The sequence below is a fragment of the Liolophura sinensis genome, chromosome 12, assembly GCF_032854445.1.
Source record: "Liolophura sinensis isolate JHLJ2023 chromosome 12, CUHK_Ljap_v2, whole genome shotgun sequence".
In the NCBI taxonomy this organism is placed as follows: domain Eukaryota; kingdom Metazoa; phylum Mollusca; class Polyplacophora; order Chitonida; family Chitonidae; genus Liolophura; species Liolophura sinensis.
This window is the reverse complement of record NC_088306.1, coordinates 17,533,898-17,591,977: the sequence shown is the minus strand read 5'-3', so window position 1 is coordinate 17,591,977 and position 58,080 is coordinate 17,533,898. Positions and strand designations below refer to the sequence as shown.

The following is a 58,080-nucleotide window of genomic DNA, read 5'->3' as shown; positions in this document are numbered from 1 at the left end:
CAACATGCCATGTATGCTGACATAGCAACATGCCCATGTATGCTGACATAGCAACATGCTTAAGTATGCTGACATAGCGACATGCGCCATGTATGCTGACATAGCAACATGCTTAAGTATGCTGACATTGCAACATGCCCATGTATGCTGACATGGCAACATGCTCATGTATGCTTACATGGCAACATGCTCAAGTATGCTGACATGGGCAACATGCTCATATATGCTGACATATGCAACATGCTCAAGTATGCTGACATAGCATGGCAACATGCTCAAGCATGCTGACATAGCAGCATGTCCATGTATGCTGACATAGCAACATGCTTAAGTATGCTGACATAGCAACATGCCCATGCATAAGTATGCTGACATAGCAACATGCCCATGTATGCTGACATAGCAACATGCTCATATATGCTGACATAGCAACATGCTCAAGTATGCTGACCAAGCAACATGCTCAAGAATTGCTGACATAGCAACATGCCTCATCTATGCTGACATGGCAACATGCTCAAGTATGCTGACATTGCAACATGCTCAAGAATGCTGACATAGCAACATGCCCATGTATGCTGACATAGCAACATGCTCAAGTATGCTGACATAGCAGCATTCTGCTCAATTAAATTAAACACATTTTTTTTGTTTTCAGGAAAATATTCCATGTATCAAAATAATTTTGCAAATGTTTACTCAATATTTTTGTAAAATATTTGTATTGTATATTTTAAATACATATTTTACAGCAATTCCATTTTGTAAATTTACTACATGTGCATTTTTGATGCATGTTAAGATTTTCATCTCAGAAGCAATGTTTAGTGGTTATGACACATATACATGTTTTATTTAATAAAGATATATTTTATAATAAACAGTGGCTATTTTACCATTAGTATAGGGCCTACATGTTTTTTCCATCCTTGGGCCCACATATTTACATAATTCTACCATGGAAGGGCAAATCATCTACAATGTAATTGACAAAAAAGTGGACTCATTTTTCTCCAAATACAATCTTATTTTTTCTAATTTAGTGACTGTGTTAAAATGCGATGAGGTTGAAGTTCTATTCAGCCCAAAAAGCAGAATAATTTGTACAATATATGTACTCATCGGTGTTTAGTTATTTATTTCATTATCGTTTATCATTTCGCTTTGGACGGATTGCAGCATGCATCAGCGAAGGAAAGATACGTAACTGTTGTAACTGTTGTAAGACTTTGGCTTGTTTCTGACAATTCCCCTAAATCAGACGCACGCCTTTTTTCTGAGCCAAAGGCCTGATCAAAAAGTGTATGTATACATGTGAATGACATTGATTTCAATCGAAAACAAGCCAGCACGAATAGGCCGGCAAGTTTACCACCAATGTCGAGCTAAGCGTCTATTTCAATTTTTTTCAGGCAGGCTTAAATAGTCAACAACACCTGAATTGGCATATCTAAGATACGGCAAATCGTCTCCAGCTCCTTCAGAGCTTCTGGGGCCTTGGTGGCCCCTGGACCCTCGCCTTTTTTGCTGGGACACTTGACCACCCCCCCCCCCCCCCCACTTTGAAATTGCTTCCTACGCCCCCTGATAAATTCAAGCAATAATTACTCAAGACTTTAGTTATTCCATAGGTGTTCCCATGTACAAGAATATTTCAGTTTATCTTTATTTATTTATTTGATTGGGCATTTATGCTGTACTCAAGAATATTTCACTTATATGACGGCGCCCAGCATTGTGGTGGGAGGAAACCGAGCAGAGCCCAGGGAAAACCTACGACCATCTGCAGTTTGCTTGCAGACCTTCCACCGTATGGCCGGGAGGAAGCCAGCATGAGCTGGACTTGAACTCATAGCAACCACATCGGTAAGAGGTTCCTGGTCATTGCGCCACGTTGGCCTGCTTACCACCTCGTCTATTTTAGTTATAATCCTGGTTTATGGGAGGAGGAAATTCAACAGTATCCAGAGAAGCCAGACCATTTCCACACAGCAGAAATGGCTAAATACCTGACAAACCTCCTGACTTTAAGTGGCCACAACCTTCTTTGTCTAAGGTGGATTGGCTAAGTACCAGACAAATCTCCTGACTTGCAATGGCCACAACATTCTTTGTTTAAGGTGAAATGGCTAAGTACCAGATAACCCTCCTGACTTGCAATGGCCACAACCTTACTTGTCTAAGGTGGATTGGCTAAGAAGCAGACAAACCTCCTGATTTGCAATGGCCACAACCTTCTTTGTCTAAGGTGGATTGGCCAAGTACCAGACAAACCTCCTGACTTGCAATGGCCACAACCTTCTTTGTTTAAGGTGGATTGGCCAAGTACCAGACAAATCTCCTGACTTGTAATGGCCACAACCTTCTTTGTCTAGAGCTGATTGGCCGAGTACGAGACAAACCTTCTGACTTGAAGTGGCCACAACCTTATTTATCTAAGGTGGATTGGCTAAGAACCAGACAAACCTCCTGACTTGCAGTGGCCACAACCTTCTTTGTCTAAGGTGAAATGGCTAAGTACGAGACAAACCTCCTGATTTGCAGTGGCCACAACCTTCTTTGTCTAAGGTGGATTGGCTACTGTAAATGCCAGACAACATTTCTGACCAAGTGGCCACAACCTTATTTGTCTAAGGTGGATTGGCTAAGTACCAGACAAACCTCCTGACTTCAAGTGGCCATGACATTATTTGTCTACGATGGATTTGCTACTGTAAATACCAGACAATATTTCTGACCAAGTGGCCACAACCTTATTGTCTTAGATGGATTGGCTAAGTACCACACAATCCTTCTGACTTGAAGTGGCCACAACCTTATTGTCTTGGACGGATAAGCTAAGTACCAGACAATCCTTCTGACTTGAAGTGGCCACAACCTTATTGTCTTGGACAAATTGGCTAAGTACCAGACAAAACTTCTGACTTGAAGTGGCCATAACCTTATATGTGTAGGGCCAATTGGCTACAGTAAATACCAGGCAAAACTTCTGACTTGATTGCCTGTGACTGGACTTGAGCCTGACTGGACTTGGGTCTGACAACATTTTGGTCTGCCTAGACTTGAGCATTTGTTTGGATGGGCAAAAGCAGAATACATTAGTTATCAGTACAAAATTGCAATGGAGATTTAAAGATAACATTGGTCCTGGAACCGCTAAAAATGTTTATTACATTTTTCTTGAGGCAGCATGACAAGGGGTTTTATAAAATAATTCTCTTAACAATCAACATTAAAATGATCAAAGCATTATACAAGCCATTACAGAAAGATCAACTGGAAGTATTACAAGAATTTACACCTACTAGTTACTGTACTCAAATTCTTCAACTTTTTCGCATATGAAAGAGTTCCTTTCAGTGCAATTCATACAAACTTAGAATTTGATTATGAAGTAAAAACTACACTGGTTAGACTGACCAATATCAGGGCTTCACAAAAAGTATAATTTTATCAGAATGTGCTTGAGTAAGCATCTTGCAAACATGCGAAAAGGTTGAAGAATTACAGTATGTACATAATCACACTTGAAACCTTTCTACCTAGTCAATGACCACCACAAAAAAATCCGACTCACCAACAATATACCCAAAATACTGTACGCCAACTTGACAAGGTGATAATTTCTTAATGTTCTCCAGATTTAAGAAATCATGATATGCTAATTCACAAAGAAAGTGGAAAAATGTTTCTATAATGACCCTCAAGTCGTTAAAAATGAACACATTCTTTTTATGTCTAAATGTAGCCCAAAGATAATCTCTTGTAACTTGCAAAGAACAACAAATAATTGTAGGTTTGATTATATTACCTTAATTAAACTACTTTCTCTATTGTACCTTTAAATGAAAACACTACTTTTGCATGTAAATGGTAAATTTATTTGCATACATTTGAGGATATGACACTATTAATTCAATTACACAGGAGCAATGTAACCTATGGTGAAATGTTAGCTCAAAAACAAGCCTATAATAGAATATGTAGTTTCTTGGTGAGGGCAGGAATTACTTCCACTGTATGTAGAGAGCTTTACTCAAGAATATTTCACTTATATGACCGTTGTCAGCACTGTGGTGGGAGAAAACCGAGCAGAGCGCGGGGGAAATGGCCTGAGTCAGGGAGACAGAATAAGCTGGATGAACTCACAGCGACTGCATTGGTTAGAGGCTCCTGGGGTGTGCTAACCCCTTCGGCCGTTTAGGCTTCAAGAGCTTTTGGAGTAATCAATGGGAACATAATCACTCATCCACAAACTTATCTCAGGACTTTTACCTAGTACCCTACCTTTTAATCAACACATAACAATCAGATAAAGACAGGAACATACATGAACATTTTTTTATGGAGTGTGATTAGTTAGTTGCTGGAGTTTTATTCTTTTTCTTTTTTTTTTCTCCTAGGTGTCAATTTATGATGTTTTTGCCTTTACATATCGCTATACATAAAAACCTTAGTTTAATTATACTATTCAAATGGAAGTAGAGGATATTCCATACTGTGCTGATATTTCTGGAAAATATGATCATGTGTCCAGATAATAGGAGAGTTTCGAGTTCAAACTCTTTTTTAGCTAAAGGTAAAAAGAGTCATACTGTATTATGTGACCTGCAAGGCATCTCATACAGGATCACATATATTATAATATGGACATCTGAAAAAAGTTTCACAGATAGTTATTCAGAGTAGACAAACAAAGAAGAAAACTTAGCAGCTGAACGTTTGTGAAATTGAAAAGTTTCTACAAGAAAGAAGTGTCGTTTGTGCTTCTGGGCTACTGTGAGACAAGTGATTGGTAAATTGATATCACCAAAGTCCTAATATTTTTCACCAGTCACATGATACAGGAGGACTGTTTTTACCTTCAGTGACAAAAGAATCCCTAAATTGCTATTCAGTCATTTTGATGAGGGGCATTTGCAGATTTCCATTTCAGCTTCCATACATTTACCTTTGCACAAATTTCAATGATTAAATCACGATTAAAAGTAGTCCTTCACAAGATGTCTCGGTGTTACTGATAACACTTATCGAATTAAAGGTATTGAACGTTAACAGCTCTGACATATTTTCTAACAGAGTATCCAATACATATTTTTAAATAGCCTATACTTCAAGTCACTGTACATGTTATATAATCATATATTTGCAATTTACATGACACAATGTACATTATCCTTAACCCCTCACCCTAAGGTTAGACAAACAACAGGTAGGTCACATGGTAAAATGCCGCGTGTAATCATACTCTATTGTTGGAATGACGGCTTGCACAAACTTGAGGAATATCATCAGGTACCTGAAGAAATGGCGTCAAGGAAAGTTCACTGCAATAATGCTGGTCATTATAACATAATATTTCCAGGTAAACCAGTACTTTTTATATTAAATACTTATTTCTTTGACCCCCTGATTAGCCATGTGCTCAGGATTTTATTACTTATATGACAGAGGTCAGATTAATGGGGGAAGCTAGAGTATGGTAACCTATCACCCTTTACCTGATACCTGATAAACCTCGGGACTTTGAGACGCAGCCATAACGGAAGCATCTGGATTAATAAACATGACCTCAATGAGTCTAAAGCTTGGCAGTTGTAGGACGCCAGCATTTTAATTGTATGAGCCAGCTGGTTGCTGTCAAATAAGTGAAATATTCTTGAACATGGAGTTAAACACCAATAAAATAAATAAATAAAAATATTGTTGAAATGCAACTGATCTCCAATAAGCTTCATGCAAGACCTCAAATGACAGCACCTTCAAGAATTCAATGCAACCCAAGACCCGAAAACAACAAAAAACAGAGAAATTTGAAAATTCTCTGCCCAAGAACAGGATTGAACCCACATCCTGTGTGACTTAAAGTAAAAGAGTATTGAAAGGCAAAAGGAAAGGGCTTTATGAGTCATACTGCCTGTATCTAGGAACTCTGACATCACCTCACCATGTTTCCAGATGTTCACCAGAAGGAAGGAATTTTGGGGAAATCTTTACAGTAACCTTTTACTCATGGGTAAAAAGAGTTATGCCAACATTGAGTTTTGTGATTAGAATTGAAAAAAGTTATTGTGACGTCTGAGTAAACTCTGATAGTATGGTTTATAAAGCCTACCTTAGAATTCAACTGTTTGAACGCCTTTAACTCTCTTCACAAAAATATAAGAAAATACATTAAAGCATATTTATGCATAGCTTTAAGTGGTCTATTCAGTGATGCCTACTTCGATTTTTAGAGGTCTTTTCCCTTAAGGGTGAAAACCAGGAACCAGTTTTAAGACTATTAATGTATGAAGTTACATTATTTCAGCAGAGGCAAAGGATACATGTGAACACCCAGCTCTCCTCCTCCCTCTGCTACAGTCTCTATGATCTTCTTCATGACATCAGCATGTCTGCAACAAACATCAAACAAACAAGACACTCTTTGCAAACCACATCAGCATGTCTGTAACAGACATCAGACAAACAAGACACTCTTTGCAAACCACATAAGCATGTCTGCAACAAACATCAGACAAACAACACACTGTGCAAACCATACGAGCATGTCTGTAACAAACATCAGACAAACAAGACACTCTTTGCAAACCACATCAGCATGTCTGCAACAAACACCACACAAACAAGACACTCTTTGCAAACTACATCAGCATGTCTGAAACAAACATCAGACAAACAAGACACTCTTTGCAAACCACACCAACATGTCTGCAACAAACACCACACAAACAAGACATTCTTTGCAAACCACATCAGCATGTCCGCAACAAACACTCTTTGCAAACCACACCAGCATATCTGCAACCAACACCAGACAAACAAGACACTCTTTGCAAACCACATCAGCATGTCCACAACAAACATCAGACAAACAAGACCCTCTTTGCCAACCACATCAGCATGTCTGTAACAAACATCAAACAAACAAGACACTCTTTGCAAACCACATCAGCATGTCTGTAACAAACACCAGACAAACAAGACACTCTTTGGAGAGTACTATAAGAATCATCTTATCATCTCATATATAGTACTATAAGAATCACCTTTGCCTTCTTTCATTCAAACCTTTAACACTTGCTGTGAGTTCTAGTTTTGCTCATGCTGGCTTCCTCTCCGGCCTTAAGTTGGAAGGTCTGCCAGCAACCTGCGGATGGTTGAGGGTTCCTCCTGAGCTCTTCCCGCTTTCCTCCCACCATAATGCTGGCCCCCATCATGTAAGTGAAATATTCTTGAGTACGGCGTAAAAAACATCAATCAAATAAACCCTTCAGAGCTATATTGTGAAGTCCTTACTTGCAGGGATGAACTGATGCTATGGGTGGCCCCGGTAAGTGGGGATGTGCCTCCATTGTTACAGTCTTCTTGGCATGGTCCTGACTAAAATCTTCAAACATCTGTACAACTGTCAAAGGCTTTCGGTTCTGCCGGATTACAAAAAGTGTCACAGATAAAAATGTACAACAACTTCATTCTAATACTGCAAATGACCTAAAATTTGTTCATGACTACATCGCTTTTCCCTGATTTTTAGAATTCTATTGATCTTAGACGTTTTGAATGAATGAATGATTATGGCTTAATGCCACATCGGCAATATTTCAGCCATATTGTGGCGATAGACGTTTTGAAGTTTGTTTGGAAAGTAGAATTACATCCCACTGAAAAAAAATTACATTTTGGTATCAATGGAATATTTCATAACATTTTAGGACAAAATTTTAATTCATTTACAGTATTTACATTCTGCATGTGAAATCAAATGGCATATTCATATGTAATTTTATCAACATAGCCAATAAAACATGTTTCTTAACATACAGTCTAAACATATGATTAATGTGTTTATTTTACTCTTGTTTAACACCAAACCCAAGAAATTTTCGCTTATAATATGGGGGTCAGATTTAGCAGCTGGATTCACCCAACAACATGGTGTATCCTGGCAAATGAAGAAAGACAAGCATCTGGACTGACCAACTCCATATAACCTAAATGATCTAAAATTTCGCCCACAAAAGTGCATTTTTAGAAGTAAATATACGAGGGATATAGGAGGACAAACTAAGGTCCATATGACAGCAGAACGCATCGTTGCCTTCTGTGACGTTGCAGTGCATGTGGTGTACTTGATATATGTTTCATGAGTACACATACATCGATAATTGTGATGTAATAAAAGAACGCATGAGTTCACAGCTTTGAATTCGTCCTGACACAGGTGGGAAGAAGTCTTCCGAGTTCCCCACTGTCAAAAAATGTTATTTTTGGTACTGATACTTACAATTTTCCAGCAGAATACCATTCCACGTTCGAAGCAAACTCAAAACACCTTTCTAAAATTGGTAGAACTCTCAGAATCAGAAAAAAATGGACAAAATATATGGTCATTTAGCGTATACACACTGTACAAGTTCTAGATACATACAGCAAACCATTTTTTAACATACATGTATTTTACAGACTGCATACTTACTAGTTCTTCAGTGATCTTACCTCATCATAGCCATACAGCCAGAGTCGTGGGGTCTGGTAATATTTATCGTAAGTAATATTCAGATCATATGTCCGTGTTTGGATAATCCCACTATCTGACGCTGACGCACAAGCTCCTTCTGAATCTGCACCCCCAGTCTTCTTGATATCTACTGTTGCCTGCAATAGTCAATTTCCTGATTTGTCATGTATGAAAAATAGTTGCGAGGAAAACAAAGAATTGTTTTACAAAATTTTATTAAAGTAAACTAAATGTTTATTCATTTTAATTGAGTTTAAAGGTGTTATCAAGAATATTTAATTTACAGATTTATGGGTGGTGGAAACCACATCACCTTGCCAGGTATACAAACCTTGTGACTTGAAATAACAACAATGGGGCAGGGCTAAAACCTATGACCTCAAAGGTCAAGGGGTCAACCTGCTCTAGCAAAAACAACGCTTAAGCCACATAAACCAGAAAAAGCCATGGTTCCTAACAGCACGGAGATATAAATCAGTGATTGCACATCCAAGATCGATCCACAGGCAGAGCCATTTCACATAATAAAAAAAAACAGGTTTGCATATTCTCACGAGACAACTGATGTGAGGCTGTGATAATGGTTATCTATTATAAACATTGATAAATGTGTGTCTGACATCATTTGTTCAGAGGCGTTTCCACAACAACTTACATTGTCCTCTTCCTCTAACATGCCACTCTCCTCAAACGCCTCCATGTCCTCAGCTTCCTCATCATCATCTTCATCATCCTCCTGCGCTCCTGCAGGACCGGCAGCTGGAGCAGGCTCCTACAGAGTACAACACACCACACATGTTAACATAGACACGGGGCTCCTGTAAGGACCGTAGCTGGAGCAGGCTCATACAGACTATAACACAGTGCACATATTAACACAGACACTGGGCTCCTGCACAAACCGCATATGGAGCAGGCCCCTGCAGAGTATAACACACTGCACGTATAACACACTACACATATGAACACAGTCACTGGGTTCCTGCACGAATGGCAGATGAAGTAGGCCCCTACACAGTATAACATACTGCACATATTAACACAGAAACTGGGCTCCTGCACGAATGGCAGATGAAGTAGGCCCCTACAGAGTATAACATACTGCACATATTAACACAGAAACTGGGCTCCTGCACGAACTGCAGATGGAGCAGACTCCTATAGAGTATAACAGACTATACATATTAACACAGCCACTGGGCTCCTGTAAGAACCACAGCTGGAGCAGTCTCCTACAGAGTATAACACACTACACACATTAACACAGCCACTGGGCTCCTGTACGAACCACAGCTGGAGCAGGCCCTTACAGAGTATAACACACTACACATATTAACACAGCCACTGGTCTCCTGTATGAACTGCAGATGGAGGAGGCTCCAACAGAGTATAACACACTGCAGGTATAACACACTACACATATTAACAGACACGTGAGTTTTCAGAGAGGACAGCATACTATATGTATTATCATAGCCACTGAACTCTTACAGTCAATGAGTTACCAAAGACAACAAGAAAGCCATGTACATATGAAACACAGAGCTTCTACACAACATTACTCATTAAGCTTCTCCAAAATTTTGGGGTTGAATGTGCAACCATCTCTAATGTTAACATTAAAACAAAGTTATGTGTACATGTTACAATGTATGAACTCAATCTGACAAGTCTGACCATACTTGTTAAATATTTCATCGCATTTAACCAATAATGTAGTCAACAGCACCATGATATTGTAAAACAAATGGCCAAATGCCAATAAAACATAACTTCACAATCACTCACTTACTTTTGAATCTAGTGTCATCTCTGCTATGGATTCTTGTACTGATGTTGTCGTGGAATCTGCAAGAATATCACAATTACTAGAACATGTATGCAAATTCGCTGAAATTTGATCAGTAATCTCTTCTGATAAACCCATTATATATGTATATGTGTGTACACCTATCATTACATTACCTGTATAATGATGTGTGTCCATCTATCATTACATTACCTGCATAATGACGTGTGTTCACCTATCATTACATTACCTGCATAACGATGTGTGTCCATCTCTCATTACATCACCTGTATACGGATGTGTGTCCACCTATCATAACATCACCTGCATAACGATGTGTGTCCACCTATTGTTACACTACCCGTGTAATGATGTGTGTCCACCTATTGTTACACTACCTGTGTAATGATGTTTGTCCACCTATCATTACATTACCTGTGTAATGATGTGTGTCCATCTATCATTACATTACCTGTGTAATGATGTGTGTCCATCTATCATTACATTACCTGTGTAATGATGTATGTTCACCTATCATTACATTGCCTGTATAATGATGTGTGTCCACCTATCATTACATTACCTGTATAATGATGTGTGTCCACCTATCATTACATTACCTGCATGATGATGTGTGTCCACCTCTCATTACATTACCTGTATAATGATGTTTGTTCACCTATCATTACATTACCTGTATAATGATGTGTGTCCACCTATCATTACATCACCTGCATAACGATGTGTGTTCACCTATCATTACATCACTTGCATAACGATGTGTGTCCACCTATCATTACATCACTTGCATAGTGATGTGCATTCACCTATCATTACATTACCTGAATAATGTGTATTGTCCACCTATTGTTACACTACTTGTGTAACGATGTGTGTCCACCTATCGTTACACTACCTGTGTAATGATGTGTGTCCATCTATCACTGCATTACCTGTATAATGATGTTTGTCCACCTATCATTACATTACCTGTGTAATGATGTTTGTCCACCTATCATTACATTACCTGTGTAATGATGTGTGTCCATCTATCATTACATTACCTGTGTAATGATGTGTGTCCATCTATCATTACATTACCTGTGTAATGATGTATGTTCACCTATCATTACATTACCTGTATAATGATATGTGTCCACCTATCATTACATTACCTGCATAATGATGTGTGTCCATCTCTCATTACATTACCTGCATAACAATGTGCATTCACCTATCATTACATCACTTGCATAGTGATGTGTATTCACCTATCATTACATTACCTGAATAATGTGTATTGTCCACCTATTGTTACACTACCTGTGTAATGATGTGTGTCCACCTATCGTTACACTACCTGTGTAATGATGTGTGTCCATCTATCACTGCATTACCTGTATAATGATGTTTGTCCACCTATCATTACATTACCTGTGTAATGATGTGTGTCCATCTATCATTACATTACCTGTGTAATGATGTGTGTCCATCTATCATTACATTACCTGTGTAATGATGTATGTTCACCTATCATTACATTGCCTGTATAATGATGTGTGTCCACCTATCATTACATTACCTGTATAATGATATGTGTCCACCTATCATTACATTACCTGCATAATGATGTGTGTCCATCTCTCATTACATTACCTGCATAACAATGTGCGTCCACCTATCATTACATCACCTGTATAATGATGTGTGTTCACCTATCATTACATTACCTGTATAATGATGTGTGTCCACCTATCATTACATCACCTGCATAACGACGTGTGTCCACCTATCATTACATCACTTGCATAACGATGTGCATTCACCTATCATTACATTACCTGCATAATGTGTATTGTCCACCTATCATTGCATTACCTGTATAATGATGTGTGTTCACCTATCATTACTTAACCTGTGTAATGATGTATATTGTCCACCTATCATTACATTACTCACATAATGATGTGTGACCACCTATCATTACATTACTCACATAATGATGTGTGTCCATTTATCATTACATTACCTGCATAATGATGTGTCCACCTATCATCACATTACCTGCTTAATGATGTGTGACACTCATACACTGTAGTTACATTACCTGCATAATGGTGTGTGTCCACCCATCCTCCATCCCCATCCTCCTCCTCTATTACTTTCTCTTGGTCTTCCTGATGGTTATCCATTTGCTTGACCCGTTTGTAACATGGCACTACATTGTACACGTGCAAAAATTGAAATAAAAATAAAGATTAAATTTAAATATTTAACTCTGGATCTATCTTTTATTTATTTATTTAATCGATTGGTGTTATATGCCGTACTCAAGAATATTTCACTTATAAGACGGCAACCAGCATTACGGTGGGAGGAAACCCGGCAGAGACCAGGGAATAAATCAGGACCTTCCCACGTAAGGCCGGAGAGGAAGCCAGCATGAGATGGACTTCAACTCACAGCGACCGCATTGGTGAGAGGCTTCTGGGTCATTGTGCTGCACCCGGATATATCTCACACTCAGTATGTCTCCTTAGGATAGTTAGACAGAAGCCAACACAAATATTTCGGAGCATTGGATCCTATAATGTCTTTAATCTTTCCCCCTTGAGTGGGACATGAATTCACAGGAAGACAAGGATTGTTACATAATACAATATACAATATTGGAACAAGGAAACTAAATGTTGCATTGGAGGAAGTATTAAATTACAGCACTTAATGTAATGTCTGCTAACTGTAAATTACTCCTGAAACACACCAAAATTTGGCAGTCCACTTCATTAAACATGCTAAACACAAACATGCTGCAATATAGACACTATCTTATATAACAGGTTTTCTTCCCTTTCCTTTTTTTTGTTGAAAAATTATGTCCTGGAAAGGTAAACATTAAACTTAAAACATGTTAACATTCATACCCTAAATGACAATAAATTTCATCCATGATTAACTTGCCCACATTTCCTGATTCTGAGAGTTCTATTGATTTTAGAAAGGTGTTGTCAGGTTTGCTTGGAACATGGGATAATATTCTACTGAAAGTTTCAGCACTACAAAATAATATTTGTAACATTTACTGGCCTCTAAAAATGCACTACTGTGGGTGAAATTTTAGCTCATTTAGGGTATTTCATTTTAAATCATGACTAGTTACAGTTAACATGATAGGTGAGAAGATCTTATAGCCATAAATACAGAAGACAGAAGTACCTGTTGCATGTAAGAAGATAAAATAACGCCTGTGACTGATCCAGTGGTAATATCTCTTTGATTTAATGTCACTTATGTACAAAGATCAACGTTGTTGTTAAAACCCCCCAAAGAGATGATTCCCCACCATTTGACCTTTTCAAGTTCACTTTGAGTGACATCAAATCACAAACTATTACGAATAATAATTGTCAGTTGGGTCATGAATAATGTAATATACAAATACATCATCATAAACACAAATATATAGGTTATATGAAGCCTATACAACTACATACCATTTCTAGTGATGAGGAATTGTTTATCTTTAGGGAGGTAAGGTTTTGTCTTGGTTTCATCGCCTGCAGCCCACTGCCAGGTGGGACAGTGGTGGACAAGGTGATCACCAGCTGCCACAAACTGAAACACAATTAAACAGCAAATGAATCCATGGCTCTGCAAATAAGGCTATTTGTGATCAGATGGTCCTATCTGTGGCTCCTATGATGTATATATGTGCTGCATGGTCTCAATTTGTCTTTTCTCAAACATCATGAAAAAATTGGTAGGAAAGATTAAATCCTTAAATTGATTGCCTTTTTAAAAATGCTTCTTTCCTATTTTAGGAAATTGTATTTAACTGAATGGAACCTACTTTTTTCAAATGCCTTTCAATTAACACAAAATGTGGAATTGAAGTCCTCTACACAAAATTCTGGATATAACTCTTGTTTTCCTTAAATTTTGTCCATGTCTAATTTGCCCATTTTTCCTGATTCTGACAGTTCCACTGATTTTAGAAAGGTGTTTTCAGGTTTGCTTGGAACACTGAATGGTATTCTATTGGAAAATTGTAATTTTTCAGCACCAAAAATAATATTTTCTGACATTCATTTGCCTCAAAAATGCCTTTTTCTGGGAGAAATTTTAGGTCTACATTTTTCATTGGTCCGTATGGCAACCACTATATTTAACATACCTCTTCAGGGGTAATCACACCTGTTTCCTTGAACTTTGATTCCTGTGGATCAAGCACAGATGACACTTGTATGAAATTCACACTAACACATCTATGTAATGTATTCAGACACATCTCGAGTTAATAGTACAGACATCAGCCTGAGTCAATATAAACATCCTTAGACTTTAAGTTCGTCATACTGTTCATTGTAAATATTTGTGAAAAATGCCAAACTGAAGAATTTTACAACCTCATTTTTTCAGGAGGCTAAAGTGTCAAGGGTAAACCACCAACCCTTTGGCAAGTTACTGACAAACCTTCCCACATGTACATGCATGTGATTTAAAAATCACAAACTGCCAAATGCCATACTCAAAAATTTTTCACCAATACGATAATCAGTTTATAGGTGGAGGAGGTTAAAGTGTCAAGGGTAAACCAGAAACCCTTTGGCAAGTTACTGACAAACCTTCCCACATGTATGTGATTAACAAATCACAAAATGACAAAAGCCAAACTGAAGAATTTTTCACTAATATGATGTTCAGTTTATGGGCAGAGGAGACCAAAATACCAAACATAAACTACCAACCCTTTGACAAGTTACTCACAAACCACATACATATATGTGATTTATAAATCACAAAATGACAAAGCCAAACTGAAGAATTTTTCACTAATATGATGTTCAGTTTATGGGCAGAGAAGACCAAAGTGCCAAGCGTAAACCACCAACCCTTTGGCAAGTTACTGACAAACCTTCCCACATGTATGTCGATTTATAAATCACAAAATGACAAATCCAAACTGAAGAATTTTTCACTAATTCGATGATCAGTTTATGGGCAGAGGAGACAAAAATACCAAACATAAACTACCAATCCTTTGACAAGTTACTGACAAACCACATGTATGTGATTTATAAATCACAAAATGACAAATCCAAACTGAAGAATTTTTCACTAATACGATGTTCAGTTTATGGGCAGAGGAGACCAAAGTGCCAAGCGTAAACCACCAACCCTTTGGCAAGTTACTGACAAACCTTCCCACATGTATGTGATTTACAAATCAGAAAATGACAAAAGCCAAACTGAAGAATTTTTCACTAATATGATGATCAGTTTATGGGCAGAGGAGACCAAAATACCAAACATAAACTACCAACCCTTTGACAAGTTACTCACAAACCACATGTATGTGATTTATAAATCACAAAATGACAAAGCCAAACTGAAGAATTTTTCACTAATATAATGATCAGTTTATGGGCAGAGGAGACCAAAATACCAAACATAAACTACCAATCCTTTGACAAGTTACTGACAAACCACATGTATGTGATTTATAAATCACAAAATGACAAAGCCAAACTGAAGAATTTTTCACTAATATGATGATCAGTTTATGGGCAGAGGAGACAAAAATACCAAACATAAACTACCAACCCTTTGACAAGTTACTGACAAACCACATGTATGTGATTTATAAATCACAAAATGACAAAGCCAAACTGAAGAATTTTTCACTAATATGATGATCAGTTTATGGGCAGAGGAGACAAAAGTGCCAAGCCTAAACCACCAACCCTTCGGCAAATTACTGACAAACCTTCCCACATGTATGTCATTTACAAATCACAAAATGACAAATGCCAAACTGAAGAATTTTTCACTAATGCGATGATCAGTTTATGGGCAGAGGAGACAAAAATACCAAACATAAACTACCAACCCTTTGACAAGTTACTGACAAACCACATGTATGTGATTTATAAATCACAAAATGACAAATCCAAACTGAAGAATTTTTCACTAATACGATGTTCAGTTTATGGGCAGAGGAGACCAAAGTGCCAAGCGTAAACCACCAACCCTTCGGCAAATTACTGACAAACCTTCCCACATGTATGTGATTTACAAATCACAAAATGACAAATGCCAAACTGAAGAATTTTTCACTAATGCGATGATCAGTTTATGGGCAGAGGAGACCAAAATACCAAACATAAACTACCAACCCTTTGACAAGTTATTGACAAACCACATGTACATGATTTATAAATCACAAAATGACAAAGCCAAACTGAAGAATTTTTCACTAATAGGATGATCAGTTACTGACAAACCTTCCCACATGTGATGTACAGATATGTACACCATAATGGTTGAAGACAAGTTGGCTTGAACAAACATTAGACAGGATAACCGTTCACACAAGCTTCTTATAGTCATCAAGGCCTTGCGGACCATAAGAGATGGAATCTACTAATACCCAGCCCAATGTTTGAACCATCGCCATGTGTGTCCTAATGACTGAAGGGCAATAATGGTGTTGTTCATTCATAGGCCTATAATTTCCTTGTAGATGTATAAAATGTAATTATCCAGTCTACAGTGCTACACAGGCTAAATTTTCTGAAAGGTGCTCCAATACTGGATAATCTTCATTAATACATCTAACTATAAAATGTGTTAGGTTCAGTTACTGTGAGCATCACAGGTCAACAACTGGGTGGCAGGCTAGTGGCGTGCTGCTGGAATTTTCCTCAATGGTTTTATTTATTTATTTGATTGGTGTACCCAAGAATATTTCACTTATCAGATCGGTACGGCCCTTTAATGCTAAGGGAAGATGATATGTTGCATGAACTGTCTTGAAGTATTGTACATGGAGGAATAAAAACTGGAACAATGTGATACTGTCTGAAAATCACATCGCTGTCAATTAAAAGTTACTTTTAAAAATGTTTCTGAAATGTGCAATTTAAGTCATTTTTGAATATCGCAAAAAGAAAATTTCTTAATTTGCTATATCTTTTAAGCTTGTGATACACTGCATAAACCTACTGTTCACAGGCCTACGCAAAGGGGATATCATTATTTTTTTATATTTCATACCCTACTGCTTACCCATCTCATTCACATTAATTACACCCCTAATCTGACTGAATATGGGTTGATGGAAGCCCAACACCACTGAACACACTGATCTGGCTTGCACCTTTACTAGGTCACAAAACTAAAAATCTGCTGAGTCTGTTATATTTCCTTCTTCCTTGATTATGTTTTTTCAAGACAAACATAAATATGTCACAACATGGTGTCTTACACAAACCCACAGACACATCCCATCCCGTCCCTCTCCGGTTTCCTTGCTTTGTCTAAATGCCTACAATTTTCAGCAGTTGACCTGTGGCTGGTCACCGGTTTCCCTCAAGCTCTGCCTGGTTTTCTCTCACCATAATGCTGGCCACCATTGTATAAGTGAAATATATTGGAGTATGCCATAAAACACCAATCAAATAAATAAATGAAATAAATTTTGGATGCTTTAGTTAGTCAATGAGCCCCTTTTCAGATGTTCATTCTCAAAAGCTGCTACTTCAATGAATTGATGTCACTCTACAATATGAAAACAACTGCTAGTTGAAAATTCCCCAGTTTTGTACAAATCTACTTTTTAGCTCTAACCAACTGTTCCTGCAGTGTGGTATCGTGACAACTAACGGTCATTTGATACTGACTCATCAGACGATAGCCGGACAGGCGATAATCTTCTTTCTACCGTCAGTAGGCCTTCCGGACCACACGGGCTGAGTGAGGCTCAGACACTGACAGATAACCAAGAGACAGCCAGGTACCAGCTGTGCTTCCTATTTAGGCATGTATTGCCAGTTAAGGGGTCAGTAAACCGTAACGCCTATGTCAATAAATACGGGTCACCGTATCCGCCCACCTGTCAAATTGCACGGGATCACAAGGGAAAATCTGAAATTTAACCACCGAATCCTGCACCACAGAATTACCTTTAAAACTGGGGTCCAGTACTCTGCCACACCTCGCGCTGTCCCCTTAACGGCGTTTATGACATCCTGCATTTTTTCTGTTGTAGCACCTCCCAAAACAACCTGAAATGTCAGAGATATCAAAACCGAAATTCGTCAGCCGCTGCAACAACAAATTCTTCTGCTACTTTACCACTAAGGCTTTTCTTCCTTCTTTTACGAAAGAGCTCCGGGCTTGTCGTTCAGGTATCAGTTAGCTCCCCTTATCTTCAAGGTTTTCAAACCTCGTGCAAAAATGGTGACGTCTAACATACCCGCAACAAAATTACAATAACTATTAGATTCGTGTTGAAACGTTGTAAATTATTTTCTATGATATATGATATACACCTAGTAAACAAACCAAATGAACGATTGAGATGTCTCGTGAAGTCTGGATGTTTGTTCTAGAACTACATCTGTACATTCATATCATTTTCAGTCCTCAGCTCATTGATGCATGAAAATATGTACTCTTGGGTTTTAACGTCGTATGTAACAATTTTCCAGTCATATGACGACTTAGAGACATCAAGTGTGTGTTCATATATTGTGTGTTCTTGTGGCAGGGCCACATATATGCTATGTATATGCTCAGTGCCCAACATATGGGAAAAGGGTACATTCTACATATATATACATTTGGTACCGGGTAGGTGCATAGTACACATATACATGTAAAAGGTCTAAGCCTAATTGGTGTTCGGAGAAAGCTTGAAATGTCATGGCTGTTACAGTTTGAATTTCAACATCTAAATGAGATCACCAAATTAATAGAAGGTGGTTTAACAGGAGATTTGATAACAAACTTTATGCCGCAGATTTCTGTAGGGCCTACCAGCAGATACTACAAATCCCAGGCATAAATATACGTGACAGAGATTTCTGAGCGCGGGCAAATCCTATTAGGCCCTACGACCATCTACAGGTTGCTGCAGACCTTCCCAGAAATGACTGGAGGAGATTATAAATAAAAGTGCCAAAGGATTCTGACTACAAGTGACACAGGCGCTCTGTGTACGTACCACAAGGTTCTGTCTACATGTACCACAAGGTAATGACTACAAGTGCCATGTAGGGTTCTGACTACAGGTGCCATAGGGTCCTGACTACAAGTGGGATGGGTTTCTGACTATAGGTGCCAAAAGGTTTTAACTATGTTTATTTATTTATTTATTTATTTGTTTGATTGATGTTTTACACCATACACAACAATATTTCACTTATATGACAGCGGACAGCGTTATGGTGGGAGGAAACCAGGCAGAGCCTGGGGCAAACCGCTGGAGAGGAAGCCAGCATGATCTGGACTTGAACTCACAGCGACTGCACTGGTGAGAGGCTCCTGGGTCATTGCGCCTCGCTGACGTGCTGACGCCCTTGACCACGGAGGCTCCGTTTTGACTTTGTGTACCATGGGGTTCAGACTATATGTCCACGTGCCACAGGCCTGTTCTGTCTACAATTAAGTGCCAAAGCGGTATTGACTAGGCATGCCATAGGATTCTGACTACAAGTCTGGTTGTTGGGGGGGCAGGGGGCGGGGGCCAAAAGTCCCACATTGGGCATGTGACCAGAGACTGGTGAAATACATGTACAAATTTTATCTGCATAAAGTTAACAAAATGCACCCAAATTCGTTTTCACAAGCTTTTATTTCTATTTCATTTTAATAATATCCTTATTCTTGCTGAAATCACCATGGAAAAAATACAGCAACATTCTTTTCAGAATTTGTATGCTCTTGATATCAGTTAACAGGTTATACATGTAGACTAAAGGTGAACGGCAATGCTTCTAATTTTCACAAAACTGCACCCATGCAGGCCTCTCCCATTATTGTGTAGCATTATGGAAGTTTTCATCGTGAAAAAAATTCATTAAGTGTGTGTAATACATGTATAAATTAAATATTTTCAATTATCCAATGAAATGTTGTTCGGAAAATGTTCATTGCTTACCTGTCTTTGTTTCTAGAACATTGTGATGTCATTGGTTGTGCCCGTCAGTCATGTTTACAGAAATCTAACAGTTTTTATGTCGTAGAGTCAGATGAATAAATGGGCCGATTTAATGTCAAAACGTTCAGATATCCAAAGGGAACAATGCCATTGCACTGTGAGGAAGTTAAACTGTGTTGATTTGTGCAATTCATTTCTGGCCACTGCAGAAAGCTGCAAATTTCATACTCATATAAAGTAACACAAAATGTATATTTATGTATATATATTTATTTTAACTTTCAGTTTCAAATCAAAATCCTTAACTTTTAACCAGTGATGTAGATATATCAATGACAGGCAGACCGGATTCAGCACACTGCTTGTCTAACTGTCCTTGATTACTACTTAAAAAAAAAAAAATGGATACATACATTTGTTCCTCAAACTTCTCGACTGTAAGGACTTCAAATGCAATCTCTGCACATTATTTCTGTTATTTCTCACCCGTTTCGCATGATTACACCATGTTTATTCAAGCAATTTCTGAGGGCATTATTCTGTGTAGACCGATAAAAATTATACTTTTTGTGAAGCCCTGATACTGGTCAATTGAACTAAAATATAGTTTTGTCTTCAAAATCAAACTGAAACAAGAAAACATGCATAAATTGCACTGAAACATGGTCTTTCATATGCAAAAAGGTTGAGGTATTAGGGTACTTGGAATCTTAAGATATGCATCTAGAGGTTTGTTAAAGAGCTCCTCAATATGAATATTAATATCAAGTACGTTAACATAATTAACCAGGTAATGCCCTCAAACTACTTACATTGAACATGCACACCACAGTATAATGACCATATTATAAAAGCTTATCTAATACATCTTAGCTTCAGCAATGTGTGTACCACAAAAATGGAGTTAACAGGCCACCTGGAGCTAACAGATGACAGAAGATATATCTGTTTGTACACCTTTATCTGCTCTAAACAGCAATCATCTTGGATACACCCATTTATATCAGTATTTTGTGAACCGTGATAGGATATCTCAAGAAATGTTACTTCCTTCTGTAATGGGAGAATTTCCAGTTCAAACTCTTTTACTGCTAAAGGTAAAAAAGTCCTATTGTATCATATGGCCTATCAAAAATGTTAGGCAACAATTTTTATTAGCATTTACTATAACACAAGAATCTGAAAAAAAGTTCCACAAAACGTAATTTAAAGCAGACAAATGCTGGGGGAAAAATTGAGGAGCTGAAAGTTCCTAAAAGAAAGAGGTGTCATTTGTGCCTCTGGAACACAGTGAAAATCTGAATATGCTAAACAGAACTTCCGAATTTGCCTGTACCTGATTACATCTGTACAAATTGCCACATCAAAATGAATTGGTACATGTATTAATCAGGTGAAGTTGCCTCAAGTAAATTTCAAGGTACATGTAATAATATTATAAAATAATAATAATTCTTTATTTCAGAATTAATGGAGAAAAAGAGATACTAGTTTAAAGATGTATAAGATATCTGACATGTATAAATGCAGAGTTAGGTATTACTCATGCCGATTAAGCCCATTCCGCCAGTTAGCTAGGAGACCTCGCAAGAAGAATAAGTCAGATGTCAAAAGTACATAGAACATGTACAAATGTACAACTGAGTAAAGTAAACTACCACTAACCAGTGGGAATGATAACTGTTGTAGAAAATGTCAAACTACTTTCAAAACTATTTCACACAGCAGTAACCTTCCTGACTATTAAAAAGACAATGTGGCAGTTGAGAAAAACACATACTGACATACAATGTATACTGTAATTCTTCAACCTTTTCATATGTTTGTCAGGTGTTTATTCAAGAAAACTTTAAAGGCATTATTCTGTGTTGACTTATAAAACTTTATTTTTTGTGAAGCCCTGAAACTGACCAATCCAACCAACGTAGTTTTGTCTCCTAAATCAAATTAAAGGTGTGCATGAATTGCACTGAAAGTTACTCTTTCATATTTGAAAAGGTTGAGAAATTAGGGCAGGTAGATACTGTCTGATTTAATATTGTACATGTATACTTAAATACTAGTATATGATTTCACATATCTAAGTATTTTATCTTTAAATTGCTCTACCCATATTAATCCACTTATAATTATGAATGAATGAATGATTTTTTTTTTTTTTTTTTTGATTGGTGTTTTACGCCGTACTCAAGAATATTTCACTTATACGACGGCGGCCAGCATTATGGTGGGTGGAAACCGGGCAAAGCCCGGGGGAAACCCACGACCATCCGTAGGTTGCTGGCAGACCTTCCCACGTACGGCCGGAGATGCTGGTCTTGAACTCACAGCGACCGCATTGGAATGAATGAATGATCAATGGCTTAATTAACACTTTATTTTCTCTTTGAAAAATCTTTCTTTCATTCACCAGATTTTTGTTTCACTTGATTCTATAAATCACACACTAACATATATAAAAAAAACAAAACAATACATTTCTCAGTCAACACCATCTTCCTCAGCAATGGCTTCTTGGGAGGAAAAGTTGATGTCTTTTTCAATCAAGTACTGAATCCAATTCAAGATTTTGCCTTTGTCATTTGCAAAACCTGCCTCTAGTTTTTTGAAGTCTTCCACATCCCTGTAAGATTGAACATAAGATTTCAGGACAGGCAGGTCATGTCCTAACAGAATTGGACAACAGAGAATATCCTGGCTGCTAAAACCTTGAGAACGAAGGTAATATACAGATTTCCTGATGGAGTATTTGCCCTTCAGGAGGGTTGTTCTCAGCAAGAGTCTGTGTGGTTCTAACTGCGAGAGATCCGTCTGCAGCAACTCCGCCAGGGTCACCAATTCGCTTTTCTTGGATTGTCGTTTCGACACCTGTCGCCCGTTGATAATGTTGACAATTTGTACGACGGACGGTTGTACGAAACCTAACTCCTTCAGTTTGTCCAGGCTCTGCAGAATAGACTTACTGCCACGTATCAGAATGTGAGCATGACATAGAATATCGTCTTTCTTCAGTCCATTCTCTAGCAGCAATTCTATCAGGGATTTCATACGATGTAAACTGTACCTTCTGAACACAGGGCTGTGCTTAATGTCCTCGGCTGATGTGCCCAACAAGTCTGCAAATACTTCGAATCTGTCTGAGAACTCGCCAAGCGCCTGTTTTTCCATTCTGGCCGTCTGAAGCCACTTATTGAACATTTTATCGGTCATATTCATCACCTGTAGCGTAAGTGTCGGGAGAACGTTCGCAGACATTGCTGCCTTGACACGAATCTTCATACAGCCAAGACTTTTGTTCAACACCATGATATTCTGTTTAATGTCCTCGATAGAGAATCCTAGGTTAAACAGGTAATCGACCTTGGTGTTGAAATAAGGCATATCACGGACGTGTCGCAGGTACACAAACTTTTTCCTTGCCCTGTACCATTCCATCTCATTATACTGAAGCTTGTCTGCCATTGACGCGGCCAATGTGTCCTTCCCAGCTGTCGCTGCCTGCAGCGTGGACGCTCTCTCAAGCAGTACTGCCTTGGACCGGATATGTCCCAGCTTCAGCGTCATCACATTGATCTGGCGTATCCCACAGCGCCTCAGTCTCTCCACGCGACGCAGGATCTCGCGCTCTGTCAGTAGCAGGATTTCTGGACTCTCCTGTATCTGGTCTTTGGTACAGCCTACACTCTCCAGGGTTTCTAGTTTGCTCTGCAGCTCATGACGATCCTCAACTTTGACAGGCATCTCAAACATCACCTTTAAACATAGTGAACTGCCACTTAGAACCAGATAATCTCTTTATTTACAAAGCTTTTAGAACTGAATGAGTGATATCAGAGTTTTGATTTTGTATTAAAAATAAAGTAAACCTTAGTAGCAGGATGGGCCTCCATGGCCAAGGCCATTAAGCCACATTACATATACAAGAGACAAAACTTTGATTTATTCGACACTCTCTTTGAAACAGGTTTACAAACCTCTTGTTTAGAGATCAGGTGACCAGGCCCACTGCCAGTGACAGACTTCTTCAGTGCTAGGTTGGGATACAGATCACTCAGTTGTCTCCCACGGTTAGATGATATATGTCTCCAGATGGAAGTTCTGGTTGCCCTGGCAACCTGGGTGCCAAAAGTATAGGACACGGAGATAACTGTTGTCAGCATCTTGGAGCTGCGTGTAAAACAATCATCCAATTAGCTGAGGGTATCGGGCTGAAAAAAAAAAAAGAAAAATAAAATCCACATGAATTTCCAATGGCGTTCAGTTTTATTTTAAATGTACAAAATATACTTCGTCTGTCATTTTCTTAATGGTAATGTATTTTCTGGTCATAACAGACAAATGATCCATTTCAAGTAAAAGTTATGAAACTGACAAATAGACATCATGATTTTTTTTTTTTTTTAAAACAATGTTTTTGAGCGCATCTTTTATTTATTTGATGCAATGTTGCTTACAGGCATTCTCAAGCATTTTTCACAGATACAATGGCAGCCAGTTTTAAACCATAGTCACAAGTGAGTAACCTGCCACCTGTACTTGGCAGGTTATGAATTAGCTTTCTTTCATGTGGTGGGGTTTCCGTGGCCGAAGGGGTTAGCGCACCAGCGCAGCACAATGACCCAAGAGCCTCTCACTAATACAGACCTTGTGTGATAAGTCCAGTGCATGTTGACTTCCTCCCCTGCCGTACGTGGGAAGGTCCGTCAGCAACCTGCAGATGGTTGTAGATTTCTCCCGGGCTCTGCCCGGTTTCCTCCCACCATTATGCTTGCCATCGTCGTATAAGTGAAATATTCTTGCGTGCAGCGTAAAACACCAATCCAATAAATAAACAAATAAAATCTTTCATGTCACATATTTCACTATTAACATTCTCTACGTAGAACCAGGTTGCAGTGATACACTGGTAGATACTGTTTGAACCGTTTACCACTTCTGTTCTAAACTTAGTGTTTAACACTGCAAATGCTAGTTTCAATTTTCTGACTAAAGACAATGACTTATTTATTTGATTGGTGTTTTATGCCGTAATCAAGAATATTTCACAGATATCATGGCAGCCAGCATTATGGAGGGAGGAAACTGGGCACAGCCCAGGGGAACCCACGACCATCCGCTGGCTGCTGCAGACCTTCCCACGTACGGCCGGAGAGGAAGCCAGCATGTGCAGCAGAGCTTGTGACAAGCCTGACGGCATGCTGCAGTTCTAGTCAGTAGTCGATCTATTTATTTATTAATTTATTTGACTGCTGTTTTGATTGATTGACCTCCCCACGTACATACGTTTAAAACGATGACATGTATCACAGGTATCACGTTTGCGATGTAAGCAGTCCATAACAAGTGAAAGTGTTAACGGAAAAGAGGTGTTGAAGGCTCTGAACAAGATATTGTTTAAAATGAACCCACCAGGCAAAAGAGTAAATGTGGATGAGGAGAGAATGACTGTCAGTGGTTGGATCTAGGTGAAACAAGGAGATAAGGTGGGTACTTTACTGTTAGCAACGTTGTTGGAAACTCTTAATTTTATAAAATGGAGCGACTTCAGCATGCCTCCAGGCTTATCACAATATCTGCTGCTAGTTCTACACTGTTCTAGTCAGAAAATGCGGACTATGCGAATGCCTGTGCTCTCATGCACGATATAAACACACATAAAATGACACTGTAGAGCAGCATACTGTATAATCATTAATGTCATTCTATCCAGATTTTCTCAGTCTATCCAGAGAAATTTAAGCCTTTTTGTTGAACTGACATTAAATGTTCGTGTTGGGGTAGCTGAGAACAAGAAGTCTGTGACGAGGGTGACCTTGATCGTTTGCAGTCATCCTTTGTGAAGTTCATCGCAGCACAAGACAACTCGTTTGTACTCACACCGTGCAGACTGAGGACAGCATGGCTAGCTTATACTCGGCCATGCCACACAGAACTGCCTTCATTCATGTCAACGCCATGCGTCCTCTGTGCGCTGCCATCTTGTTATGACGGTTCATGCATATTATCTGACATCGTCAGCGAGAGTTATGTCCCCTGCACCACGATTCACGCACTGGTTTTTTTTTCACTGTCTAGAGAACCCTTCCCACCCCCACCCCCCACTAATCCCATTAAAGCAGTCACATTTTGTATAAACCTACGCCAAACTGAGCGAGGTTATGTTTTTGCTGGCGTTTACCTGTCTTTCAGCAATTTTAAGGAAAAGGTTAAACAGAGGCTTGTATGAAATTTTGTGCACATGCCGGTCTTTATGGCAAGAGGTTAATTTTGAGCATGTATTCTCTGATTATAGGGCCTATCATATGTGCAAAACAACTGTAGGTCGATACACATAGGGCTTAACACCCATTATGCATTTGTACTTGCGGACGCCTATGTGAAATAAACGTTTACTGTCAATGTACAGAAATTCATTTATTTATTTATTATATTAGAGTTTAACGACGCACTCAAGAATGTTTCACTTATACGACGGCAGCCATCATTATGGTGCGAGGAAACCGGGCAAAAACGGGGAGAAACCCACGACCATCCGCAGGCTTGATGCCGGATACGTATATCTAGGTAAAATCTGTTATGCATGTGTGGAAAATGTGCAAATAAACTTTATTTCACATGTGTATGCCTACAAAAGAAGTCTCCCACACGCGTGCCACATATATAGACAAGTTTGTACATATATGTACATAACTGCATGCATGACAAATAAACTGAAGCTTTTAGGCGTTTGCCGGTATGTACAAAATAAATGGACATGCGCATACGGAATATAATTATGTTGCAGATAGGTCTGTGTATAAATGAGAATAAATTATATCAAAACGGTTTGAAAAAATACAAGCATGCTTCCCCGCGGAAAGATATGTCCTCATGAAGCCATAAAATAAAATGACTACCGTCTAGGAATCTTTGCAAATATAACACTTAAATTTATTGCGTTCATTGCATAGCTCCAGAATCCAGTCGTCAGCTGATCTATCACATCTATCGTCAACGATCTATATTCGCCTTATCTATAAACTCATTTTCTCCGAAATACTGGACATCGCTGTATTCCCAGCAACATGCACAGGTTGTTCGCATTCACAAGCCGATGATAAAATCTGATACACGAGCAATTTCAACTCCGTCTACGAGTGGATACAAAAAAAAGGCAGAAAACAGCCTAGTCAAAATACTTCGTGAAGTTTGCTTTCGCCTTCCCAAGTTAGTCAGCCGTTTCAGTGCGTGCTTTCACAATACTGTATACATAATGCATTTGATAGACAAGTACGTCTGAAAATTTTATTTTTGCATAAATCCTGAAAGCGTGTGCTGGTAAGTATGGGAATGGATGACGGTTTGTTAGACTGCTTTATGTAGGGAGGATTCCGAGTACAACCGTCGGATCAAGGTTGGAACCGGAGTGACATGAAAGCATAGCGATATACATAGTGTCTGGCTTTATTGAACGAAGATGGTATATGTGACTGAGTGATGCGGCGTGTCTGGTGTCTTCGGCATGACGTTCCAGTGAGGCAGTATTATGAATATGGCGGCATTGGGTCCGGTCTGCTAGAAGGCGACACAATCGTGATACAACCGAATAAGACTAATGTTGAAAGCGATGTTAAACCCCAATCAGTCAAACAACCAACCACATATATTCCATATATACAGAAATGCAGAATTTAAAAATGCTATGTTTAAAGAAATTTAAAGAAAGCAAACGCGACGAAGAACCTACAGCAATCTGAAAAGGTCAAAGTTTACAATGCAAAGGCGACATCAGCAAACTCGCCAATTGCATAGACAGGCTGGGATGCTGGGATAATACCTCCGCTGATTTAATTGGTAATCCAAAATTACATATATGTATGATGTTCCGCTCAGTGGGACAAATTTGCCGTTAATATATTTAGTAATTTATTTCGGCTTTCTGTTTCATAAACTTAGTCATCAGAAAATCGCCTAATATGCACCTCTGCACCTCACACTGGAAAGGCCAGATACGGGGTCTACGCAGCTTTTGGCGCTCGCCTGTTGGGCAGTGACAGTAGTTCCACTGATTCATCACCCTACTCCGAATCTCAGATCATGTCTGGTGTCTCCGGCACGGCGTTCCAGTGAGGCTGCACTATATATGTCAGCATCCAGACTTTGCTGTTGCATGAAGAGGCGATGCCAGTTGTGATACGGCCAAAATAATATTAAAACTGACGTAAGATTCCAAGAGGAAAGAATTTGTGATAATAGATCATTTTAGAAATAATCCTATACTTATAACGGCGAAATCTGAATGGCTTGCAGTTGTAAACCAGGATTCTACTGGTGAACCATTTGTCTCCGACTTCCACTTGCATTGTTTTCACGCAAAGGTTTATTATGTGACGAACCCTCAGTATTCCAAATATTTCTATAGAACAGGGGACTCCAGTGCACTGAATTTACCACCCCTGGACTCATTTGTTTTTACGCAATTCTGTTTAAGCCCTGGTGCTATGAGCAATTACATGAATAGTTGCAATAAAACCCTGACTGAGGTAAATTGACCAGAGGCCGTATTTCAGTAGTTACATGGGACCATTAGCCAACTATCCCATTGTCGTCCCTTCTGAATAATAGATACTCTCCCATGCTGATGTCTTTTTGTATTACCCTTTATTAGTCAACACCATACAGGTACACATATACCTGACAAACCTCCTAAATTAAAAATGCAGCCGAAGAAGTGACTGCTGGATTCGAGCTTATGACCTCATGCTTCCCGGAGCGATCGCAAGGACTGAACCAGCCAGGGCCTCCGGTATGTTAATTAATACGTCGGCATCAAGTCAGTCTGCATCAAGGTGACATCTTCTGTAACATCCTCTACATCAGGTAGCTCCGATCTAGTGTATCCTCAAAACCTGTTACCAGCTGTGCACAAACGTTTATCTCTTTAATGTACACGTTCGTGTGTTGAAGACAGGGCTGATCTGGTGTTTAACCAGTAAAAACCTGCACTGCTGTTGCAGCTGAAACCAGCACGGTTTGGACAACAAAGTCTGCACCACACGCTATATACACTTGTCATATGTGAATACGTATAGAGAGCAGGAGAAAATAGCACCTGTATTAGCATACAAACTGTTAGTCCAACATCAGCCGAAGTTAGAAGTTTCACCTTCTCAATTTGTTTCACGATGCGCGAAATTGTTCATGTCCAGGCTGGACAATGCGGCAATCAGATCGGTGCTAAATTCTGGGAGGTGATTTCGGACGAGCACGGAATCGACCCCAAGGGCGACTATCAAGGGGACTCGGACCTTCAACTGGAACGTATCAACGTGTACTACAACGAGGCGGTCCATGGGAACTATGTTCCACGTGCCGTTCTGGTAGACCTTGAACCCGGCACCATGGACTCCGTAAGGGCGAGTCCTTTTGGCCAACTGTTCCGCCCGGACAACTTTGTGTTTGGCCAAAGTGGTGCAGGAAACAACTGGGCCAAGGGCCACTATACGGAAGGCGCGGAACTGGTCCAGTCGGTGTTGGATGTGATCCGGAAGGAGTCGGAAACGTGCGACTGTCTTCAGGGGTTCCAGCTGACCCACTCCTTGGGTGGGGGCACGGGGTCGGGCATGGGTACCCTTATTATCAGCAAGATTAGGGAAGAGTACCCTGACAGGATCATGAATACTTTCAGCGTTGTTCCCTCCCCGAAGGTATGTACATCAACCCCACCAACACGTCATCAACACGTCATCATCATAATTGGCATTATTCTGGCATTCGTCTTTTATTCCATTTGTGCAAAATTATGGTAAACGAAGTGTCCAGTGCGTAAAGCGCCAAAAAAAAAAAAAAAAAAAAATTCGGAAGTCAAATTCTTAAAGACCCGTTTCATTGATGAATCTATCTTCAAGGTCTCTTCAAAATCAACATATAATTTTAATTGAAGTCCAATACTTTAAGTTACTTTCTTTAATGAGCATTTTGCACGGTAAACGTGCCTATGTTACTGGATGCTGGTGATATGCTGTAAGATGCTTCAAGACATGCCTCGCTTCTGTGTAAGCCCCTGACAGATATACTTGTTCCTAAAACAGAAACATGCAGTCCCATTTTCGGATAATATGACAATAATTAATCAGAATGCTGAATCTTTTAACCTATACATGTCAGTTTCTTTAGCAGAAAAGTATTGGTTTGTGATCTCGAGTTCATAGCAATAAAATGAGGCTGATGACTGGCTAAGGTATGCAGGCAGAAACAAGCAACAGCTTGGGAGATATCCCTGGGTATCGTGCGAGAACGCATACATACCTTATAACAGAGCACCAGGCCGAACGCTTTAGGCGTCTACATTAGTCTAATAAAGATGCTGAAATAAATTAAGCTATCATAGATCGATAAATGGCGTGACAGATGCATGTAGAGGATACGGGGATGTTCGGATCCACATTTTGTTGCTTACATAATAGTAGGCCTATGCATGGATGCATCGCGCACGTGCATAAAGAGGCCTACGCTGTACACCAATAGTCTGTTAACCGTTTTGAAAAGAAGCATGTAGGAAATCACAGCTTCCTCCAACGCCCTCCAACTGCAGATAAATAAAACAGTCGGGAAGTACTTTTTGGACTTTCGAAATGTACTTTTTCAGACAATCGGGAAGATGCTGCTCCACTGTTCTTGTTGTTTATCAAAAGATTAAATCTACTAGCCCTATTTAGACCAATCTCCTACACTAAGCCAGAAATTAGACAAAGGAATCGGTGTGCGTATAATGGGTGCAAACGGAACACATGCAGTTTACACTGTGTGATGACAAAGAGTATAGGCCTAATATATGATTGGTTCCTCAGACGTACCAGATGAATGCAGTTTCGTATAACTGTAGATCCCCGTATCCTGATCAGCCCTAAAACCAATGAGAACATTTTTCAGTGCAGCGTATAGTTCGCACATTAACATTAGCATCAAGCTTTCCTTAAAACAGACACAGCCTTCACTCGCATTCTGTAAGTATTACAATACCATTATGCCTACGTACCTAACAAATTACCAGGATAAAACTGAAGGGTAGTAAATTTTCCCGAAAATGAAGGAGACAGAAGGATTCGAACTAGATCTATAGGTTGTCATGGTGAAACTGTCAACTCAACAAGAACGATTGACGGTTTGGAAAAACATCTGGGAACTTATTCATAACACACTGACGGATTTTTAAGCATTTGGACGACAAGATAGAATAAAACTCTTAAATAGTGTGACCATTTGTCAACTTTTCCAATGCCGTTGCTGTTCTGGCGTTTACTCTTCCGGCAATATAGTCCTTTATATTCACAGACAAGGTGTAAAGTTATAGTCTCCACGTCTTGAAACCTGTAGCAGACTAATACACGAATCAAAGAATTCGGATTTGTATTTAGATCCATCAGTTCTTACGAATATAATATTGATGCGGACGCCACATTATAGCATTTTTTTTTTGTCTATATGCCTAATATATGCTCTATTTGCAGGTGTCTGACACGGTCGTAGAACCATACAATGCTACACTGTCCGTCCATCAGCTCGTAGAGAATACCGATGAGACATTCTGTATCGACAACGAAGCTCTCTACGATATCTGTTTCCGGACTCTGAAGTTGACCACGCCCACTTATGGCGATCTCAACCACCTGGTATCGGCAACAATGTCAGGCGTGACAACATGCCTCCGTTTCCCGGGCCAGCTCAACGCCGACCTGCGCAAGTTAGCCGTCAACATGGTGCCATTTCCACGCTTGCACTTTTTTATGCCAGGCTTTGCTCCTTTGACGTCGAGAGGGAGTCAACAATACAGGGCGCTTACCGTACCGGAATTGACTCAGCAGATTTTTGACGCCAAGAACATGATGGCTGCATGTGATCCACGGCATGGCCGCTACTTAACCGTGGCCGCCATTTTCAGGGGACGCATGTCCATGAAGGAGGTTGACGAACAGATGCTTAATGTACAAAACAAAAACAGCGCTTACTTCGTGGAATGGATCCCCAATAACGTGAAAACTGCTGTCTGCGACATCCCACCGCGGGGTCTGAAGATGTCTGCCACTTTCGTTGGCAACAGCACCTCCATCCAAGAGCTGTTCAAGAGAGTCTCCGAGCAGTTCACGGCCATGTTCCGGCGTAAGGCGTTCCTCCACTGGTACACCGGTGAGGGTATGGACGAGATGGAGTTCACTGAGGCCGAGTCCAACATGAACGATTTGGTGTCCGAGTACCAGCAATACCAAGAAGCCGTTGTGGACGACAACTTCGAAGACGCCCGCGAGGAGAACGAGGAAGGGGGAGCCCAAACAGCTGACTTTTGAACCCTCCTTTTACATGTGCGGAACAATTAAAGTTGAGATATAGTTCTTAAGACTCCTTTTTATGACTATGGTTTTGCATATCTGTCTATACTTATGAGTTTTGCTCTGAGTAATTCTTGATGAACGCCGACACCAGACTTTAAATTGCGCATATATTAATCTTTTTGTGGTGTTTTTCTTAATATCAAATACACATGCCTGTTAAATGTCAGCACATGGCACTTTTGTCATGCTTACCTACCTTGTCCAGGATTCTGAACGTCAGATTTGAATAAACTCTCTATACTGTAGAACAAGTGGTTTAATCTGGATCTGTGAAACAACATTCAAAAAGGATTGGTGTTTTACGCCGTACGCAAGAATATTTCACTTATACGACTGTAGACAGCAATTTAGTTGGAGGAAACCGGGAATGGCATTGCCGTCCAGGTTGCTAGCAGACTTTCCCACGTACAACCGGAGGGGAACCGGATGGAATGAACGCAGACTTGAACTCACAGTGACTGCATTGGTGGACGGCTACTGAGGTATTAAGTTGCGCTAGGACGCTAAACACTCGGTCACGGAGGTTTCCGGTAATGGCTTCATAGTAACGACTAAAAGACTGATTCATGTCTGACACATGCGGTATGATAGAATGTTTCACTTATGCGACGGCGGTCAACTTTGAATGAAGGAAACCCAGGTACCATAATATACCAAGTACCAGTGGAAAGTAATTCACGAACTTCCTCACACCTGACATCGTCGCGGATTATGTTCAGTGTGTACACCATATTTGTGGAGAGCGATCAGCGAATGGACTTCATGTAAGGCGACCTGAACAATCCTACGGGCCCCGAGAACAAAGCTACAAGTGTACAAAATTTTAGAAAATGCCATGATCGAGCCTAAAGATTGAACCATCAACTCCGTGACCGACCACGCACGACCCCTCCATCTTAATAAATAGATATTTCAGTATCCATGCAAACGGATGGTGTTAATCTCATTTTTACCTCTTCTGGTGATAGAAAACTCAGACTGTTCCATTGTACCTCGTGCATGCACAACGCTCAATCGGTTAACCGAACTGTTAAAAGATTTGAAATACAGCAACTTAATGTTTGCCCATATTTGTGCATACATGGAATCGATTGGATGAGCTGTTGTGAAGGTCAGGTACATCGTGTGCATACTTACAGCGATTCCTTTCTTAACAGTTAAATGTTAATGATAAAAAATTCAAGCAACCCAATTAATGAATCACGAGACACCAAATCAATGGAAATCATTGTATTTATTGAAACCGAAGATGGTTTTTGCATGCCTTTGATGTTAATGTACAGCTCATTACACAGGTGACCTGTTTTATTACAGCACAACAATTAATGATGAAATTCTTTCAATTAATTCCCTGTGATGAACATATTCTTGACCGAAAACCTCCGGGCATTTGCCAGCGGTAAATGTTCCTTACACTCAATCCAACCGATTTGGGTCTGTTTCTCTCCGTAACCCTCGCAACGACGGTGCTGGAGAAAAGAATTAACACGCACGGCGACTATAATTTCTGATTATTATGATTTATCAATTACCTGTTATTTCTGATTATTATCACTATAATTTCCAATTATTATCAATACTTCTCTGAATATAATCCAATGTTGTTTATTTCCCTATACCTTAAATCCCATGTTACCTTTCACCTCTTCGACTGCTTGATGCTGCCTACGAGTGAGGTGCTCGGATGTGCGCGGTCTCGAATAGGCTGCTAGAAAGCAGCTAGATCGACGATAAGCGTATAAATCAGGAATCGAGATGTCTGCAGATGGTATGTGTAGGTCAGCGCCAGATAATTCGGTGAGGGCTGACGCCTTAATTAGGCTACTCAAGGTCCGAGAATTAGTTGTTCAAGTTCCAAATAATAATTGATAACTGCTCCGTGTATTTGATTGGTCTGTTCTAGTCCGCGTGCACCAATCGATTTGTTGTAGAAGCACACTTCCACGACACCTACATATATAACCTATATGAACCACGGGGCCTCCGACATCCTAACACACTCGAGTGTACGAAGCGAAGACAACAGAGAGTAATATTACGCCTATATATAGGCTATGTCATGCAGCATTATATCCGAATAGTGGTTTTTAAGACAGAAGGGTTGAATGAACACAAAACAAAATTTCCCACACAGTCCCACAGAATGCAAAACAAATACCTGAAATTTAACCTAAATATAAGAATTGATTTTTTATTATTATTATTTTTTTTTAAAGCTATTATCTTTCTACACGAATCGGTGACTTGGACTAAATGTATGCTGTTCCCCCTCCGCTCTCATGGCGGAGTTTGTATATCCCGCCATATGTTGTGCCCATGCGTAGTGCTCGGCAGACTATGACATTTCCGTTCTGCTAGTGCAAGCGCCAATTATCTGTCGACGGATGCTACGTCAGTTCTCTCGTCAACTGTCTAAACATTATCAACTCGCCACGGCTGACAGGTTTCACGAAAAACAGGTAAGCAGTTACGAGATCCGCATCTTAGAGCTAATTTTGTTAACTGGCAGATGCATTTGAACTGAAGTTGTCAATATAATATTGAGCTCAGACATAACTTGCTTGAACCAAGGCGCCTGAAGTATGCGGCTGTTGTTGTTGTTCAATTCACTTCTAGTTTGACAGCTTCGAGTACTGGCCGCAAATACAAACATAGCCAGTCCAAAGTTATACTTATGGAGCACTTTTTAGCATCCACAACGTTCGCCATCAGTTCGCGTGATTAATTTATCGCAGTACTAAAATAAAGGATAAGATGACAAACAACTTCAGTGTTGCACCAGAACTTGCACAAGTGAAAATCGTTTATTTTCTTTAATTTTATTTCGGTTCCATTCGCCGTTGGTTATTTTATGAAGATCCTCTGGCAAGCCAACTGTTGCCGGTTGGCCATAGGTGTGGAGTGGGGCAACTCTTATCGAACAACGTAGTTTCAAGAGTTACAAACGCAGGATTTTCATTTAGAATTAGACAAGGAGGTCAGAGTGCAAAAGTAGGCGACCAAATTGATGCCACAATTATGCCACAATTACTATTGATTTAAATAGCGAGAATATTAAAAGTAGGCAGCCACAGGGAGGCAGTAGACAGCTGTCTGCAGCTTGCTACTTGCCCTTTTTGAACATTCTGCAAACAGAACAGAAACAGCCCTGCATCTGTCAGATTGATGGAAATTAGGAACATTTACAGCTGTTCACAGGCGCATTAAATCTTCCCTATCATGAGTCAACGTCAATCGTGTGGTCTCTGTAATTAGAAACAAATATTTCGAATATACGGCACAATTTACTGTAGCAGGTTTCTCTGTCCATAATGATTTTCCATAGAATTCTGGTCGTGACAGTGCCTATGATAGTCTGGTATAGTACCAATAGCAGACATTCGGTGCGTAAGGGTGGGTGGGTGGGTGATGGTTTAGAATTTGATGTGTTGCCAGATGTACCATCATGTAAGCGAATCCAAATGTAGCGGTGGAGAAAAACGTCGAGCCGGAGTTTTGCCATTTATTTTGGAATTTCTTTCTAGTAAGGTAGGCCAACGCCCAAACAATATGTGGGTTTTACTAAGAATACCTATAGAAACATTCAATTTGATAGAAGGCTACAAGCACTTCAGTGCACTCTCGCCGTCAGTTAGGTTAAAGCAAAGCCATGTGGTAGGGCTAGGCTAGCCCTAGGATTGTGCTATGGCACTCACATCTGTCCACAAAAAATAAACACATTTTCAGGACCTATACCATAGCAGTTCATGAGTTATCGAGATGTTGGCTGCACTACAGTAGGCCCTGAAATTGTTCTTTTGTCTCAATTTGTGTTATTGCTATGGACTATGCTAGGGAAGATTTAATGCGCGTGTGAACAGCTGTAAATGTTCCTTACCGTTAATCCAACACATTGGGGCTGTTTCGCTCTGTAACTTTTGCAGTTGTGTCACTCAGTAAGATTTACCCCACTCCACAATGATTGATTTGTGTGTGCCATGCATTTTAACTGTGTTTTGAATGGCTGCTATTGATGTAGAAAAATGACCTTTTCAGAGTGAAAAATTTCAACATTGACTTAACTGCTTTGCTCCTACAGTAGTCCATCTAGATAGCCTTAGTGTGCCATTTAAATATTCAGAAATTCATTGTAACGCTGAGTCCATCCCAGCCTCAGTGGAACCAGTCTCAATGAGGTTGGCGATGCCGGCAGCCAAACTTACTTTTTTATGCCCTTCTGGTTCACATTGTGCTATCTGGTCAAAACTAAGCCATACCTAACAAATATTGTGCAAATGAAAGAATGATTTGCTGATTTTTACTGAACCAATGAGGCTTGAATACACCTCTCAGTCATTTGGCTTCGACTTTAGTTTCAAGAAATTCGTGACAAGGAAGCTACAGGCTACATTTATTCTGCTACTTCTTGAAAGAGCATAGAACTGTGAACGTAGCTGTGTACTTTAACCAGAGTTTCTAGTTTCTATTTTATATTTAATTTTCTGTCAGTGAGTGTAATGTAAATATGTATGTATGTTCGTAAGCTTGGGGTTAAATGTCGTACTTATCAATTTTTCATATGGCGAGGAAATATTAGGTGTGTGTACACATATTGTGTCTTCTTGTGGCAGGGTGAGTCCATGTGGCCAAAAGTGTGGCCACCACGGAAGTATTGTGCCAAAGACACCAGGCCTGACACCCCACCCTGTCACATTATACTGACACTAGGGTCCAAACTTGTTTCCTTGCTGTAAACTGTCTGTGCTAAGAACAAAGCGAAGCAGCAGGAAGTACCATATTAAAAGTCTTTGGTATATGTATGCCTCAACCCGAGGTCTTGACTTAGAGGCAGACGCTCTAACCATTAGGCATGTTAGAACATTGTTGAGCACCAAGTGAAATAAGTACATGTATTGTAGAAGTGACCCTCAGAAGCTGAGCCGTCCATACTGCCTTAGCCCAGATCAATAGTAGGGGTGACCCTCAGAAGCTGAGCCGTCCATACTGCCTTAGCCCAGATCAATAGTAGGGGTGACCCTCAGAAGCTGAGCTGTCCATACTGCCTTAGCCCAGATCAATAGTAGGGGTGACCCTCAGAAGCTGAGCTGTCCATACTGCCTTAGCCCAGATCAATAGTAGGGGTGACACTGAGAAGCTGAGCTGTCCATACTGCCTTAGCCCAGATCAATAGGAGGGGTGACCCTCAGAAGCTGAGCTGTCCATACTGCCTTAGCCCAGATCAATAGTAGGGGTGACCCTCAGAAGCTGAGCTGTCCATACTGCCTGAGCCCAGATCAATAGTAGGGGTGACCCTCAGAAGCTGAGCTGTCCATACTGCCTGAGCCCAGATCAATAGTAGGAGTGACCCTCAGAAGCTGAGCTGTCCATACTGCCTGAGCCCAGATCAATAGTAGGGGTGACCCTCAGAAGCTGAGCTGTCCATACTGCCTGAGCCCAGATCAATAGTAGGGGTGACCCTCAGAAGCTGAGCTGTCCATACTGCCTGAGCCCAGATCAATAGTAGGAGTGACCCTCAGAAGCTGAGCTGTCCATACTGCCTGAGCCCAGATCAATAGTAGGGGTGACCCTCAGAAGCTGAGCTGTCCATACTGCCTGAGCCCATATCAATAGTAGGGGTGACCCTCAGAAGCTGAGCTGTCCATACTGCCTGAGCCCAGATCAATAGTAGGGGTGACCCTCAGAAGCTGAGCTGTCCATACTGCCTGAGCCCAGATCAATAGCTCCTGATCAGTGTGAACAACTAACAACAATGAAATGAAGCTATACACATATACATATATCTGTATGTATGTAATTATTATTAGTTTTTTTCATTTGTAGTTGTAGCCCATGACTTGACAGGTAATTTGCTTCAGAAATTGTGCCCCTGAAGATGTCGTACCCACAAAATCCTCCTTACCCGCAAAATCCCCAGTACCCCCCAGGTGAAGGTTATCACCAGGGTCAGGGCCAGCCTATCACCATGCAGCCAAGTAAGTCAGATTGCATCTTGCTGATCAATTCTGTAAATGACCTAAGACTTCACTCAAGTTGACCAAGTTGCACATTTGGCGTGAATATTGATTCTTAAGAGTCCAGTTTGTCTTAGAAAGCTTAAGGTGGGAATGATATATCCTACTGGAAATGTGAAAGTTTCAGCTGCAAAAGTACATATCCTATTTTGTGACACTTATTTGACTGTAAAAATGCAACTTTTGTAACAAAACTTTAAGGCATTTAGCATATTTAAAAAGAAACTTCTTTGCATAGTGTCTTTTGTATTGTCAAACAAATAAAGGAAGATCTGATTTGAAAGGGTATTCATATTTTCTGTAGTAAAATTGTGCTTGGTGATATTTTCAGTCCAGCCTTATCAGCCAGGCATGCCAGCTGGACCAGGTGGCCCTATGGGTCCAGGGTGGATGGCTATGCCACATGCCCCTCCCCCGAACTGCCCTCCGGGTCTGGAATACCTTAGTCAGATAGACCAACTGCTGGTCAAACAGAAAATGGAAATTCTTGAAGGTACGACGCTAATACAACGTGTATGTGATGAACTATGGCCAGGGCGAGCTTAGTTTGATTCTTCTTGTCATATTACTGTTTACAAGTTACATTAAATAACTCTGAGATTCAAATGTTTCTTGCTCGATATTGGTGAGAATGTATGATTCAGCGGCTGGTTGATCTTGAGTTGTTAGTCCGTTGTAGTTTTTCTAAATGTGTCACATGGTTTTGACTATAGTGCAAAATGATTGGTTGAAATTGTAAAGGACTACCAGCCATTCATTCAAATACAATGCTGCCGTCATATAAGTGAAATATTCTTGAAAACGGCATAAAACACCAATCAAAAAAAAAAAAAATCAAATACAATGTATATGTGTAGACTATTGTTCTTTTTGTTTTTCTTCTCACAGCTTTTTCTGGATTTGAAACCAATAACAAATATGAAATCCTGAACTCCATTGGACAAAGGGTTTATTATGCAGCAGAAGGTAAGTCTACTTATCTCTTTGGCCCTGGAAATCTGACCTCAATCTCAGAAATGTGGCCTCAGTCTGAGTAATAAGCCCTCAGTCCCGAAAATAGATTCTCAGGATCAGAAATGGGGCGTCAGTCCCAGGGAAATGTTCATCAGTCCTTGAAATGGGGCCTCAATCCTAGAAACTTCCTCAGTCTCTCAGTCCTAGAAATGGAACGATACTGGTCCTAGGAACTGAGCCTTAGTCTTGGAAACTGGACCTCAGTCTTGGAAACACAGGACCTCAAACCTAGAACCTAGCCCCCAGTCTTGGAAGAAGGGGCTTAATCTTGGAAGTGGGGTCTCAGTCCTAGAAACTGAGGCCTCATTTTTAGGTCAGTCCTAGGAACTCAAAATATGCTTGAATCAACACCGGGTGAACAGGCAAACAGGTCAAGGAAATAGGGTAACAAATTCCTCCGTGGCTTAGTCTGTTAGCGAGCTAGCACAGCGTAATGACCCAGAAGCCTCTCACTAGTGCAGTTGCTGTGAGTTCAAGTCCAGCTCATGGGGGGCTTCCTCTCTGGCTGTAAGTGGGAAGGTCTGTCAGCAACCTGCGGATGGCTGTGGGTTTCCAATGGGCTCTGCCCAGTTTCCTCCCACAATGGTTTTACGACTGGCCGCCATCATAAACTGAAATATTCTTGAATACTGCATAAAACACCAATGACAAACACAAGACGGCATTTTTGGCAGAAAAACTAATAATCAGCAAGAACTTACTTGGTTTTAATAGCTGGTTCCGCATAATGTAAAATGCTTAACAGAAGCACATGTACACACAAGACATGTTGCCAAGCAATACACCAGAACTGGTTGCACTGTGCATGTGTAAACAAGTGTGACACCTGCTCCAAATTTTCACATGAACGCGTCTGCCGCTCGAAACACAAAGACGTGGGAGTGTTTTTGCTTCTCCGCTGATCCTGCTGTTGGCGACTACAGTAGTAAAAGGTTCAGGGGGTAATGTTAAAACACAGATTTAATAAAAAAAGATCTCAATTTTCGACAAAATCATTTGATTTTTTTCTATTTCTTGGACCATTTGATTTTTTAGAAGAGTCCATCTGACACAACGAGACCACGTATCCAACCCTGATTTTTAACCCAGGATTTTTTTAAAGCTATCATCAGAGGGGATGTTTGAATAACCTGACATATTTTTTTTCACAATAATTGCCCATGGCGAGTTGCTGTGCCGTCTCATCATTCAATTTATACATACAGATTTATTTATTTGATTGGTGTTTTTTGCCGTACTCAAGAATATTTAACTCAAGAATAATTTAAGTTATTCGACGGCAGCCAGCATTATGATAGAAGGAAACCGGGCAGAGCTTGGGGGAAACCCACGACCATCCGCAGGTTGCTGACCTTCCCACTTGTGGCCGGAGAGGAAGCCAGCATGATCTGGACATAAACTCACAGCAACCACATTGGTGAGAGGCTCCTGGGTCATTACGCTGCGCTAGCCCGCTAACCAACTGAGTCACAGAGGCCCCTTACAAACAGATAGGCATTGACCCTATACCAGTAGTCTTAATTCAGTACGTTAGAAGTGGCTATTTTTTTTAGGACAAATATCGTAATACGTGTATACATGCACGTGTGTGTATGTCCATATATCTGTGATGGAGTTTGACTTGAAAAGAAAGAATGACTTGAAAGGATACGATCAGTGGCTGAAGAACATTGTAAATAACCAGAATCCTGTTACATTAAGGTTACCTTGCAGATACATGTTGAAAAATAATAATGCATTTGTAATAAGAAATGATATGTAAAATGTGATGTAAAATTTAGGACATCGTGTACATTTAAGGTTTCTTTTACATGCATTTGACGTGTTAGCACTTCATATACCTGCTGCTGATTATTCACTTTTTTTTTTTTTTCACACATTTTGTGATTCAAATATTTTACATATTTACGGTACTTGTATATGTATTCCATTAAAGCCAGTTTGGAGATATAATACTGGTACAGTGTACATGTAATTAGCCTGTCTGACTAACCCCTCTTCAGCATGGCAGGCAAAAGCACTTGTAATGTACGCACAATTATCTCTCTGTAGACCAGAGCTAGTATGAATATGTCAGTTGGGGCCTGTTATGATAGCCTGAACAGTTTCACATGAAAGCTATAGGCTTCACAGTTCCTGCAGATGTTGAACGGTTATTGTTTATTGATCAGAAACCAAAACTGAATGAACTAGCTCTTTTTTTGATTTGTGAATCAATGCTATGTGACAGTACTAATTGTTCATGGGACATGGTAGAAACGCATTCATGCCTTACCTCTAACATCAGTCTCCATTAGTACAATGATGTTGTTTGGGAGTAGGGGTTTGTGTCTCAGTAATACCGTGTTCATATAAGTGGGGCATGTTGTATGTTAGCCAATGGTAGCCTGTGACAAGTTGAAGCCTGTTGTATGCATGTATGTTTATTTTATTTATGTGATTCGTGTTTTACGCCGAGCTCAAGAATATTTCACTGATAAGATGGCAGTCAGCATTGTGGTGAGAGGAAACCGGGCACAGCCCAGGGGAAACCCACAACCATCCGCAGTTTGCTGGCAGACCTGTGCATGTATAATATAGGAAGGAACACAGTGGGATGATGCAGGCACATGTAATTGTTAAAGTCAAGTCAGCAGTATATGAGGGCTTTTAGGGAGCAAAACTCCTCTGACACCCTAATTCGTCAACCTTTCCGCATCCGAAAGTGCAACTTTCAGTCAAATTTACACACATTGACAATGAGATTTTGGAGACAAAACATTGATTAGATTGGCCATTTTCAGGGCTTCACTAAAAGTATAATTTTATCAGTCTGCATAGAATAATGCCTTCAGAATATGCCTGAATAAACACCTTGCAAACACGCAAAAAGATTGAAGAATTACAGTAAGTAAACTTGTAAATGTCTCACTGCTAGGATAGATAATGTGAAGGTTCCTGGAACTATGTGCAACAGTACAACAGCAACATGGTAAATAATTTAGGGAACACATTTGTGAGGGAAAAGTGTACATACTCTCAAAATCACATAGCTGTATAATGAGGACCCTTCACCTTGTGTAAACATGGTAAATGGATGGCGTTGTTGCAGCGTCAGTACATGTTTAATGAATGTAAGTCAGACAGGCACTCAGCCCATCACAGATGAATCAGAATTATAGCCATTGGTGAAGTTTCCCGTTTTTAAATGTGTACGACATCACACAAGGATATAATGAGAACCATTTACTGCTCCAGGAATACACCTACTCCAGTTAACTTTGTGATGTATATGTACATGGAGGGTCTTAAAATACTGTATTTAACCTTAAGTTTGGCATGAAAAAAATTTCACTTTCACTTTCAGAAGCACCAAGCCTTAAAATGATATTTTAGAAGGCAGCACTTAAGTTTTTGTGAAAAAAAAAAATTAGTCAAACTTTCCCCCCAAAAAAACAAACTCTTCAGGATGCGGTATTACATGGATAAATCAATCAAAATCAAGAAAAATCTGTCACCTGTAAAATGCTAAACTTAGGCGAAATACAAATACAGTAACCAAAGTTTTAAAATCCTGTCCCTCTTTATAATGTACTGGTTCATGTACTGTACCTGGCACAGTTGGTAGAATGTCCGCTTCAGGAGCGTTAGATCCAGGGTCAGTCCTGGCTCGAGTCACACCTAAGACCATAAAAGAGGAAGTTTTAACTTGCTCGCTGGGCGTTTAGCGTGAAGGGGATAGTGCAGTAGAACTGGTAGACCCATATCAGTATAATGGCTCGGGCGGAGCAGCTTACTAGCTTTTGGTATGGCGTCTTAGTGAAGCTGCACTAGATAAAAGAGCGGTGGAAATCCGTCCTGCAACAAGAGGGCACATTACAAGCACAATAAGGATTCCTGCGTCGTCATATGACTGAAAAATTGTTAAGTATGACATTAAACCTCAAGCACCTTCTCACTCTTTACTGTACCTGACATTTTAAAGAGCAGTGGTTTATTCTGGTCGCCTAGGTTTACTCCACTGATACACATGATTGTCACTTAAATGAGAAATATCTGATTATACAGTTCTTGACAAGTTACAAGTTGTTTAGGCCTTGACCTATCAGCAGTGGCTGTCACTCGCACCTGGATTGACAATAAACAGTTGAAGATACTTGGATGACTGTAATATACACAATGTAATGTTGTCTTCCATCAGTATTGTGTTTGCATATCTGCAAGTGTGCTACAGTTTGTAAGTAACTTGCCAAAGGTTGGTGGTTTACGCCTGGTACTCAAGCATCCTCCACCCATAAAAATGATCGCCATAATACAAGTGCAAAATTCTTGAGTTGGACATTAAACAGCAATCAGATAAATAAATATATCAGAAATCCATGACAGAGACGTGTACAAGACTTGATTGTGCCAGAATACTGCAAATGAACAATAACCAAAGTTGTCTACCTTACACGGTGGAGATTGTTGGTTCAATCCCAAGTCTGGTCACACACAAGATGTTTAAAATGCCATTCTTGCTACTTTTCTGTCTGCCTGGTGTCAGTATATTGTGACTGGGTGGGGTTTCATGGGACACTTAACACTTGCAAGGTAACTGCACATGTGAAATGACCCTGCTATAAATACACTGCCATTTATCCAGTAATGTGATGATAATGCATGTTGATTTTTATTTTTTCGTATCTTGCAGAAACAAACTTTTGTGTTCGTAATTGCTGTGGCGCTCGTCGTCCTTTCCACATGCGTATCATGGACAACACCTGTCAACAGGTGATCCGTCTGAACCGAGCGTTCAGGTGTGAATCCTGCTTCTGCTTCTGCTGTCTACAGGTATGCCGGTGTAAAACTTTAGTAGCGCGATGTTATAACTGTCAACAGGTGTTCCATCAGAACCGACCCATCAGCCCAGACTCCTATCTGATTAAAGTCGTTGATATCTCGTATTTTGTCTCTCCTACATGTAAGGTATGGGAAATGAGACTTTATGCACGATACCAGCAAGCAGAACTACTGAGGTGTGAACAGACGGTTTCTGTATATTTTGACACGAGCTGTGAGGTATCGTGTTTCCAACTACAATGCACACTTTTCTATTCTGGGTTTGTAAGAAAAGCTGAAGAAACGTGCATGTCTGTGTGATTCAATTATTACACAAGTCCATATCAGAGTAGCCTTTGAAATCATATTACATGCCCTAATTCGTCAACCTTTTCAACCACCTCTGCAACCAGTATTTTGAAACATTCTGAGTGGCACAAACAAGTCTTTTTTTTTTTTTGCGTCATTTTCATATTGAATGGTTGAATAAATTCCAGTGAAAAAAGTACTTTAGTGGTTAAAAAGGTTGGTTTATATTATGTACATTTCTCAGTGTTGAATTGGATTGTAAAATCCTGTACATGTACATGCTTGATGTATTTTAAATAAAAAAAAAATAGTGTTGAAATAGTTTCTTAAAGTCTATGAATCATGCACAAAATTTTACGCATTTTGTATCTCATATCCTTTATATGTGATTCTAATTGCTCTGTTGGCTATACCTTGTTACACTCATTTTGATTTAGGTAGAATCTTGTGTCATGCAACTTTGGTTTGCTCAGTGTAAGTGTGACATTTCGCAACATTTGCCACTGCGGAAGTTTCCATGTTTTTGTTTTATTTTAATTATTTGTTAGCTGCATCCAGAATGTTTTACATATGTAGCAAAATTAAAATACATCGATTTAAGAAATGGTTTGTACTAAAATTTCACTCCAGCATAGGGCAGAGATGCAAACATGTATGCTAGTCTGCAGATTGTCAGGACACATATGGTGTGGGTTCATACCCGGCTTTGGGCAGATAATTTGTAAATCACCCGTTCTTGTTTATTTGTGGTGCCTTGTCATATGGTTTAAATCCCCTGCCTATAAAACTGACATCTTATGAGTTAAAAATTCTTGGGTACAGCATTAAATAAACAAATTCATTTTTAATAGTTGTAAACAGGTCTTGAGATTGTGCTTTGTTGTTGTTTTTTAATATAAAAAGGAAGTAGAGGCATCCTATCTAACATAGTTGGCTATATGGGACGTTATTTTTGTCCTGTGTTACCCCTGATTTACCGCTTGTCATTAAGGTTATATTGTGTTGTTGTTTAGAAAGTAGAAGTGGAGGCACCCCCTGGTAACATAGTGGGCTATATCCGTCAACAGTGCAGTCCGTGTTACCCACGATTCACCATTAGGAACGCACAGGACGAGACGGTTCTGAAGATCTCGGGCCCATGCTGTACTTGGAGCATGTGCGGAGACGTGGAATTTGACGTAAGTTTTGCTGTTCATATGCATTTACATATCGGGGTTTGTTTGCTCATTGGCCCCAGGATGACAAAGCAATCTTAGACTTATGTCAAAATTTGAATAATTAAACTTGTTTCAATATTTCTTTCTGTTATTTTGGCTTAAATTTGTTATGCAATAAATTTCCCAGAATTTATGTTGTCAAGTAATAATTTGACCTTGTTACATTAGAAATAACAATTTTAACTTAAGGCTAAGATCGTTTCATGATCCCGAGGTCTGACCCGAGGATCACGAAGCTGTTTTCGTGAAACTTGTCTTCCAAATAGTTTCCAGCACTAAAATTGTGACTTACATTGTACATTAGGATTCATGGCATTTACGTTCAAATGTAAGTTCAGGAGCAATACCGCAAGTTTAGACTTAGACTGACTCAAGTCTAAGACAGCTTTGATATCCTGGTGTAGAGCAGTGGTTTACTCCACCATAAAAATACACAATATAATAAATACACCTTCAAAATAGCAGTTGAAAAGGTTGAAGAATTAGGGGATGCACAAAATTCATGAGTAAGGCATTTAACAAGAACGAAATAATGGTGTTGCAGGTGTTGACAGGGGATGGCAGTAGTCGTGTGGGCAGAATAACCAAGCAGTGGTCAGGGCTGGGCAAGGAGTACTTCACCGATGCAGACAACTTTGGTATTTCCTTCCCCATGGACCTGGACGTTAACATGAAGGCAGTCATGCTGGGAGCTGTGTTCTTAATCGTGAGTGTAATGCTCCGTAGACACTACTGTGGGTAGTTCAATTAAATTAAATGTTGAGGTCTGTTTTCAACAATATCTGATGTATGTCTGCCTCAATCTTTAATCATTGAACTGAAAAATCCAGCCAGGCAAATAAATACCAGAAATTGTCAAAACTACACCTCAGTTATTCCCTAGGATCCTTATGCACTGCAGTAGAGTGGAATGTCCACCACACAAAGAGGGATTTTTTTTTTTTTTTTTTTTGATTGGTGTTTTACGCCGTACTCAAGAATATTTCACTTATACGACGGCGGCCAGCATTATGGTAGGTAGAAACCGGGCACAGCCCGGGGGAAACCCACGACCATCCACAGGTTGCTGTCAGACCTTCCCACTTACGGCCGGAGAGGAAGCCAGCATGAGCTGGACTTGAACTCACAGCAACCGCATTGGTGAGAGGCTCCTGGGTCATTACGCTGCGCTAGCGCGCTAACCGACTGAGCCACGGAGGCCCCCACAAAGAGGGAGATTCAGGGTTAAGTACCTAGCCAAATAATGCATGTATACCTGACATCTTAAAATCAGCACTCTTGGCACTGTACTTGTTAGGCTTGGCACATACTGGTTGGGTCATCGTGCCTGGTGTCAGTATACTGGGACTGGTTGGGGCATCATGTCTGGTGTCAGTATACTGGGACAGGATGGAGCATCGTGTCTGGTGTCAGTGTACTGGGACTGGTTGGGGCATCCTGTCTGGTGTCAGTGTACTGGGACTGGTTGGGGCATCCTGTCTGGTGTCAGCATACTGGGACTGGTTGGGGCATCCTGTCTTGTGTCAGTATACTGGGACTGGTTGGGGCATCCTGTCTGGTGTCAGTGTACTGGGACTGGTTGGGGCATCCTGTCTTGTGTCAGCATACTGGGACTGGATGGGGCATCCTGTCTGGTGTCAGTGTACTGGGACTGATTGGAGCATCATGTCCAGTGCCATCTAGGTGAAATCATCTGAAGTACTGCGATAAAATCCTATACAATAATTATTTTCATACTATTAGAATCAAGGAATATTGAATTAATTGGGACCAATGTACATTATTTTCCAAAAGTAAAGTGATATTTTGTTTGATGTTGCAATTCCCACTGTTAAAAGAAAAGTAAACAAAAAGTCACATGTTGCTTGTATCAAAACTTTCTGTGTGTCAGATAAAATGTGACATTTACAAACACGTGAATATCACAAGATTCCAGGTCTTTGATTGTTATGGAAAAGCCATTGTACGAGTCAGGGGTTTATCACTGATTGGTCAAGCTAACTGACCTACCGATGTGTACCCAAACAGGAAGCATTTGAATTTCAACAATGTGAGTCAGCTGTCACAAGGATGTCTATATATGGCTCCTGTATATATAGTGTTACATGTATGTATTTCAGAGAAGGCAGTGGCCTGTATTACGGTAAATGAAGTAAATTTTCACCATGGGACTCGTAAGGTGTATCCCAGGATTCCTAGCGTTGATTGTGGTTCTGACTGACTATGCGCCGCGGCAGAGCATCGACAGTGGTCAGGGCTTATATGGACAGTCCACTCACGTTTCACTGAGCAGTCAGTTTATGCTCCTGCCACCAACAGTTCATCTTTTTCTCAGTTTTAATCATATTGAATTTAGTTTTCTTCACAAAAGGTGCATCTTGATCCTTTCATGGTCGCCATTAAATGATGAAAGGGAATTCAGGAGAAAACTCTCTGGAGATCGATGAACTTGAATGTGACCATCTAGTAGCTTTACACGTGTGAAGTGGCATGTCAGATATCCCTTAATATGCATTCAGAGCTCTTCATGTACTAAACTATAATAGAATATAGCACCCCACAAATCTTCTCTTGCCAGTTACCAGCAGGTCATGAATCAAACTGCGTTTAGAGCGACAACTTACAGTCCACGTGTCCATTACACTCGTTGATGGCGTAATTTTTGCCAAGAAAGGCATCAAAATGATCTTACCTGTCACTGGCGACACCTGGGCATATTTGCATACTGGTAGTCGTCAAACATGTACTTTATTTTGATGTATAGCCAATCAGTGTGGTGTGAACTTCTAATCTGTCAACAACAGGAACAAATCCTGTCTGACTCCTGATGTGGTGAACTCCGCACACAGTGCTACTGTAAAGGGGTCAAAGTTACTCATGGTTGCTTTCAGAAACTATGTTTTCCGTGTTTAATGGGGAGATTCCCGATTTCAAAACGTGGGAAAGGTAACTCTTCTGCAATAGGAGGACAGTTTGGAGTGTAACAAAACAAAATGTGCATGTAGACTGACATACCAGTACTAATTTGGAAATACATGGACACAGGAAGCTGACAAGAGATATTTTTTAGTGAAATCCATTTGTACACATATTCGTTGTATAATGAGGGCTCTCAGCAGACAATCGTTCACCAGATAACGGTGTGAGGTGACTTTCACGTAGGCCTAACCCGAATAATCAATTCATCTGCAGAATACATTGTGCATGTACATTCCTTTTTTGGCGTGGTCATGCTTTCAGACAGTGTTTGGAATTTAAAGGTTTGTAATAGACATCGTCTGTCTTAATTCTTTCTTCGATTTCATTCATCGGTATATTTAGAGATGTTCCTGCAGGCCTACGATTTGGGAAACCTGCACACCTCTCTGTCAGTGACTTGACCCCACGTGGCAAGGATTAGCGCCCAGAGCTGCCAAGTGCGGGGTACTGAAACAGGTGGGGTGGAGGTGGGGAGCTAATCATTCTCTTCTGCCGTCTTGCCGCCAACTCAGATTGTGCGAAAGTAAATGACAGAAACTCACATGTGAAACTCTAGGGCATTTACCGTATTGGTTGTTTATTGACCCCATCATGCAACAAAATTTACTGCTTTTTCTGAATGATACATAGGCAGTTTCCTTCTGTTTGTAATTTGCATTATCATATGTGGAGTTGTGTTTCTGCCTTGTTACTTTTAAATTCTCTCTAATGTAAGTACCATATCAGAAATAATTGTTTTTGATTGATTTTTGCATTTCACACACTTGACATGTGTTTTGTCTTGTTTTTTTGCAGGATTTCATGTTCTTTGAAGTAGGCCCAAAATCCAAGAAGAAGATCAAACATTAATGGTAAGAACCAAATGTGTAATGCTTTTATGTTGTTGCCGATGTTTATTTTATAAACCCCGTGTTTTCATATACACCCACCCATGTTTTTATAAACCCCGTGTTTTCATATACACCCACCCATGTTTTTATAAAACCCATGTTTTTATATTCACCCACCCACATTTTTATAAAACCCATGTTTTTATATCCACCTATGTTTTTATACCCACCATATCAACATGTATTCTGGTGAAACATCTTGTGTCAACTACTTGTTAATTCAGTGAGGCAGCGCTGTAATGTGTCAGCATTGTTAAAATAAAACACTGCAGAGATTCACAGAAGTAATGTGGAAAGTGACATTTACCCCAAACAAGGAAGCAGCTATATCTAAAATGATGAGATCTCGCTGACAGCTTTTAAAGGATACCTGAAAAGTAACTATAAAACAGTTATGCTGCTATGCCAAATGAAGAAAATTATAACCTGGAATTTTTTTTAAAAAATTTCATTTTGGGGGTATTTTTAATTACCCCTCTATATTATGCATATTTTCTGTCAACCGTCAGATTTTTTTCAGAAATTACGTCATCGTTGATCTTGCTTGGAACTTGGTGAACACCCCCAAAGTGCCCCAGTGAACCCTGTTGCTACAGTATGGACAGGGTGACCTGTGCATAGATACAGCATGGCTTCTTCGGGCCAGCTTAGCTCCCCTCTATTCGGTCTGTTCACCACACCCTTACCCCCATTTGCCCCAGGCCCGTTCAGTCTGTCCCCGACAGAGTTCATTTTAAACAGGGCTCATCATTGACGTCACCACTGCAAGCTACTTAATTTCTGGAGTGACCAATGGGGAATTAAGAAAAGTGTACTTTAAAATCATTCCCCCCCAACCCCAGGTGAAAGTTGAAAAATTTGTTTGTACTGTTATATGTAATTACACATGATAATCTGCACATTAAGAAATAATATCAAACCATTTCATGTATACTTTAAAGACACCCTTTACGGACACCATGAACCAAGGAACTGAATGTTTGACCATTTAAATGACACCAGAAGTTTATTCATATGTTGGCTACTCAAGGCCAAATTATTCTGAATATGACACAAAAACCTGACGGAAATAAACAAACTAGAATGCATCACTCAAGGAATGGGCACCGCCATTAAGGGAGCATAATCCTCTAGTTATCTCCCCTTGTTCAGCTGATCCCCCTTGATACTCAAGCCAAATTATTCTGAATATGACACAAAAACCTGACGGAAATAAACAAACTAGAATGCATTACTCAAGGAATGGGCACCGCCATCAAGGGAGCATAATCCTCTAGTTATCTCCCCTTATTCAGCTGATCCCCCTTGACCGGTACAAAAATTTCCTGACTGCATGCAAGAGTGACCGAAGCTGCCGGTGACATTCATGAAATTCAGATCATAAATTTAGTAAAAATCTTAGCACTAAACAAGAAGGCAGAGGTGAAGAGGTTATAAGAACGTTGTCTTGTTGGCTGAGCTATCTGGGCCCAATTTCACCCTGTGGCATACAAACATTTTTTTATCCCTACATTTGTCGTATAATGTTTGTATGTCACTTTACCGTAAGATAGCCTTGTATGTGCGCTTACATGTACATGTATGACATCTGTGTGAAACTGGGCCCAGGACTCCCTGCTGTCAGTGCTTAACCTACGTAGGAGGGATAGGAAATAATGAAAACTGGACAGCCTCCCTACTCGAAACTTAAAAACTACTCAAATCTACTCCCTTCACAAACCTGGAACTCAGCCCTCTTGCCTGCGCTGTCTTTAAAGTGTCATGGCTGTATACAACAAAAACAGAGGTGCCATGTGATCTTACAGTAATTTTGAATTCATATCACATGATTATGCTGAGATAATAAAGATCTTACATCTCCCAGTTAACATTGATGTAACTCAAGCATCTACTCGAAACAGTATTCGATTTTTGCAAACAGTTTTTCGTATCATGTATCTTCGTTGCTGGGCTTGGCTGTTCTTGTGTAAATTAATCTTGTTTCTTTTTTCATGATAGCTGCTTATAGTTCCTACTGTTTGTTATTGAAACAATAATAAGAATTTCAATGCAATAGTTTCCATGTTTTTCAGGATAATGCTGATTGCACGTTTGCTAAAATGGAGCTGAGCGAAGTTTAGTTTACTTCAATGTGACCAGTACACTTGTGTTAATTGTGACCTTATGGTCTGTAATATTCACAAATAACTACGAGGTGATTGAAGTCAGAGTTATTTGTACGTTTAGTTTAAGATTATAGGAAACATGTTTCTGTAGCATACAGCTTTGACGTGTTCAGAAGATCATGTGCACTTTGTAAAATTCGCCCCTGTATTTCTGAAAGCTAAGCTGGGAGGATTGAAATAGATCCAGCTAACCCCATGCATGGTGTGGTGATGACATAAGTACAGCTGAAAATTAATGGAGGAATCTTGTTTTTCTTCTCTATTTTCCAGGATATCCTTAACAGTGGCCGCCACTCAACAGCAATTCAGGGCATTTTGGGTGTTCATTGGGCAAAGTTAATACGTAGCTGATGAATTTATTATTAAAAGTAGCGTGAGATGGTATATGTAACCCCCATTCTGAGTATCATACCGTAGTATCCGTAAATGTTAGTAAATGTGGTCTTGTTTAGTTCACAGAAGTTTATACTGTTTTAACAATCTCAACAGGTTTAGAGTAGATTTACTGATTTATACACCTGAACGTTTTATCGTTCCATGTTAATAATCCAGCAACGTGTTTTTGTAGTGAAGCCAAGTTTAATGGACATTTTTGAACAGAATTTTAATATTTTTTTTTTATCATTTTTAAATAGTATTTGATTTAAATGACTGATTGTTAACAGTGATATAGCTATCCTGATGTTCTTATTGTTGACATGTACATGTAAAGATTGTTTGCATTGATATTATGCTAAATCTTGTACTGAGACAATTCTGTACTGAGTCTTCTAATCACTTTCTTGTGGTCAGTGGATTACGAGTCATCATTTAAGTATGCACCCATCTGTCATGTCTGTTCTGTGCAGAATCATCTGTTTACAGTTTGTGCTGAGTGATTTTGTCCATTGCTGAGTTATTTGTTGAGTACAGAGTCATCTGTGTCAGCCTAGTGACTAGTTGATATACTTAAGTGTATAGTATGTCTTTCCAGTGCAGAACCACTTGTTCATAACCTGGCCAACAGTTCTGTGTTGAGCCGTCACTGAGGTTGTCATCAGTAGTGTGCCATCGGTCTGACATCAGTAGTGTGCCATCAGTCTGAAATCAGTAGTGTGCCATCAGTCTGAAATCAGTAGTGTGCCATCAGTCTGACATCAGTAGTGTGCATCAGTCTGAAATCAGTAGTGTGCCATCAGTCTGAAAATCGGTAGTGTACCACCAGTCCACCATCGGTGCACATTGACTTAGTACAAAAACAGTGGTTGTTTGTTGATTCCAGACTTTTATGCTTAAGAATAAGTGAATTTTATGTTCAGGGAATTTTCAAGTTTAGCAACTCAACCTATTGTTTTAATTCATACAGTCTTCCTGCATACTGTTGATGTTTACTAATTGTTCTTGCTAATTGATCTGAAGGTTGCTTTTTTAGTGACTTTTGGTTTCTTCGTCTTTATTGTATCTAAGAGTGCCAGTAAGATAAGCGTGGAAAAACTGCTGTTTTTAAGAAAGCTGAAAATATAAGTAATTTACTCCATAGTATTTATGTGCCATTTTTTTTTATGAATTTCAATGTGTTATGTTTTGCTTCTATGTTTATATTGTTCGTTATTGCAGATTTTACCTGTATGTCTAGTTTTTCTCTGTAGGCTATTAGTGTTAACTTTGTATTTTTGATGTAGCATCTATTTACTACTTCTCATGACCAAATTGAAAGATATTGTTCTACTGTTAAAATCGAATACAGGTTTAATTTACCAAGGATGACTGATAAGACTCAAAACATTATTAGCAGAATTCGTTAATATACATCTATACAGATCTATCTACAGATATACATCTGTATACACAATATTTAAAGTGTGTCAAGGTTTTGAAAGACAAATATTTACAGTGTGTGTGTGTGTTTTTTTTTAAATCAGTAAATATTTCCTGTTTTAATTTGTCAAAGAGATAAATTAAAGCCTATTTAATTAAGACTTTAGAGGTCTTATTTAAGCCTAAGAAAATAAGAATTCCATCTTGAAGATAAGAGGCAAGTAGTAGTTAAAATTTTATTGCATGTTTTACAATTTCATTACAACAAATACATGTATAAGCTTTCTTGTACAATGTTTTGTTGTAGTTTGCAGAGTGGGATAGGATCTAATGATTGATATTGAATTGTTTTTTGGGTTTTTTTTTTTAATTTTGTTTACACTATACTCTACAAGATGTCATTTATAATATAAAGGCAGTCAGCTTTATGGGGAAACAAATGGATTTTTGATCATCATGATCAATGCATACACGGGGATTGATTTACACATTTTACACAGGAATATATTGTTTTTTTTTTTGTTCCTTTGTTTCGTTTTTTATGCTCAAAGAGTCAAATTTTGATCCTACACTAATTACACAGAGTACGTGTATTTGCTAATATCATGGCCAATGCTGTCCACATGGGTATCTGGGCTTCCGCTCGAAGTTCCCTAACCCTTGACTTGAAGTTTCAGACTGGGATCACTAAGGCTCCATGCGAAGTCCCTGTCTGTCAAGGTGTAGTGGCTTTTCCATTGGTCTGCCTGATTTTAAATAAATACCTCTTAGTACTTGCTATGGTTTATTCAAGCTTTTCACTAATTTAGTGCACTATATTCATGTCTCCAGGCATTATCTTTACCTTCATATTATATGTCCTGTTCACATGCATTATTGAATGAAACTTTTGACGTCCACATAATCTACACGTCCTTGTTCATGTCTCTGTTTTGTCTGATCTGAATTAATCTATGTCATATTCTTCATTACTCTCCACATTGTGATAATTGTTTCTCCTGAATTAGGAAGCATTTTGATATAAACATATGTGAACATATATTCTCTGATAAAACATAAGTGGGACAATTACTTAGGTAGTCTGTTGCTTTTTGTTTTTCACATTTGTCTATTTTCATAAGGGACTTCATCCTGTTACGAGAACACTATTTTCCTCGATGTGGAAAATTCCTACATAACCTTTAAAGGAGAAGAAAAATTTAAATATTAATCAAATACCATTGAAAACAGTATGCATTTCCTCGCAGGTGCATGCCACAAAACAAATTCTAATATGTACCTCAAGTTGATAAATTATAAATAAAGCCAGCGCCAAAATCCGCTGTGGGCGACTGCATTTTGCCAAGAACTACTCCCGAAGTTTTCTGTGTTAGGAGGAGAATTGCCGTCGGAAACCGCCGAAATGCAGTTCGTACATTTCCGGTAGAACTCTTCTTCCCAGAAAGCAGCGAACAGTACAGTTAGTTTTCCGCTTCACGATCGGGAAAACGGAATGTTGGATGTAGGTTCAGAGTTTACACGAACAAGCCAGCAGTTTTAAGAACTCTCATTGGCTGAGAGGCAACACACCTCCAGCATAAATTACAGGGTGTTAAAGATGGAGGACGTCATGGACTCAGCAATTTATGCCAGCTTTGCTGTTTTCAGGCTTTACATGTATGGCAAGGATAAATCGCAAAATTATGCAGCAGGCACCACCACATGTGCCTGTTCAGCCCATATTGTCATGTTTTTACGTTTTCTTCTCCTTTAAACCTCAGAATTGGGCAAACTGCAGTATCATATGCATTCTTTTGTTCAATGCTCAATTAACTAATTGAATTTTAAAGTTTCTTTCCACTGAGGAAAACATGGAAGAATTGATATATTTACGAGAAATGTATCACATTTGAGGATATGCGATCTATATACATATATATATATATATATATAAATGGTCTCTATAGCGTACACATCTACAAGGTTTGCATGTACTGTAATTCAACATTTTCACTTTTGCAAGGTTTTTATCCAGGCATATTCTGAAGGCAGTATTCTGTGTATAACGTAGTTTTTGTCTGCAGAATCAAAATTAAACATGTGCATAAAGTGCACTGAATGTTGTTTTTTCATATGTGAAAAAGTTGAGGAATTAGGGTAGTAGTTAACATTTTAATGAGACATGCGTTATAAGTAAATATACATCTATACTAGGTGCATGTGTACAGCTGATATATTTCTTTGTTAATCTGTATGTTACATTTGTTAAGGGTTGAGAATTATTCTGATGTATACATCAGGCTAGCAGGCCTGTCCTAAATCAAACACTGTTCTGTTGTGTGTAATAGTAGATAGGATGTAGATCATACAGTTAAACCATATAGTGAGTCATTTCTATAATTAGTGCAATTCCTTTAATCCCCCCACCCACCTCACAGTTAGTCATAATGGCACTCTTATGCATAACACGAATATTACATTGATGCTGTGAATTTTTACTGTGAACTCTCCTTACAGCGACACAGGCATATTCATCTACCGAGGTAGGGCTTAACAACTGCACTCTTTACAACGAAATGTTCAACTTCATAAACAATTTTCTCTACGGAATATTCAACTTCCAACACCGACAGGTTTATGGGCACAAATACATGTATAAGCCACATCCCAATGGCATGGGCTCAACACACAAGCCAACTTCATTAAGTTTAGGCAGTGGTAACTTCAGTTTTGGTTGACTTAATCTTGCTGCTTCAGTTCGAATTATTAACCTTGTGTCAAGTCATAACAAAACCAGGTTGATGATCCAAAATCACTGTTCATTTCATCTCCAACCTCTCTGTGACCCATGCTCATTGCATACAGTTGCGCATTCTGCAAGGAACACCTCAGTCGCTGAAAAGATAGCTCACTGTATTAATATTAAAAATGACATGAAACACCCGACTGTGATTTGTGTCATCTGTTCATGAAAAATTCACAAAGGGAATTGATGAGATAATCGCAGTGTATGCTGGTTTCCTTCCCAGGCGTACAAAGGTCTTTTACCTGCTAACGGTCGTGGGTTTCTCCACAGTTTCATCCCTCCTGCTGGCTGCTGTCGTTTAAGTGAAATATTCTTGAGCACGGCATAAAACTTCAATCAATCAAAGAAGTAAATGTCTCTGCTTAGTTTCCATCCATTCATTTAGCTGAAAAGTTCAAAGCGTCTCCTTCAGCACAATTAATCCTATAGCTGCATGAGATAGAACAAGTCCGAAGTCTTGGGTTGAATTATGAATGAACGATTGTCTGACATGATAAGCACTGTATACCTTCTTGTCATTCCACAAATTCCCTTCCCAGGTCCGGGTTTGTACTCGCACCTCTAATATCCTAGTGATTGAAAGGCAAGTACCTGTACTGTCTGACCATCACCCCAAACTGATGCTGCATCACTGTAGACAGGAGTCCTGCCGAAAGCAAGACTTGACATCTTGCTAGTACATATGGATCCTGCTGATTGACTGACAAACATCCTCTTATATTTTCAACACTTGCCAGAATTATTGCAAATGACCTTCAATTTCACATAAACAAAAAGAAAAAAAAAGAGGCAAAGAAACTGTCTCTTCAGTTTGAAACTTACATTTAGGATATCATCATACCTTCCAATCAGACATCAAAACATGTTTTTAAGATCAAAAGAACTTCTACAATTGGGCCAAATATGCAACTTACTCATTTACTGTATAAAATAACCTTATGCGAGTGTCCTGGTTTTGCCTGACCTCCACCTAAATAATAACTTTCCAACGAGAAAGACAACAAATTACAGTGTAATCAATTCAGTTTAAATTATTCTTGATTGTGTTGACAATTGTGGAACACAGAATACAATCTATTTCATTGCCACACAATCTTTGCCACTTTGTTTAACCTCTATAATCTTTCATGCTGCATGTTCACAACATTTTCACAACATATTACAAAATAATTCAGGTCTTAAATAATTTAAATTTGACTTATAAAATTCAGTGTTCCATACATGTTAATAGTTCTTGAAACCACCCTTCAAGTCTATAGAGACTGACTGGTGCACAGGGCAGGCATCATCAGGCCTATTTTGAGCCATGTACTCTTGTCCCTTGCTGCAATATGCACCTGTTGGGTGTATAGTTTGTAACAGTCATAGAGCATGCAGGTAGTTCACAAGCACTTAATAAAGCATCACAGCTTGGAACTAATGTATTAAAAGTATATTTTTCCATTGAACCGAAAACATCATTCGCATGTGTTGGTTTCTCACATCACTGCAT

General features: G+C 39.5%; 4 protein-coding genes across 4 annotated transcripts; 2 read left to right on the top strand and 2 right to left on the bottom strand.

Annotated features, from left to right (window-relative positions):
- Positions 1-4,987: 4,987 nt before the first annotated feature.
- LOC135479526 (ubiquitin-like-conjugating enzyme ATG3) lies at positions 4,988-18,451 on the bottom strand. Its single transcript, XM_064759399.1, has 10 exons — positions 18,275-18,451; positions 14,485-14,526; positions 13,805-13,925; positions 12,418-12,528; positions 10,314-10,369; positions 9,177-9,293; positions 8,500-8,658; positions 7,300-7,427; positions 6,327-6,395; positions 4,988-5,299 (listed from the first exon to the last, which is right to left on the bottom strand). The coding sequence occupies exons 1-10, from the start codon at positions 18,344-18,346 to the stop codon at positions 5,218-5,220; spliced, it is 957 nt and encodes a 318-aa protein (XP_064615469.1). The 5' UTR covers positions 18,347-18,451; the 3' UTR covers positions 4,988-5,217.
- A 4,149-nt stretch (positions 18,452-22,600) lies between these two features.
- LOC135479568 (uncharacterized) lies at positions 22,601-26,247 on the bottom strand. The gene is made up of 3 exons (XM_064759458.1): positions 26,131-26,247; positions 24,228-24,461; positions 22,601-24,006 (listed from the first exon to the last, which is right to left on the bottom strand). Exons 2-3 carry the CDS (start codon positions 24,411-24,413, stop codon positions 22,735-22,737), a joined length of 1,458 nt encoding a protein of 485 aa, XP_064615528.1. The 5' UTR covers positions 24,414-24,461; positions 26,131-26,247; the 3' UTR covers positions 22,601-22,734.
- A 3,170-nt stretch (positions 26,248-29,417) lies between these two features.
- On the top strand, positions 29,418-32,857 carry LOC135479895 (tubulin beta chain-like). Its single transcript, XM_064759801.1, has 2 exons — positions 29,418-29,939; positions 31,743-32,857. The coding sequence occupies exons 1-2, from the start codon at positions 29,418-29,420 to the stop codon at positions 32,574-32,576; spliced, it is 1,356 nt and encodes a 451-aa protein (XP_064615871.1). The 3' UTR covers positions 32,577-32,857.
- Positions 32,858-35,021: 2,164 nt separating this feature from the next.
- Positions 35,022-50,213, top strand: LOC135479150 (phospholipid scramblase 1-like). The gene is made up of 8 exons (XM_064758910.1): positions 35,022-35,080; positions 38,442-38,593; positions 38,964-39,125; positions 39,521-39,598; positions 44,319-44,458; positions 45,769-45,933; positions 46,517-46,678; positions 49,747-50,213. The coding sequence occupies exons 2-8, from the start codon at positions 38,494-38,496 to the stop codon at positions 49,798-49,800; spliced, it is 861 nt and encodes a 286-aa protein (XP_064614980.1). The 5' UTR covers positions 35,022-35,080; positions 38,442-38,493; the 3' UTR covers positions 49,801-50,213.
- The last annotated feature ends 7,867 nt before the right edge of the window (positions 50,214-58,080 follow it).

Bases quoted from the DNA above. Each gene is read 5' to 3' on its own strand.
- LOC135479526 (XM_064759399.1), bottom strand. From the start codon at position 18,346: ATGCAGGATGTCATAAACGCCGTTAAGGGGACAGCGCGAGGTGTGGCA. The intron at 6,396-7,299 runs GTAAGGACTTCA...TGTTTGTTGCAG, and splicing joins GCATCAGTTCATCCCTGCAA to ACATGCTGATGTCATGAAGA. The intron at 5,300-6,326 runs GTATCCTTTGCC...CCATTTCTTCAG, and splicing joins GGAGAGCTGGGTGTTCACAT to GTACCTGATGATATTCCTCA.
- LOC135479568 (XM_064759458.1), bottom strand. From the start codon at position 24,413: ATGCTGACAACAGTTATCTCCGTGTCCTATACTTTTGGCACCCAGGTT. The intron at 24,007-24,227 runs GTTTGTAAACCT...CTATGTTTAAAG, and splicing joins ACCTGATCTCTAAACAAGAG to GTGATGTTTGAGATGCCTGT.
- LOC135479895 (XM_064759801.1), top strand. From the start codon at position 29,418: ATGCGCGAAATTGTTCATGTCCAGGCTGGACAATGCGGCAATCAGATC. The intron at 29,940-31,742 runs GTATGTACATCA...CTCTATTTGCAG, and splicing joins GCGTTGTTCCCTCCCCGAAG to GTGTCTGACACGGTCGTAGA.
- LOC135479150 (XM_064758910.1), top strand. From the start codon at position 38,494: ATGTCGTACCCACAAAATCCTCCTTACCCGCAAAATCCCCAGTACCCC. The intron at 39,126-39,520 runs GTACGACGCTAA...TTCTTCTCACAG, and splicing joins GAAAATGGAAATTCTTGAAG to CTTTTTCTGGATTTGAAACC. The intron at 44,459-45,768 runs GTATGCCGGTGT...GTTGTTGTTTAG, and splicing joins TCTGCTTCTGCTGTCTACAG to AAAGTAGAAGTGGAGGCACC.